We start from the raw sequence: 60948 nt of genomic DNA on the forward strand, positions 1-60948 counted from the left end.
CGGGACAAATGGGCACATAAAATACATGGGTTTTAATTACTGTAGCATGTATTAATTTTAAACTATAATGGCCAAAAACTGAGAAATAATGAATTTTTTCCATTTCTATCTTAATTTTCCTGTTAAGATGGATTTAAAAAAAAAAAATAATTCTTAGCAAAATGTACTACCCAAAGAAAGCCTAATTAGTGGTGGAAAAAACAAGATATAGATCAATTAGTGATTAGTAGCGATAAAGTTATTAGCGAATGAATGGGAGGTGAACATTGCTCGGATGCATACGATTTTCGAAGCTGTAGGCTGAAGTGGTTAAAGTGTGTACCAGGCTTTAGCCCAGGCATGGGAAAACTTGGCCCTCCAGCTGTTAAGAAACTACAAGTCCCACAATGCATTGCAGGAGTCTGACAGCCACAGTCATGACTCATAAAGGCAAATGCATTGTTGGACTTGTAGTTCCGTAACAGCTGGAGGGCCGAGTTTGCCCATGCCTGCTTTAGCCTGGCATTTTGATCACCGCCGGCCTCCTGCTGTGCAACAAAACAGAGAAGCGGACAAGCACCATCAAAAAATTATATTGTTGTATATCAGGCTAATTCTATAAGACAGAATAACAACCATTGTGTGCAGAAAGGCCAGCCATAACTACAGCAATATTGACACAAAGAACAAGAAGTTGGCCCTGCAAGAACCGCACCACAAGGTATTGGAGTACAAAAAGTAGCCTTTATTAAACCATGCCAACAATAAAACCAGTTAAAAACAATCACACAGTATAGGTAATGCCCTCAAACATTGCACTGTAAGTGCTCAATAATGCAGTAGAAAACACCTATTGTAAAAAATCAAAATAATAATACAGCTGCAAGCCAGTAGCAGTCTGGAAGTGAAGGGGTGAAAAAAAGGAGGCGATCTGAGAATGGAAGTGGACCAACCTGTATGGGTGAGGTGCACCGAGTAAAAGGGTGGTAAAATGAAGTGAGAGCCGGTATCCGAGGTGAAACGGAAATCCGAGTGTAAGGGCCAAAATAGGCCAAAAAGTGAGGAGATTTGGACTCAAAAGGTCGAACGTGAGTGGGAAGCTTACCAGTCAAGCAGCTGTACGGAGGGACTGGTCTGTGGAGGCCATCGCGATTCGCCGCAGCAAGCGGCTTCTTCCGGGCAAGACTGCTACTGGCTTGCAGCTGTATTATTATTTTGATTTTTTACAATAGGTGTTTTCTACTGCATTATTGAGCACTTACAGTGCAATGTTTGAGGGCATTACCTATACTGTGTGATTGTTTTTAACTGGTTTTATTGTTGGCATGGTTTAATAAAGGCTACTTTTTGTACTCTAGCACCATCTATTAGATGGCGGATTATGGACTTCTTATAGCTACCAATACTCCAGATGCAGAAGGAAGAAACCCGGGTCGTCTGGCGCCTCGATCCCCGTCACCTCCTTCATTACTCCCCTGACTCCTTCCCAGAAGGGTCTAATATCCTTGCAATCCCAGAATATATGTCTTAAGGAACCTATATCTTTTTGACATCTCCAACACCTCCTATCAGCTCCCCGAAACATCTTTCCCAATTTCTCTGGTGTATAATACCACCTTGTTAATATTTTGAAACCCATCTCCTGTATTCTAGCCGAGATAGACGACCTATGTGCCCACATTAATACTTTCCTCCATTGTAGATCCGTGATATCCCTCTGCAAATCCTCCTGCCATTTATTTCTAATAGCCTGTGTATGGTCCTCCTGTCCATTTAACATTGCATACATCCGGGACAACACCCCCTTCTGTGGCCCCTCCCTTTCACATATGTCCTCAAATCTAGTATTCCTCCTGGAGAACTCCTCCCTCGTGCCCCTCGCACTCAGAAATGACCTGAATTGTACCAGGCTCCAGAAATCCAGACCCTCTCTCTGCATAGATCTTTCAATTTCAATCAGTGTCTTCCACTTTCCTCCCTCTATTAACATACGTGCTTGTAGTCCCTTCTGCCCTCTCCAATTAGGGTATGCCTTTTTTTGCATCCCAGGGGCGAATTCCGGATTATCCAGGACAGGTAATAGTGGGGAGGGATAAGCCACAGGTTCCATTCTCTTATAATGCTTATATAAAATTTTCAATGTATGCCCTAACAGTTCATTTGCCGGATGTGAGGGGCAATACTTTGTCCCCATCCAAGGTATATTTCTTAACGGTATATTTTCCAACTCTTGCTCCAAATCTACCCACCTCTTACTTTGTGTGGATCTGTGCCAATCTACAATCCTACTAAGGATGGAGGCTATATAATATAAATAAGGATCTGGCACTGCTAATCCTCCATTCTGTCTGGGTTGTTTCAATAACCTAAAGCCTATTCTGGGGGGCTTTGCCCGCCATATAAATCTCAGGAAACTTCCTCTTATTTTATGGAAAAAAGATGATGGTACCGCAACTGGGAGGGTCTGATATAAATATAAAAGTCTCGGCAGGATGTTCATTTTTAATATACTTACCCTCCCCAGCCATGAAAATTCGGGCTTATTCCATCTCCTTAAATCCTTATCTATCTCCTTCTCCATTTCTTTATAATTAAACTGCACAACATCCCTAGAGTCAACCGCCACTTTAACCCCCAGATATGTCAGGGTCCTTGAAACCCACCTTATTGGGAAGTTCTCTTTAATCGAATTTATATCTTCCAAACTCATCCCTACTCCCAAGGCTTCACACTTATCCCAGTTTACTTTAAAATTGGTTAAAAGCCCATATTTCTTAAATTCTGCTAACAAACATGGTAATGTAATTCTGGGTCGGGTGAGAAAAAACAGGAGGTCATCCGCATATGCAGCAATTTTATGTACCTCCCTTCCCACCTTTATCCCTGTTATGTCTACATTTCCTCTAATATGTCTCAGCAGTGGCTCCAACGTTAGTGCAAAAATTAGCGGAGAGAGGGGACAACCCTGTCTTGTTCCATTCTTTATTTTTAATGGCTCTGACAGTGCTCCATTTATCTTAACCCTGGCCCCAGGGGAGGAATAGAGTGCCATAACATATGCTCTCATCCTATCTCCTAGGCCAATTTGCTCTAGTATCTGTTTAATAAAGTCCCAGTCCACCCTGTCAAACGCCTTCTCGGCATCAGTCGAGAGGCACATGACAGGGATGGACTGGGCTCTCGCATATCTCATCAGAATCAAAGTCCTAGTGGTATTATCTCGTGCCTCTCTTCCAGGAACAAATCCTGTCTGGTCATAATGTATTAAATTCGGCGCAATCTGAGCTAGGCGTCTGGCAAGAATTCTTGCAAACAACTTCAAGTCCACATTTAACAGCGATATAGGTCTATAACTTGCACAACTTGCTGGATCTTTATTTTTTTTATGGATTACTGTAATATGGGACTCCAGGCTGTCTCTGCCCAGTTCTCCCCTTTTGTCCCCACTCTCCGCCAAAGTACACAATGCCTTCGCAAGATGTGGTCCCAATATGTCACCAAATTGCCTATAATATTCGATCCCAAATCCATCAGGACCAGGTGACTTTCCCAATGGGGTCTGCACTATTGCCTGTTTTATTTCTTCTACTGTGATTGGTCTATCCAACTCTTCCCTTTCCTCTGAAGAAATACCTGGTAGACCTGAGTCAACTATGTACTTCTTCATTCTCTCTATTCTATGTTCCCTTAATAATAAAGGAAGGAATAGTCACGTAGTAATCTAATATAATTGAATATAGCGAAGATGTTATTTGAGCTTTTGAATATATCCCCATTTGGTAAAGGAAGAAAGAGATTAAAGAAAAATTTATTTTTTTTTTTTTTTTTTTTTTTTGTGATGGAAGCGGAGCTGGGGGGAGGATTGGACCGGGAGGCGGAGTGGGCTTCCTTAGTTGAGACGGAACTTCACCCCACAGGGTAGTATTACCAACATATAGGGGACACAAACTGTGGATCCCAGTAGGGAATTTTGACCCAATAGGCCTATAGTAAGGCTTTTGTGGACTAGGTCTGCAAAGGAGAAAGATGAAAGGACTGGAGAGGATGAGGAATGAGAGGGTTTGTGTGAAGAGAGTAAGAGAGATGAAGGATCAAATGACTGGTGATGATGGATGGAACTGGGAACTGTGTGTAGGTGTGCGGGGAGTTGGAGGTGGTGGAGTTGTGGGAGGAGGAGAGGAGGAGGGGGAGATATATGAAACAACTTAAGTGTATGTCCCTGAATGCCCGCGGCCTTAACATCCCAGAGAAAAGGATAAGTTTAATGAGAGAATTGCATGAACAACGAATACAAGTTGCATTTATTCAGGAAACCCATTTTAGGGGACCTTCACATCCCAAATTAACAAATTGGAGATTTCCCCAGGCTTTTTACAGCAGTGTGGGGGATGTAAAGAGAAAAGGGGTCGCAATCATTCTATCAAGAGAGGTGGCCACTGAGAATATTGATATTTTTCAAGATCCCAATGGTAGATTTCTATTAGTAAAAGGAATCTTTAATACACAAAAGCTTACATTGGGAGCTGTATATGTGCCTAATAGTAAACAAATTGGATTCTTAGAACAGCTTATGAGTAAGCTAGAGGGGTTTGCAGAGGGATCGGTGATTTTGGGAGGGGATTTTAATTTTACGTTAGACCCTCAGATAGATAATTCTACTGGAAGAGCCTTTCTTCCATACAAGGTGATTAAGAGAGGAAAAGGCCTTTTGCAGAGTGTTCTACGAACATGGGAATAAAGGAGGTAAACTGTTAGCTAAGGCGTTGAGAACTCAACAAACCTCTAATTATGTCCCATATATATTGGATGCTACCTCCAAGAAACACATGAGAAATGAATCTCTAGCACGGGTCTTTAAGGAATACTATGGCTCTTTATATGGACTCCCAGAAACTGAGTCACAAAAAGGATGTGTTTATTTTTTTAATATTTTTTACTATTTTTTTTCTCTCTTTCCCCCCTCCCTCCCTCCCCCCGCCAGCCAATCAGCACGATCGGCTGTGTTAGGCTTCAGCTTATCCCAGCGTATCGCTTTTGTCCCTCTGAAGGGGCAGCGCTGTCCCCTGTACAGCGCTGCCTTAGATCACATCCCTGTAAGCGGTAAACAGACAGCGGTTTCACCGTCTAACAGTCTCCGAGCAGCGATCGCCACTGGAATACTGAAGGCGGAGAAAGTCAGCCCCAGGACTTTACGCCAATCTGCGTTAGGCGGTCCTGGGGCTGCCACCGCGGCCACGCCCTGAAGAAGTTAAGAGCTGGGGGGAAAGTGGGTGATCTCTCAAATGGAAAGGGTTACAAAAAGGAGGCCAAACAACATGATAAGATGATGAGCAACATGGTTTCTTCAGCTGATCGGACCTGACAGATTCATCCAGCCAGTGTTAAGCCTGGTACACACACTTTCAATTATGATTGGGCAATCACTGACCAATTTTACTACCTCCATGGGCCAACAGATATTGAATACTATGGGCAGACTGTGTAGTAAAACCCTCAGGCCCCTTTCACACTGACGGGTTGCGTTGCCCTGTTTTACTGCAGGGTAATGCTAAACCGATGGGGCATTTAATATCTGCCGTGGTGCAATGTAGGAAGTCTCCAATATGACATGCGGGCAACAGCGCATTAGGGGCCAGCATGACTTACATGCGGAAGTAATATAAGTCAATGGTGACACAGCTTTTTCATGATTTTCGGCGTTCGCGCTGTGACACACATGCATGGAAGCAAATTTTTTCAAAACACTTTCGTGCAAATCTAATTTCGGCCACAGGAAGTGAGTGCTAGAGCGCCTCACTTCCTGTTTGGCCTGCAGCCAGAAGGGAGATTACCGCGCACTGCTGTGGTAATCATTCTCCGAGGGCTGTTTTCAGCATTGCAATGATCTGCGGATGAACCCACAGATAATGCCGGTTAGTGATCTGACGCCAGCATCATACTGCACAGCGGTGGTAAAATTGGTCGGTGATTGCCCAATCCTAATTGAAAGTGCGTACCAGGTTTTACACACACAGGGATCATACTTCAAATTTAATCAAATTAATTTAATTAACATTTGCATGCGAATTGTGAATGTGCGAAAAAATGCGTTCGCCCCACTTCTAATGGAAGTAATTGGAGAATTCCACTTATGCCAAAATTTGCTAAATTGTGTTTGTGTTTTTGCAGGAGTGGGGAAAAAAAATCGTACATCTTGCAGTATAAATTCACACAATGGGCTTGATTCAGTAATCCGTGATAACTCAAATATCACACCTTATCAAAGATATCACGCCTTATCAAAGATATCACTCGTCCTGCTCTGAGCCCCTGCGGGTTCGTAGTGCTCGCTATGCTACTCACTTAAAGGGGAACTTCAGCCTAAACAAACATACTGTCATCAAGTTACATTAGTTATGTTAATTAGAATAGATAGGTAATATAATCTCTTACCCACCCTGTTTTAAAAGAACAGGCAAATGTTTGTGATTCATGGGGGCTGCCATCTTTGTCATGGGGGCAGCCATCTTTTTGGTTGAAAGGAGGTGACAAGGAGCAGGAGACACAGTTCCAACTGTCCTGTGTCCTGATTACCTCTCCCAGCTGCACACGATAGGCTTCAAATGTCAAATTCAAAATGTAAAAAAAAAAAAAAAAATTGCACCAAAACAGCAGAACCAGAACAACAAAATCAGAAATCCCATCATGCTTTGCACAGCATCAGGGGAAAAAAGCCCGGGCAGTTTTCTTCTGTGCGGCTAAAAATGATGCTTGTATAAGAGAAACAAAGTTCTGATGCTGTGAAACTGATAAAGAAACACCAAGCATTTTCAGTGCTGCTGAGTCGATTTTTAGTCCGGAGGTTCACTTTAAGGCATGTTAGCTTTGATAAGGCGTGATATCTTTGATAAGGTGTGATATTTGAGTTATCACGGTTTAGTGAATCAAGCCCAATTTGATTTCTGTGAATTTAAAAAAAAAATAAAAAGCATGTGAGGAAAAAGTTCAGTTTTTTGCAAGGATGACTGTGAACTCTGCCTAACTGCTCAAGATTAGTGTTGGGCGAACAGTGTTCGCCACGGTTCGGGTTCTGCAGAACATCACCCTGTTCGGGTGATGTTCGAGTTCGGTTGAACACCTGATGGTGTTCGGCCAAACTGTTCGGCCACATGGCCGAACTAAGAGCGCATGGCCGAACGTTCCCCAAACGTTCGGCTAGCGCTGTGATTGGCCGAACAGGTCACGTGGTTCGGACCCGAACGCGCTCTGATTGGCCGAACTGTCACGTGGTTCGGGTAAATAAATACCCGAACCACGTCATATCTTCGCCATTTGTCTGTGGGTTTAGCTTTGGGTAGGCAGGCAGGGTAGTTCGCGCTCCAGCCACGCTAGCCAGGGTCCCCCCAGTCATTGTGTCGCTGCTGGGAATAGTAGTACACCGCTCGCTCAGCCACACTATATAGCATTGTGTTTACTGCCACTCTGTGTACCTCGCTCAGCCACACTATATAGCATTCTGTTTACTGCCACTCTGTGTCTGCTGGGAATAGTAGTACACCGCTCGCTCAGCCACACTATATAGCATTCTGTTTACTGCCACTCTGTGTACCTCGCTCAGCCACACTATATAGCATTGTGTTTACTGCCACTCTGTGTCTGCTGGGAAAAAAGCATGTTACCTGTGCAAAGAAACATGACATTTTCCACATTTAAAAGACAGTTTTTTCTTTGAAACTTTACAATCAATTTTCTCAAAAACTATAAGCTCTTTTTCAAATTTTTTTTCCTCTTGTACCCACTCCCAATGTGCACATACCCTGCAAATTTGGGGTAGGTAGCATGTAAGGAAGCTTTACAAAGCACGAAAGTTCGGGTCCCCATTGACTTCCATTATGTTCGGAGTTCGGCGCGAACACCCGAACATCGCGGCGATGTTCGGCGAACGTTCGCGAACCCGAACATCTAGATGTTTGCCCAACACTACTCAAGATAAATGAAAAGATTTAGCTGCTTTCTGACAACTGCCTCGTTTAAAGTCTGTGCAACGCAAATGAAGGGAACGTCTGTAAGGAGTGAAATCTTTTGATCTTAAACGATGAATCTCATCTGTGTAGGCCGGGCCTTATTGTTAGATAGATGGTTTGATAGATAATTTCCTTCATGTCCGATATTATTTTCAATGGTTTTTCTTGTCGATTTCTCATAGAAGTGAATGGAAATTGATAAGAAAAGATAAGAAAATTAAGCGGGAATTCGAACGGAAAATCGAATTGAAAATTGACATAAAAAATGCATTGTGTGTACCTAGCATTAACATGAGAGAGGGAGAAAAAATCCCAGTTGTAGGAAAAGTTGATTTGTTGTGTGCAAAAATAGTTTCTGTGTGCTGCTGTCTGTCTGTCTCCTCACTGCCCCCTCCTGAGCTTACTAAGCATCTGTGGGTCTGCTGCTGTTTAGGTTGCCTGCCTAAATATATGTGTGTGTCCCCAGCCTACACCTCTATGCCACTGTGTATGTCCTTGGCAGGCGTTGGTGCGCCATATCAATTGTTATGTATAGAGTGCTTGGGAGGGGCCCAATGGAAAACTTGCACCGGGGCCCAAAGTTCCTTAGCTACAGCACTGGGGCTGGGGTGAGGTTATACAGTGAGGACTGATTGAGGGGTCTGGTGGGTCAGTAAGGCTAGTGAGGGTGCTATCGAAAGGGGCTTTTTTGGGACTAGAGGGGAGATACTGAGAGCTTCCGAGGGTAATGGGGCGGACAACAAACATTCAATGGGAGAGTGATCAAAAGAGGTGAGGAAAAAAGTGAGAGCTATCTCACCACTCCAATCTCCCACGGCTCCTCGCCTTGGTTTGCAGGGGATGGAGCTTAGTGTGTAAGGGTGGAGCTTAGTGCATTAGGGTAGAGCTTAACCTGGATCCTTCAATCCTCACCTACTGCTTCATGCATGGTAACAGCTGCGACAAATGGGTGGGGCTGGCAATTGATTGTGCCATGTGGAGGTAGCAGGGGATGAATGCCAGAACATATAGAAAAAGGGGCGGGTCTCTAGAGGCGCACAGGCTGGGCTGTGGCGCTGTATGCATCAATGCTTCACCCTGTGTCACTGCTCATCCTCCTGCAGCGCCATAGGAATTCGTATAGAACTACAAAAAGATGGCCGCCGGAGTGTATACTCAGTATGCACTGGAAAATGTCAGGGATCGTTTGTAAACAGTATAAATACCCCTGATGAGTTACTATGGTAACGAAACACATTGGGCGGAGCTACGGAGCGGCGCTGTGCGTGTGACGTCACCGGACGCGGAGACTGTCTGATACACGCTTCTGTAGATACGAGCGGTGTTTTAGCGGGGGTGTGAGCCGGAGCAGCATTCTCAGCACGGCAGGCCACTTCAGAGCTTCATGCTTTCCCTTTGCCATTACCCTGCAAGTGCTTTATGGACTGTGTCCACAACTTTTTAAGCAATTTACTCTTTTAATAAACTCGGGAACACATCCCTTACACTCTTACGCTATGTGAGGCGCTTTTTATTTATTTTTTGGAGGTGACACCTTTGGAAAACAAGTGCCCAGCTGTGGTTGCCTGAGGTGGCTGGGGGGTGGCCGACACCCCTATCGCGCTGACAGGCCCATTTGGCCAGAACATCCGGTGAGTCTCTTCATATAGGGGGGGATCCCTGTTTGAGCATACATCCCTTTTGAATACTGCATGGAACTTATGCTATTACTAGTTGCATTGAAGGGATTGGACTGTGTTGAGCGCTGAACCCATTCATTTCATATCCTTTCCAGGCATCGTTTGTCGTCATATAGTAATTTCTATGGGACAACCGAAAATGGCTGCAGAAGTCCCGGTGGAGGAAAAGTGCAGCCACTGACCATTCCTACACCCTGTAGGACTATTTCTGCCAGCAGCCATCATCCTGTACTGAAGATCTCTGTAAGGCGCTGCCAATTCAAGTTGGCCAAGGGCATGCTAATCGATTGGATGTACATTTTTGCTAATTTTATGCAGTTCCAAATCACCAGCCACTGCATTTGATTGGTCCAGTACCAAGCTATATAAATACAGTAAGCTGCTAGTTATGCCAGCTCCAATGCCAATGTCTTGCCAATTCAACCCAGTTTGTCATTGCGGCAATCCAATGAACTTCCTGATTCTTTTGATTGATCCAACACCTTGCCACATACAATTTGCATGCAAGCCAAGACTGTAATGCCTGGTACACACATTTAAAGTGGACCTGAACTCTTGCACAGGACAGAAGAAAAACAGATAAATGTACCCTGTATGTATTTAGAGAGTTTAGCCTGTCTAATTCCGCCTCATCTGTGACTAATCACAAGTTGTAATACGATCCCTCAGAGGTGTCAGCTGAATACTACGGCAGACAAGCTCATTTCAAAAGCACATGATGTTAAAAATATGCCTGCTTCTATGAAATCAGGACGTACGGCAGATTTATTGCAGGATCTGTATCAGCTGTAACAAAGAAATGTTTTTTCTTTAAAAGGTTATTATGTTGTCGAGTATCTTTTAGAGCAGAGAGGAAGTTCTGAGTTCAGGTCCACTCTAATTTTTGGGGGGCCAATTCTACCACCTTCATGTAGTAGAAAGACCAGCAGATTTTGAGTATGGGCAGTCCCATACTTACAGACAGGTTATGTCCCAGGAATGTGTTTGTAAGTTGAGTTATGTGTTATACGTAGGGAAACGTGGATACATGATTTTTTGGATTACTCCTGGGTAGAACCATACAACAATTTATACACTACTGTAACATATAACAACAAAAATAAAAAAAAAAACACAATAATTGTATATTATGTAAATGGACACAACTTTATATGTATGAAAAATGGTAACTTTAGTGATTTGTAAGTAGGGGACTGTCTGTACTAAGAGAAGATTGTGCAGGTACATCCATACTACATCAGGGTGTCAAACCCAAATGCAAAGTGAGCCTACCTCAATGTCTAGTGGCCCCCTCCCTTACAGTTCCCTGGGGTCTAGTGTCCCCCTCCCCTATACAGTTCCCTGGTGTCTAGTGGCCCCCTCCCTCCCCATACAGATCCCAGGTGTCTAGAGGTCCCACTCCCAACGCTATAGTTGTCTAGTGGTCCCTATCCCACCTTATACAGTTGCCTAGAGTCTAGCGGTTTATATTTCACCCTTATAGAGTTCCCTGGTGTCTAGTGCCCCCCCTCTCCTATGCTCCCCTACAGTTGCCTGGTGTGTAGTGCTTTCCTCCTCCCTCCCCTATACATTTCCCTGGTGTGTAGTGCTTTCCTCCTACCTCCCCTATACCGTTCCCTGGTGTCTAGTGGCTCCCTCTCTCCCCTATACAGTTCCCTGGTGTCTAGTGCTTCCCCCCTACCTCCCACAAATGGCTTGCTTGGGGATCTAGGGCTTCACCTCCAGTATAGCTTTCCTGGTGGTCTAGAGAGGGCCAATCATAATGCAAACTAGGGAAATCATTTGTGGGCCACATTTGATGGCTCAGCGGGCCAGATTTGGCCCATGGGCCAGAGTTTGACATGTATGTACTACATGAAGGTGGTAAAATTAGCCAATCAAAATTGAATTTGTGTACACACCCTTAGCATCACGTTGACCATCTCTGATCGACAGGACAACTGACTGTGTCATTTGAAACAACTCTTGTCATTCAAATGAAAGGGCTGACCTGAAATGTTATCTCACACAGGTGCACAGCGGCGTGATGAGCTCAGGTACTCCGCAGGTGCCCACATTTCGCAGAATCGCTCGTCCACAGACGCCACGAGGGCCGGCATCCTAGTGCTTCCCTGTAGCAGCACACAGATATTGGCAGTGCCCTCATGGTAATACTTGCCAATACTGTTTGTGCTGCTTCACGGTGGCATGGCCAACTACACTGCATGAAGAAGAGATGACATTCTATTTGTGATATTAATAATTTTATTAAAAAATAAAAAACAAATAAAAAAAAAAATCCTTCGGCTCCAGTGTGCTTTACATGTCAGAAGGGAGGAGGCTGCAGCTCCTCTGCCGTGGCTGGATGTAATGTGGCGTAGCTGCAGCTCCTCTGCCGTGGCTGGATGTAATGTGGTGTAGCTGTAGATCCTCTGCCGTGGCTGGATGTAATGTGGTGTAGCTGTAGCTCCCCTGCCGTGGCTGGATGTTATGTGGTGTAGCTGCAGCTCCTCTGCCATGGCTGGATGTAATGTGGTGTAGCTGCAGCTCCTCTGCCGTGGCTGGATGTAATGTGGTGTAGCTGCTGCACCTCTGCCGTGGCTGGATGTAATGTGGTGTAGCTGCAGCTCCTCTGCCGTGGCTGGATGTAATGTGGTGTAGCTGCAGCTCCTCTGCCGTGGCTGGATGTAATGTGGCGTAGCTGCAGCTCCTCTGCCGTGGCTGGATGTAATGTGGCGTAGCTGCAGCTCCTCTGCCGTGGCTGGATGTAATGTGGTGTAGCTGCAGCACCTCTGCCATGGCTGGATGTAATGTGGTGTAGCTGCAGCTCCTCTGCCGTGGCTGGATGTAATGTGGTGTAGCTGCAGCTCCTCTGCCGTGGCTGGATGTAATGTGGCGTAGCTGCAGCTCCTCTGCCGTGGCTGGATGTAATGTGGCGTAGCTGCAGCTCCTCTGCCGTGGCTGGATGTAATGTGGTGTAGTTGCAGCTCCTCTGCCGTGGCTGGATGTAATGTGGTGTAGCTGCAGCTCCCCTGCCGTGGCTGGATGTAATGTGGTGTAGCTGCAGCTCCTCTGCCGTGGCTGGATGTAATGTGGTGTAGTCGTCTTCACAAGCCAAAATCAAAGGATGTTCCAACAAGGAAGGTGAGAGGGGGCGAGGAGGTCATATATTTACAAGTATCTGGAGCATACCATCAGCGGGATAAAAGGGGGAGGTCACTAGAGTTAATAATAAAACTGGAATCCAGGTTTAGGCTGTCTGAAATAGAGAAGGAAGAACATGTATGATTAGAGGAGATGATGGAGCAATAGGAACAAATGCACCAGGTATTACATTGAAAAGTGGACCTGAACTCTTGCACAGGACAGAAGGAAAAACAGAGATAAATGCGCCCTGTATGTATTTAGAGAGTTTAGCCTGTCTAATTCTCCCTAATTTGTCAGTAATCACAAGTGTAATTTGATCTCTCAGTTGCCTCAGCACAGAAATTCAGCAGTCCCGGCAGACACAGCTAATATGTAAACTTAGGATGTTAACCTTTTCTTTGCTTCCATGAATGCAGGAAGTAGACACACTGCAGATTTATTGCAGGAGTCCTGTAAGCAGAAACAAAAATTATTTTCTGTAAAGGTTATTATGCTGTTGCTTATCTTTTAGAGCAGAGAGGAAGCCCTGAGTTCAGCTCTAAAGAGAATCCACCCAACGTGTTTTTTTTTTCTCATTTGTGATAAGGTATGGATGGATTAGGGACAAAGCATGTTAGGGTTTTGTTTATTTGGATGACAAAAACGTCCTATTCTTGGTGAATCTGTAACTGGAAGGAAGCAAATTCCTTTTTTTAAATTCTGATACAGACAATAGTAATAAAAAAAAATAATAAAAAAATTATAGGGAGCCTGGACTAACAAGAATATGCATTTTTATTATCCAATACAAAAACCACAGAATACAAAGGATAAAACCACTTAAAAATCTCGCTAGCGCCAGCAATTAGGACAAGCAAGGACCCATTAAAGGTGCACCTCAATTAACCCGTATTAAGTTCTCTTCAGGCCTCTTTTGCAAGTTCCATATGCTTAGCAGCAGACAGCCATCCAGCAGGTATTAATCTTCAAGCCTACCCATGTGCTTTTCCCTTTAGCACGCCTCTGGCCCCGTTTCCACTATCGCGAATCCGCATGCGTCTTGCGTATGCGGATTCGCATAGACAATATAAGTGAATGGGCCTGTTTCCACTTATGCGTCTGCGGGAGCGTTTTATTGTGCAGAGAAAATCTGCACGGAACACCCTGCAGAATTCGCCTGCGTGTGGAATGCAGGCGAATCGCACACAATGTATTTAATAGGGAAATCGCATGCGTTTTCCCCATGCGTTTTTTGCCGCGAATTCGCATAGGTACCAATGTAAATTCACACAGGCAGTGACATGGTTAAAATCGCATATACCCTCACCTATGCAAATTCGCGGCAAAAAACGCATGCAGAATCGCATCCGCATGCGATTTCATCAGCGGTGGAATCCAGGCGATTCCGCACCGCAATAGTGGAAACGAGCCCTCTTTCTTTAGAAGAAATACGCTCTCATTACATGCATTAGTGTATGCAAAACCCATACAGGCCTAATACGGACACGTGAGTAATCTGCCTGCCAGGTGGATGTGAGCTATAGGAACACTGCATATTAGTGAAGGACCGGTTGTCCAGCTATGCTGCATGTCATTATCCTAGCATGATTGAAGATATTAATATTGCTGGCTTGCTTTTCTGGTTGATGCTCGGCCTGTATGGGTTTTGCATACACTAATGCATGTAATGAGAGCGTATTTCTTCTAAAGAAAGAGGCGTGCTGAAGGGAAAAGCACACGGGTAGGCTTGAAGATTAATACCTGCTGGATGGCTGTCTGCTGCTAAGCATATGGAACTTGCAAAAGAGGCCTGAAGAGAACTTAAAGAGGAACTCCAGCCTAAACAAACATACTGTCATTAAGTTACATTAGTTATGTTAATTAAAATAGATGGGTAATATAATCTCTTACCCACCTTGTTTTAAAAGAACAGGCAAATGTTTGATTTCATGAGGGCAGAGATCTTTTTGGTTGAAAGGAGGTGACAGGGAGCATAAGACACAGTTCCAACTGTCCTGTGTCCTGATCACCCCTCCCAATTGCTAGGCAACACGAACAACAACATAGGAAATCCCATCATGCTCTGCACAGCATCAGGGAAGAAAAGCCCGGGCTTTTTTTCTTTGATGGGTGGAGCTTAGTTAAAAAAATGCAGCTAAAAATGATGCTTTGGTAAGAAAAACAAAGTTCTGATGCTGTGAAACTGTTAAAGAAACAACAAGCCTTTTCAGTTCTACTGAGTAGATTTTTAGTCCGGAGGTTCACTTTAATACGGGTTAATTGAGGTGCACCTTTAATGGGTCCTTGCTTGTCCTAATTGCTGGCGCTAGCGAGATTTTTAAGTGGTTTTATCCTTTGTATTCTGTGGTTTTTGTATTGGATAATAAAAATGCATATTCTTGTTAGTCCAGGCTCCCTATAATTTTTGGTTTATTCATATTGTTATACATAGGTGAGACAGGACCTGATATAAATGGTTGATATCCCACATGGTGGTCAGGTTTTTAGTGGTCTAGTAATAAAAAAACCCCTCACCCTTCTGCTGACTTTTGATGCTACGAACAGATGCATTGTTTACGCTATCTGTGCTAGTGAAATTCTACCTCACTTTTAGCTTTCAGTGACTGTGCTGCTGGGGACAACTAATTTGCTGGTGTCTTCTCAACTGCAGCCTAGATCAGTGATGGCCAACCTTAACACTCCAACTGTGGTGGAACTACAAGTCCCATGAGGCATTGCAATACTCTGACAGCTCTAAGCATAACTGGGGGAGGCAGACGCATGATGGGATTTGTAGTTTTGTCACAGCTGGAATGCCAAGGTTAGCCATCACTTGCCTAGATTGTAATAAACAACTTCCTAATAGGGTTGAGCATGGATTCTGACTTTGGGGTGAATCCTGGTACACAGCTTCAACTTTGATTGGCAAATTGCTGACAAATGTTAACACCTCCATGTAGTATGAGAGTTCATCTACATAACAGTTGTGTGTTCCTGGCTTCAGTTTTTGGCACAAGAGGAGAACTCCTACACAGAACCAGAGCCATGAAAGTGATCATCAGATTTAGGGTGCATACAAACATCCAATTTTGATTGGCAAAGATTAACCCAATTTTACCACCCCTGTTCATAGTATTCTATGGAGGTGTAATATGGACACCTATACACTATGGAGATATACAATGGAGGTGGTAAAATTGTACAATTGAAGTTAGTTGTGTGTATGCACCCTAAGCAACAAATTATTAATTGCCTGACAGCTGACTAATTAATCAGTTGTCCGATATCAATCATTAACCTTCCTGTGCAAAGTTCCAGAGCAGTCCAGGGGAGAGGAAGAGTGATGGCAAACAAAGGTGGAAAAGGAGAACATGGAAGTATGGAGAAAAGATGAGATGGAGAATCAAAGGGAGAAGAGGAAAAGTTGGAGGGGAACAGGAAAAGGTGGAAGGGAAGGAGGAAAAGGTGGAAGGGAAGGAGAACAGGGAAATGTGGGAGGGAAGGAGAACAGGGAAAGGGGGAAGGTAAGGAGGAAAAAGGTGGAAGGGAAGGAGGAAAAAGGTGGAAGAAAGGAGAAGGAGGACAAGGAAAGGTGGAAGGAAAAGGAGGAAAAAAGGTGGACAGGGAAAGGTAGAAGGGAAGGAGGAGGAGGAGAAGGAGGTGAGGGAAGGGTGGAAGGGAAGGACGACAGGAAAAGGTGGAAGAGAAGGAGGGCAGGGAAAGGCAGAAGAGAAGGACAGGGAAAGAGGAGGATTGGGAAAGGTGGCTGGGAAGGAGGACACTGGGGTGGTTTAGAACACAAATCTTGACGTGAGGGGAAGAGGCTGAAGAATTGGAGATACCCGGTAATCCAGAACATGGACACATTACACACCCTGATCAAAGTTGAGCTTCTTCACACTGCTCCTCTCTCCCAGACCTTCTATGTCTACCAGGTCGCTGTTGGCATCAGAGTCATTCAGGGCACTCAGCGTTACATCTGCTGGAAGAAGAGGACGCCATTAAAGCCCTTTCACAATATGTCCTCAATTCCCTCAATAAAGTGTCGGTAAAATACTACATTCACTATTTTAGACTTTTTCGGAATTCACGAAGATCTTCACACATGCTGTAATAGTTCAGCGATATACCAAAAAAAACCATGGCTTCAATTCACTAAGAGCTATTCGGTAATAAGTAGAGATGTAACCAGCTGTGGAGTAGGTCTCGGCAGCAAGCTGTGTGCTGCTACGGTGATATCCTCCCACTCCTGGCCAGAGTGGTGATGGTTCAAGGTGGTCTGCTTGTGGCAGCTTACAATACAGTAGAATCCCTTTATCGTAAACTCCAAGTGACCAGGAAAAGTAGTTTACCACCTGAGGCCTGAGATTACTAGAGTAGAATCTTGTTATAGTAAACTGTGATGGCTAATTCACATTGCAAGAGCTTTTTCTAAGCTCGTGATTGTAAAAAGCTCTTTCTAATGTAATGCTATGGGGGTGATCCCACTTGAGTGATGTGATTTTATAAAAATCCCCCATAGCATTGCATTAGCAAGAGTTTTTACAATCACTAGCGCTTAAAAAAAGCTCTCGCAGTGTAAACCAACCCTGATAAAGTAAACCTCTGGCTATAGTAAACATAGTACTCAGGTCCCAGCAAATGCATAACTATACAATGTATGCCCAATTCTGATATAGTAAACTACTTTTCCTGGTCCTTTAAAGTTTACTATAAAAGGGATTCTACTGTACTGTATATCCAGAGGTATACTATATCAGAATTTACTGTAACGAGATTCTACTGTAGTAAAAGGCATCTCTTTAGATCTGCATGCCTGCCACTAGAGGGCCATCTCTCTGTATTAGCCTAATAGATGTGCACATAAGGGCTACAGGGAAAACCGCTACTAATGGCATCTAATGTTATTTTAACCTTCTTGATGTCCCACCCAGCAATATATCGGCACCAATGGAGTGAGTAGGATGGGGTGGCTCCTCTGATCGTCCAGTTTATCGAATGGCTGATTGAAATATGGAACATCTCACTTGTTTTACCAAATGCTCTAATCTTTGTGAATTGACATTTATGGGCATATTTATCTTATTAGTCAGTCATTTCACTTTAATATGCGGTAACAGCCTTAGTGGCTGGATAGTGTACTGGCTAAGGGCACTGCCTTCGACATGGGAGACCAGGGTCAGTACCTATTCAGTAAGGAGTTCAAGGCAAGACTCCCTAACACTGGTGGCCTCTGGAGCGCGCCCTTAGTGGCTGCAGCTCTTGAGCGCTTTGAGTCCGACAGGAGAAAAGTGCAATACCAATGTTCGGATTATTACTGGATAGACATTTTTGAAGTGTACCTGAGAAGACCTAAATAATTTATACTTACCTGGGTCTTCCTTCAGCCCCATGCCTCCCTTGCCATCCTCCCCGGTGGCTCCCCTCTGTAATAGCGCCCGGGCAATAGGGCTTCAGTCGCACCACTCTGCGCATGCTTGGACCAGCCGTGTTATCCTGTCGCCAGAAGCTTTCTGCACCAGTGCAGATAGTACTGTGCAGGCGCAGAACCCTCCTGCCCTAACTGGAGGCCTATTTCCAGGGGCTATTACAGAGGAATGGAACCACCGGGGAGCATGGCAAGGGAGGGGCTGGAGGAAGCCCCAGGTATTGGTTCTTTACTTAAAGAGGAACTCCAGTGAAAAAGTGCTTCATTTTTACAATAATTATGTATAAATTATTTAGTCAGTGTTTGCCCATTGTAAAAGATTTTAAATCCCTGATTTATATTCTGACATTTATCACATGGTGACATTTTTACTGTTGGCAGGTGATGTAGCTGCTGCATGTTTTTTTGGCAGTTTTTGTAAACAGCTATTTCCCACAATGCAACAGGGTTCACAGACAGGAAACTGCAAAGAGTACGTACTCAGAATTTCTTTGTGGGAGGGGTTTCACCACAATATCAGTCATACAGCACCCCCTGATGGTCTGTTTGTGAAAAGGAATAGATTTATCATGTAAAAGGGGGTATCAGCTACTGATTGCGATAAAGTTCAATTCTTGGTCGGAGTTTCTCTTTAAAGAGACACTGAAGCGGAAAAAAAAAATATGATATAATGAATTGGTTGTGTACTATGAATAATTACTAGAAGATTAGAAGCAAAGAAAATATTCTCATACTTTTATTTTCAGGTATATAATGTTTTTTCTAACATTGCATCATTCTATAATATGTGCAGATTACACAACACTCAGCATTCAAAATGAGTCTTTCAGAGCAGTCTGTGAACTAATGACCTCTCCTCTAGCAGAGAAAAAGTAAAGAGTTCACTTACAGTTGAGATAATAAAAGTCATATAACAGCCCTCTCCACAACTAACTTAGTCGGAGAGCTTAATGGCTTGTTTGCATAGAGATAACAACTGGAGTTTCTCAACTCTTCCTGTACTGGAAACAATTAGACTGATGTATCTGATCTTAATGTTTTATTTCTTAGCTGTACTACACATACAAATCATAATATCATAATTTTTTTTTCGCTTCAGTGTCTCTAAGTCTTCTCAGGTTCACTTTAACAAACAATGTAGTAAAAATCAGCAATTTTCTGCATTACCAAATACTGTATGGTAATGCTTAGTGAATTGAGCTCTACATGCATTAACCACTTGAGGACCACAGTCTTTCTACCCCTTAAGGACCGGCCACTTTTTTTCCATTCAGACCACTGCAGCTTTCACGGTTTATTGCTCGCTCATACAACCTACCACCTAAATGAATTTTGGCTCCTTTTCTTGTCACTAATAAAGCTTTCTTTTGGTGCTATTTGATTGCTCCTGCGATTTTTACTTTTTATTATAGTCATCAAAAAAGACATGAATTTTGGCAAAAAAATGATTTTTTTAACTTTCTGTGCTGACAATTTTCAAATAAAGTAAAATTTCTGTATACATGCAGCGCGAAAAATGTGGACAAACATGTTTTTGATAAAAAAAAAAAACCATTCAGTGTATATTTATTGGTTTGGGTAAAAGTTATAGCGTTTACAAACTATGGTGCAAAAAGTGAATTTTGCCATTTTCGAGCATCTATGACTTTTCTGACCCCCTGTCATGTTTCATGAGGGGCTAGAATTCCAGGATAGTATAAATACCCCCCAAATGACCCCATTTTGGAAAGAAGACATCCCAAAGTATTCACTGAGAGGCATAGTGAGTTCATAGAAGATATTATTTTTTGTCACAAGTAAGCGGAAAATGACACTTTGTGACAAAAAAAAAGAAAAACAAAAAGAATCCATTTCTTCTAACTTGCGACAAAAAAAAATGAAATCTGCCACGGACTCACCATGCCCCTCTCTGAATACCTTGAAGTGTCTACTTTCCAAAATGGGGTCATTTGTAGGGTGTGTTTACTGTCCTCGCATTTTGGGGGGTGCTAATTTGTAAGCACCCCTGTAAAGCCTAAAGCAGCCCATACACTCAGCCGATTTTCTGGCCGACCGATCGATCGCGGTCGATCGATCGATCGATCGATCGCAAATCGGTTGGCCAATCGACCGATCGACGGCCGATTTCGATCGATTTCGATGGATTTCCATCGAACTTGCAGGGTGGAAAATTTAGGTCGATCTGATGAGATTGCTTATCAGTTTGCATTGGCCTTAATGGAAATCTGATGGCAAAAAAATGCCATCAGATCGAATTTCAACAGATTTCAAACTGAAATCTATTGGAATTCTATACTGGTAAAAAATGTTCTAAAAACGCATCAGATAGATCATCAGATGCATTTCTTATCTGTCTGCTGCCAATCTGACGAGTATATGGGCACCTTAAAGGTGCTCATTGGACTTTGGGCCCCTTAGCGCAGTTAGGCTGCAAAAAAGTGCCACACATGTGGTATTGCCGTACTCAAGAGAAGTAGTAGAATGTGTTTTGGGGTGTATTTTTACACATACCCATGCTGGGTGGGAGAAATATCTCTGTAAAATGACAATTTTTTCATTTTTTTTTACACACAATTGTCCATTTACAGAGTTATTTCTCCCACCCAGCATGGGTATGTGTAAAAATACACCCCAAAACACATTGTACTACTTCTCCCGAGTACGGCGATACCACATGTGTGGCACTTTTTTGCACCCTAACTGCGCTAAAGGGCCTAAAGTCCAATGAGTACCTTTAGGATTTCACAAGTCATTTTGCGGAATTTGATTTCCAGACTACTCCTCACGGTTTAGGGCCCCTAAAATGCCAGGGCAGTATAGGAACCCCACAAATGACCCCATTTTAGAAAGAAGACACCCCAAGGTATTCCGTTAGGAGTATGGTGAGTTCATAGAAGATTTTATTTTTTGTCAAAAGTTAGCGGAAAATTGATTTTTATTGTTTTTTTCACAAAGTGTCATTTTCCACTAACTTGTGACAAAAAATAAAATCTTCTATGAACTCACCATACTCCTAACGGAATACCTTGAGGTGTCTTCTTTCTAAAATGGGGTCATTTGTGGGGTTCCTATACTGCCCTGGCATTTTAGAGGCCCTAAACCGTGAGGAGTAGTCTGGAAATCAAATTCCGCAAAATGACCTGTGAAATCCTAAAGGTACTCATTGGACTTTGGGCCCTTTAGCGCAGTTAGGGTGCAAAAAAGTGCCACACATGTGGTATCGCCGTACTCGGGAGAAGTAGTACAATGTGTTTTGGGGTGTATTTTTACACATACCCATGCTGGGTGGGAGAAATAACTCTGTAAATGGACAATTGTGTGTAAAAAAATCAAAAGATTGTCATTTACAGAGGTATTTCTCCCACCCAGCATGGGTATGTGTAAAAAAAGATTTTATTTTTTGTCACAAGTTAGTGGAAAATGACACTTTGTGAAAAAAACAATAAAAATCAATTTTCCGCTAACTTTTGACAAAAAATAAAATCTTCTATGAACTCACCATACTCCTAACGGAATACCTTTGGGTGTCTTCTTTCTAGAATGGGGTCATTTGTGAGGTTACTATACTGCCCTGGCATTTTAGGGGCCCTAAACCGTGAGGAGTAGTCTTGAAACCAAATGTCGCAAAATGACCTGTGAAATCCTAAAGGTACTCATTGGACTTTGGGCCCCTTAGCGTACTTAGGGTGTAAAAAAGTGCCACACATGTGGTACCGCCGTACTCAGGAGAAGTAGTATAATGTGTTTTGGGGTGTATTTTTACACATACCCATGCTAAGTGGGAGAAATATCTCTGTAAATGACAATTGTTTGATTTGTTTTACACACACAATTGACCATTTACATAGAAATTTCTCCCACCCAGCATGGGTATGTGTAAAAATACACCCCAAAACACATTATACTACTTTTCCTGAGTACGGCGGTACCACATGTGTGACACTTTTTTGCAGCCTAGGTGCGCTAAGGGGCCCAACGTCCTATTCACGGGTCATTTTGAGGCATTTGTTTTCTAGACTACTCCTCGCGGTTTAGGGCCCCTAAAATGCCAGGGCAGTATAGGAACCCCACAAGTGACCCCATTTTAGAAAGAAGACACCCCAAGGTATTCCGTTAGGTGTATGGCGAGTTCATAGAAGATTTTATTTTTTGTCACAAGTTAGTGAAAAATGACACTTTGTGAAAAAAACCCAATAAAAATCAATTTCCGCTAACTTTTGACAAAAAATAAAATCTTCTATGAACTCGTCATACACCTAACAGAATACCTTGGGGTGTCTTTTTTTCTAAAATGGGGTCACTTGTGGGGTTCCTATACCGCCCTGGCATTTTACGGGCCCAAAACCGTGAGTAGTCTGGAAACCAAATGTCTCAAAATGACTGTTCAGGGGTATAAGCATCTGCAAATTTTGATGACAGGTGGTCTATGAGGGGGCGAATTTTGTGGAACCGGTCATAAGCAGGGTGGCCTTTTAGATGACAGGTTGTATTGGGCCTGATCTGATGGATAGGAGTGCTAGGGGGGTGACAGGAGGTGATTGATGGGTGTCTCAGGGGGTGGTTAGAGGGGAAAATAGATGCAATCAATGCACTGGGGAGGTGATCGGAAGGGGGTCTGAGGGGGATCTGAGGGTTTGGCCGAGTGATCAGGAGCCCACACGGGGCAAATTAGGGCCTGATCTGATGGGTAGGTGTGCTAGGGGGTGACAGGAGGTGATTGATGGGTGTCTCAAGGTGTGATTAGAGGGGGGAATAGATGCAAGCAATGCACTGGCGAGGTGATCAGGGCTGGGGTCTGAGGGCATTCTGAGGGTGTGGGCGGGTGATTGAGTGCCCTAGGGGCAGATAGGGGTCTAATCTGATAGGTAGCAGTGACAGGGGGTGATTGATGGGTAATTAGTGGGTGTTTAGGGTAGAGAACAGATGTGAACACTGCACTTGGGAGGTGATCGGACGTCGGATCTGCGGGCGATCTATTGGTGTGGGTGGGTGATCAGATTGCCCGCAAGGGGCAGGTTAGGGGCTGATTGATGGGTGGCAGTGACAGCGGGTGATTGATGGGTGGCAGTGACAGGGGGTGATTGATGGGTGATTGATAGGTGATTGACAGGTGATCAGTGGGTTATTACAGGGAAGGACAGATGTAAATAATGCCCTGGCGAATTGATAAGGGGGGGTCTGAGGGCAATCTGAGCGTGTAGGCGGGTGATTGGGTGCCCGCAAGGGGCAGATTAGGGTCTGATCTGATGGGTAACAGTGACAGGTGGTGATTGATGGGTAATTAGTGGGTGTTTAGAGGAGAGAATAGATGGAAACACTGCGCTTGGGTGGTGATCTGATGTCGGATCTGCGGGCGATCTAATGGTGTGGGTGGGTGATCAGATTGCCCGCAAGGGGCAGGTTAGGGGCTGATTGATGGGTGGCAGTGACAGGGGGTGATTGATGGGTGATAGGTGATTGGCAGGTGATTGACAGGTGATCAGTGGGTTATTACAGGGAAGAACAGATGTAATTAATGCACTGGCGAATTGATAAGGGGGGGTCAGAGGGCAATCTGAGCGTGTTGGCGGGTGATTGGGTGCCCGCAAGGGGCAGCTTAGGGTCTGATCTGATAGGTAACAGTGACAGGTGGTGATAGGGGGTGATTGATGGGTGATTGATGGGTAATTAGTGGGTGTTTAGAGAAGATAACAGATGTAAACAATACATTTGGGAGGTAATCTGACGGCGGGTTTGCGGGCGATCTAATGGTGTGGGTGGGTGATCAGATTGCCCGCAAGGGGCAGGTTAGGGGCTGATTGATGGGTGGCAGTGACAGGGGGTGATTGATGGGTGATAGGTGATTGGCAGGTGATTGACAGGTGATCAGTGGGTTATTAAAGGGAAGAACAGATGTAATTAATGCACTGGCGAATTGATAAGGGGGGGTCAGAGGGCAATCTGAGCGTGTTGGCGGGTGATTGGGTGCCCGCAAGGGGCAGCTTAGGGTCTGATCTGATAGGTAACAGTGACAGGTGGTGATAGGGGGTGATTGATGGGTGATTGATGGGTAATTAGTGGGTGTTTAGAGGAGAGAATAGATGTAAACAATGGATTTGGGAGGTGATCTGATGTCGGATCTGCGGGCGATCTATTGGTGTGGGTGGGTGATCAGATTGCCCGCAAGGGACAGGTTAGGGGCTGATTGTTGGGTGGCAGTGACAGGGGGTGATTGATGGGTGATTGATGGGTGATTGACGGGTGATTGACGGGTGATTGACAGGTTATCAGGGAAGATAGATGCATACAGTACACAGGGGGGGGGTCTGGGGAGAATCTGAGGGGTGGGGGGGGTGATCAGGAGGGGGCAGGGGGGGGGGATAAAAAAAAAAATAGCGTTGACAGATAGTGACAGGGAGTGATTGATGGGTTATTAGGGGGGTGATTGGGTGCAAACAGGGGTCTGGGGGGTGGGCAGGGGGTGGGGGTCTGAGGGGTGCTGTGGGCGATCAGTGGGCGGGGGGGGGGCAGATCAGTGTGTTTGGGTGCAAACTAGGGTGGCTGCAGCCTGCCCTGGTGGTCCCTCGGACACTGGGACCACCAGGGCAGGAGGCAGCCTGTATAATACACTTTGTATACATTACAAAGTGTATTATACACTTTGTAGCGGCGATCGCGGGGTTAACATCCCGCCGGCGCTTCCGTATGGCCGGCGGGATGTTACGGCGGGTGGGCGGAGCCAGTTGCCGGGGGAAGCGCGCGTCATCAATGACGCGATCGCTCCCCCGGCATGCCTAAAGGACGCGCCGCCTGAAGGCGTATTGCGGTCCTTTAGGCGTCCACTTTGCCGCCGCCCATGGGCTGTGGGCGGTCGCAAGTGGTTAAAGGAAAAAAAAAAAAAAACAAGAAAAACTGCAAAAGCACATATACCAATGCATTCTATTTACGCCCGTAGCAAAAATGCAAATTTGTGCAAAAGGAATGGGCAGTGCAAGCCCAACCACAACCTTGTAAAATGAAGAACTGTCACCCCCACTGATAGGAGTACACCCTCATCTCTTCTCACCAGAAGATTTGCGTTTCTTCATGGCGCCCTGAGACCCCTCAGGAGCGGTCGTCCCGCCCACCGCCTGTGGTGCTGCAACTATGCCGACGGAGGAGGAAACTGGGGCTACTTTCTTTGTCACTTTGCGGGGGGATTCTGAAGGTAGAGGGACACCACTGTCATCATAGATCTTCCGCTTCACCGCATACTTGATCTGTGCTCTGCCAAGAGACAAGAGAAGATGGGGGATGAGAAACAAGATGGAGGTGACCTGGAAGAGCAAATACAAGATGGAGCTGGCCTGGAAGAGCAAATACAAAATGGAGGTGACCAGGAAGAGCAAATACAAGATGGAGGTGACCAGGAAGAGCATATACAAGATGGAGGTGACCAGGAAGAGCAAATACAAGATGGAGCTGACCTGGAAGAGCAAATATAAAATGGAGGTGACCAGGAAGAGCAAATACAAGATGGAGGTGACCTGGAAGAGCAAATACAAGATGGAGCTGACCAGGAAGAGCATATACAAGATGGAGGTGACCAGGAAGAGCAAATACAAGATGGAGCTGACCTGGAAGAGCAAATACAAAATGGAGGTGACCAGGAAGAGCAAATACAAGATGGAGGTGACCTGGAAGAGCAAATACAAGATGGAGCTGGCCTGGAAGAGCAAATACAAAATGGAGGTGACCAGGAAGAGCAAATACAAGATGGAGGTGACCAGGAAGAGCATATACAAGATGGAGGTGACCAGGAAGAGCAAATACAAGATGGAGCTGACCTGGAAGAGCAAATATAAAATGGAGGTGACCAGGAAGAGCAAATACAAGATGGAGGTGACCTGGAAGAGCAAATACAAGATGGAGCTGACCAGGAAGAGCATATACAAGATGGAGGTGACCAGGAAGAGCAAATACAAGATGGAGCTGACCTGGAAGAGCAAATACAAAATGGAGGTGACCAGGAAGAGCAAATACAAGATGGAGGTGACCTGGAAGAGCAAATACAAGATGGAGCTGACCAGGAAGAGCATATACAAGATGGAGGTGACCAGGAAGAGCAAATACAAGATGGAGCTGACCTGGAAGAGCAAATACAAAATGTATCTAGATCTCTAAAAACTCACTGGAGGTAAGACTAAATGCTAAACAGCTTAACCCCCCTGTCAGTACCTGCAGCTTAACCACCCCGATCGGTACCTCCAGTGAAATTCAGGTTACTTTTGGTTATTATAAATGTACTCTTTTTTTGCCCCCAACAGGAGATTGACAATTGAAAACAGCAGCTCCTGAGCTCAGGATGCAATAGTGTGTCCCCGCTGGCACAGATCTTCGTGCATCGGTCAGGAGCCGTTTTCATTGGGTCCTGACCTCCTGATCACTGTGAGCCAATTACAGTCAGGAAGTGCAAAAGTGAAAAAATGCTCTTGTCCTTAAAGAAAACCTATAACTACAAAAAGTTACCCTGGGGAGTACTAACCCCAGGTGGGGGAAGCCTCCGGATCCTATCAAGGCTTTCCCCGTCCGTCTCGCTGTGCCCCTCCGACCAGCGGGGATGTAAATATTTACCTTCCCAGCTCCCAGCAGTATCGGCTCTCCGCTCTGAGACAGGTGAAAACAGCTGATCGCTGTTGGGCTGCTCTACTGCGCAGGCGCAAGTCTCCTGCACCTGCGTAGTAGAGCGGACCCGACAGAGATCGGCTATTCCCGCCTATCTCCGTGCGGAGAGCCGCAACAGCGCCCCCGCTGGAGCCAGGAAAGGTAAATAAAATCGAGCCTTGTCAGGCTTGTCGAGGGAGAATTGCGGGACACTTCGGGGGAGCCAGCGCTGGATGCAGCTACAGGGATGGGGGAAGCCTCATTGGGACCCTGAGGCTTTCCCCTCCCGAGGCGAGTACCCCTCAGGGGAACTATTTTTTGTTACAGGTCTTCTTTAAGGACAAGAGCATTTAGTCCCAAAACAGTTAAGCTTAATTATAATTTAATGCCATTAAACACCCCCCCCCCCTCCCAAAAAAAAAGAAAAAGTCCCCGTTATCCCTCAGACATGCCGGTTAGTTGAGAATTCCGGTTGCCTGCATGCCGGCAGGGACTTTCCTGTATTTGTATTGCTGGCTGTCCTGACGGTACAGAGTTTGGACCTCTTATGTATATATTTTCCCCAATATTTGTTTTGTACTATGTACAGCGCTACGGAAGATGTTGGCGCTACAGGAATAAAAAACAACAGAGGTGGGAGAAGGCTGTATTTGTGAGTCTGTAACTGATAAGGTTTCTATTATTAATTTATGAAGCACCAACATTTTCCTTACAAAGCTCCCAGAGCAGGAATCCCATCTAATATCCCTACTACATTTCACGGTCAGTTTTGGGGGAAACCAGACGGTGGTTTGTGATTTATATAGAGGAAACTAGCTCCACCTGGAGACAATGACCAGCTTAGGATTCAAACCTGAGGCCGCGGTGCCTCAAGTGAAAGTTCTAACTTGAGATATTCAATGTACTTGTAAGAACAATTAGAGAATGAGATGATCTATCAGGTGAGCGATCTGCAATTATCTGATTAATTGCTTCGCCCATATTACATATTTACAATCAAGAGCTTGCAAGATACAGTATAATAACCAATTTAGGCCAAATGCTGCATATATGTGTGAAACTTAGCTCTATGTTGCAACTACACTGATTGTAAGCAGCAGACTGCTAGGTTTTCTTTATTGTAGAGTTCTGTCTGTACTAGATCACTACGATTACTGTCTAGTATGGCTCTTTCCTGTAGTTGTACGACAGTAAAGATCTGGGGGGTGGGGTCTGATTTTCATACAGGCAAAATTAAGCTAGTATAAAGGCAGACAAGATAATAATATGGGCTATAAGGAGTCGAGGCAAAGGTGTATTGAAGCCCCATTCATCTAAAATCGTAATTGCAAGCGTTTTGCGATTGTGTGGCTTTTTTCCCCTCCCAGCGCTCCACTGCGCACTGCGTTTTTGGTAAAAATCGCTTATTTAAGCGCTTTTCCAGTGCGGTTTTTAAATTCACTCCCTGATGCAAGTCAGTGAAATTTCTGACCTGGATTTTGTAAGCGTTTGCGTTTTTCCTATACATTCCATTGAGGCAAAAAAAAAAAAAAAAATCGTTAAAAAATGGTACAGGCACCGCTTTGCTGAACACGAACCACGCTGATATGAACCATCTCACAGAGATTTATTGCACAAGCGTTTTATAGGAGATTTTGAAAATCTCCTGCGCTTGAAAAAAAGGGCAAAACGTCCTTCGTGTTAACGAGCCCTGACTGTGTGCTTTCCAGACTAATAATCAGCTTTTCAGGTAATAGAGATTTCTACATTTGTTTATAGCACCACCTACTGTCCTGTTTTGTAAGTGGAAAAGAGATTCCAAGCATGTCTGCAGAAGTTATAGGACAACTACCGGTACCATGAAAAAAGAAAAATTAAACTGTACAAAGCATAAACATTTTTTTTCTGGAGTAAAAAGGTGAAGTGTTTTATTCCTATGCTGCTGTCACTTGCAGTAGGTAGTGAAAATCTGACAGATCTGTCAAGTTTTAGACTAGTCCATATCCTCAAGGGGGATTCTAAGCTAGAACTTGTGTTGGTTTGCATCTCTGAGACGTACGATGGCACTTATTCTGAGAGTATGCATCCGAATACCTCTATTCTATACTATGCAAAGCTATGGGGATTTGCATACACAATGCGAAAAAATGTTGCTGCTTGACACTGACTGGCCACTAATAGCATCACAATTGCATTTCCTGCAAGACTGTTGTCATAACGTGATGCCCAATATCTATTTGCTGGCAGCCATTTTGTCTGCATCCTTTCTCTTAGCCCTTTCTCATAACCGCGGGGTAGCTGCCCACTGACTGGCCGCTGTTAGCATCGCTGACGCATTTCCTGTGAGATCATTGTCACAAAGTGATGCCCAAAGCCTAATTCCTGTCAGCCATTTTCTCTGACGCCCTTCTTTCAGCCCTTCCTCATAACCGCAGGGCAGCTGGACACTGACTGGCCGCTATTAGCATCACTGAAGCATTTCATGTGAGACCATTGTCATATGTGATGCCCCTGGCAGCAATCTTGTCTATTTCCAGGCCGCCATCTTGTCTGATGCCCCACCCCCCTTCTTACACTGTCCTCTCCTTGATTACTGAGCTGATTTGGTTTAAGTCTTCCCCGAAGCGTTTGACAGCCGCATGCAACATCTGAATCTCATTGTCTGTCCAGCGGGCCCTGGGGAGACACAAGAGGGAATCAGGGCTGAAACAAGAGCAACAACATAGGCTGACAGTTTCCTAAAAAAGGAGCCATAATAGACAAAAATGTTAGTGCAAGAATTAAAAGACAACTGAAGCGAGAGGGATAGGGAGCCTGCCATCTTTATTTCTTTTAAAGAGACTCTGAACTCTCCTAACATTCAGCTTTTTATTGCAAAAACCTCAGTAACATTATTGCCCTAACTAAAACGCCACATCCCCGCGGCAGAACACTAACTAAATCCCCCCCAAACTCCCCGGGGCACACTGCGGGGAGCGCTTCCGTGAGAGGCAGAGCTTTCGGTTGCAGCTCTGCCTCTACACGCGTCTATTAGCACGTAGCTCCGCCTCCGCCCGCCCCTCTCAGTCTTCCTTCACTGAGAGGGGTGGGGGAGAGGCGGAGATATGCACGGATTGATGCACATGGAGGCAGAGCTGCAGCTGAAAGCTCTGCCTCCCGGGGCAGCAAAATCCACGACCAAGAAAGTCGTGGATTTTGCGAGGGGAGTTTGGGGGGGATTTAGTTACAGTTCAGCCGCAGGGATGCAGCGTTTTAGTTAGAGCAATAATGTTACAGAGGTTTTTGCAATAAAAAAAAATAAATCTGAATTTTTGGAGACTTCAGTGTTTTTATAAGGCAAACCTGAACTGAAAAATGAAAGTCAAAATAAACGTACACGTTATACTTACCTCCCGCATAGTCTGCTTATCAATCTCTTCTTCTCCAGTGTCTTGTTTGTCCAGTGTGATTGTGATCGATGGAATTCTCCATCCTCCATTTTAAAGTTGGCGATGCCCCCGTAGCAGCTTTCTGTTCAGCATTTTATTAACTAGTACTTTGGCTTGAGCCATAGGGAAACATGAACATTACCTTGCACATCAGTTGTCCTTCAGTTATGGCACATTGAGGAATGTGTGGGCATCTTTAGTAAGTGACCAGGGTTGCTCAAATCCGGATACGGGAGACATCTGGATAGTACTATCAGGATATCTCCCAGTAAACCTGTGCGGGGTGGGCGGGGGGTCAATCTTACCTGTCTGACGTCTTCTTCGGTCCATCCCTCGGCGCCTCCCACGATGCGGTCCAAGTGGCGGTCACGTGATTACAAACACTTCCTCCTTTCGGGTTGAAGGAGGAAGTGTTTGTAATCACGTGACACGCGTGGAGCGCATCGTGGGAGGCGCCGAGGGACGGACCGAAGAAGACGTCAGACAGGTAAGATTGACCCCCCCGCGCGCCCCGCACAGCTTTACTGGGAGATATCTGGATAGTACTAGTCGGATGTCTCCCGTATCTGGATTTGAGCAACCCTGTAAGTGACAGAGCCCCAAGCCATGCAAATGAACACAAAGCATAGAGGTGACACAATGACAGGACAATTACCCCGCTGGAGAGGAGTCCGTCACGGGGTGCAGCTGCATTGTTAGCTCCCCCAGTCTGGTGAAGGCGGCTCCGGCTGCTGAGAAGATCTCCCCGACCTGTGCAGAGAAACGACATACAGGAATTACACTTATGTCACTCTCGCTATAGAGTGCTGACGGGGCGAAATACGGAGCTCAGATCCACATACAGTCATGAGGCAGATCATCCTCTCAGTTGTATCACACTGTTTTCAATCGCTTAATAACTTAAGTAGTCTGAAAGTCAGCATTTCTACTTTGCTCCAAAAGATTCCTTACAGCTTTAAAGGACAACTGAAGTGACAGGAATATGGAGGCTGCCATATTTATTTCCTGTTAAACAATACCAGTTGCCTGGCAGACCTGCTGCTCTATTTAGTTGCAGCAGTGTCTGAATCACACCAGAAACAAGCATGCAGCTAATCTTGTCAGATCTGACAATAATGTCAGAAACACCTGACCTGCTGCATGCTTGTTCAGGGTCTATGGCTAAAAGTATTACAGGCAGAGGATCAGCAGGACACCCAGGAAATGTGCATTGATTAAAAGGAAATAAATATGGCAGCCTTCATATCCCCCTTGCTTCAGTTGTCCTTTAAAGCTACTATCCCAGAAAAATGTTTTAAGCAGAACATCACTGAAACAGCACCTTGTCCTGCCATGGAAAGGCTATTCAGCTTGAAATCCACATCCAGACTGGAGATAACAGTATCTTTGTTACATTTGTGTGTAAACAACTGAAAACACTCTCTGCGAAGCTCTCTGTGCTGCAAGCATACACACAGATCAGAACAGCTCACTAGAAGATTGTTATTTCACATTTTTATTGAATGTTATGTCAGAGTTTCAGACCACTTTAAAGGACAACTGAGGCGAGAGGGATATGGAGGCTGTCATATTTATTCCCATTCAAGCAATACCAGGTGTCTGGCTGTCCTGCTGATCCTCTGGACTAATACGTTTAGCCATAGGCCCTGAACAAGCATGCAGCAGATCAGGTGTTTCTGCTACTATCAGATCTGACAAGATTAGCTGCATGCATGTTTCTGGTGTGATTCAGACACTACTGCAGCCAAGTAGATCAGCAGGGCTGCCAGGCAACTAGTATTGTTTAAAAGAAAATAAATATGGCAGCCTCCATACTCTTCTCACTTCAGTTGTCCTTTAATAAAAAAAAAAAAAAAACACTAGGGATGGTCAATAAGACGCAAACCATTTTGAGTTGAAACAGGATTCTGCAAATTTCATATGCAAAAGTATGCAGCTGGAACAGGAACCAATCAAATCCAGATGAGGTCAAATTTAATTGGTCCATTTTGAAGCTACATTAATTTGCACACAAAATTTGCATAATCCTGCATCAATTAAAAATGATTTGCATCTCACTGACCATTCCTACTGTACACAATCCCTTGGGCAACAGAGACCCAGCAGGCATCAACTGGTGAATATGGGCCTATATGCATTATGAGGAACTACCCTAAAGTATCCATTCACAGTGCAGTAAACCCCCAGAACTCAGACTCGGTCCACACTAGGCACAGTTGCAGAACACAATCACAAACAGATCCGTGCTGCCCTTTTGCAGCATACGTTTCCGATCCGTTAAAAAAAAAACAAAAAAACACACGTATCTCCAGCCGTGGCCGTGGGTGGCCGCCATCCTGGAGAGGGTAGCAGACAGGAAGAGGGCCAGCAGGCACAGCGGTGGGGAGGTCGGACTCCCCCCTCTCACCTAGGACCCCCTTCAGTGATCCCCCTCCAGCTACTGTTGTTAAAATCATTGCCTACTGCGAGCGGGGAACTCACTCACTTCCTTCCTTCCTTGAATTCTGCCGCTCGTCGCGTAACTTCCTGCAATGCATTGCAGGAAGTGATGCGGCGAGCGGTGGAACAAGGAGGGGGGGGGGGGGGGTGAGTTCCCCACAGGCAATGATTTTAACAAAAGTAGCTAGAGGGGGATCACGGAAGGGGGTCCCAGGTGAGAGAGGGGGGTATGACCCCCCTCCCCACCACTGTGCCTGCTGGCCCTCTTCCTGTCTGCTATCCCCTCCAGCATGGCAATCCAGATCTCCCTCTGTTTTTTTTGTATGCAAATAGCCTGTAAAGAGGTAGATCCATGTTTGTATTGCCTTGCCAACCCCTCAGTGTATCCGGGGTCCGTGAAAACCCTGCAAATCCTGACCATCTGTTAAGTTTTTAAAAGCGGATCCCACACGGATCAGTTTTTGAAGTGGGTGAAGATGGCCGTTATTTTTAACATTTGTATCCGTGGCTCCGTTTTGGTCCAGGCCCAAAAATGGAGCCTCGGATACGTTTTTGAAACAAATGTGAACCGAACCTTAGCCAGAAGTCTCAAACAACCAGAAACAAGAGTCCTGACCTTGCAGAATGCATAAATCTACTTTTACACTTCTTTATACAGTAATAGACCTCTGTTACATTAATTTAAGTCTGCCTTTTGTCCTAATTTGTGTTTTATTACCGTATTTCAACATTAACAAGTTTATGGTAAGTATAGTGTGAAGCCAAGTACTGTACTGTTTTTTTTCTTAGCTAGGCCTATTTTTAACATCGTGTCTCAAGCAACCAGAAACCACACTTATCTGGCATCAGCCAATCCCCGTTGGCGCTGGATAATGGGGGTTATGCTGTATATTCACCCAGTTTACCCTTCTACCACGGAACATGCAGAAAATCTACATTAAAGGACCGCTCCAGCGTGAAAAGTGAGCAGTTATCTGACATAAGCGATTGGTTTTGGACTAGTCCATCTCCCCATGGGGGATTCCCAGTGTTTTATTCATTTTCAAAAGCATTTCCTCTGCAGCAGTCACTAAGGGAACTATTGAAATGATGTGCAAGCAAGTAGAGAGAAGGACATCTGGTATCCACTATTTCGGCAGTCAAACTGCCAATCAGGAAAAGCTTTTGAAAAAAAAAAAAAAAGAAAATCCTGACGATCGCCCTTGAATAGATGGACTAGTCCAAAACCGGTCAGATTTTAACTGCTTACTTTTGTCACCAGAGTGGTCCTTTAACAACAGTCCAGGTCCTATGCAAACCATAGACTGCCAGTTAGTATTTATGTCCACTTCCGGTTCATGCTATGTGTGTGTGCAGAATACATTGATACAGTAGCACCCTTCTACAAAGAAGTGATACAAAATCTATGTGGCTGGTAATGGTTACATTATTATGTGGCAGTAAAAGCTGTTGTAACAAACAAATGATACATTTGCCAAAACTGACACATAACAAGAAACACAAAAGTGTTACCGATCATTCAATGAGGACTACAGCAGAGATATAAATGTTGCTTTTTAGGAAGGTGATAACAGGAAAAACATTAAAATCAAATAATAGTACAAAAATAATCATAATAAAAAGCATGCTGGAATTTGTAGTGCTGCAGCAGAAAATAAGATCGGGTCTTTCTTGAGATAAGCAGCATAAAACTACATCTCCCGGCATGCCCCGTTTTGCACAAGCTGTCCACGTGATCAAGTTCCTCCAATGGGGATCCGTTCCTGCAAAACCCGCTCACCTTGGTGGACGCTGACGTCATGGCTCCGGCGAGGTGCTATGTGAGGTAATGTTAAGCTGTGCCAAGGCCTTCCGTACTCCCGGTAACCCGGCCGTTCAGCCGCCGCAGAGCTAACACCGCGCTACAGCCACCCTCTCCCTCCAGCTACCCGCCCCGTTCCTATTGGTTCCTGTCCGTCCACTACGCGCTTAGTCCCGCCCACTAACACAGCGGCGAGCAGCTGCAGGCCGAAGCTGCCGTCCATCAGCTCTACAGCCACCAATACGTGACGTGGGATACGCCCACTAACACAGCAGCGAGCTGCTACAGGATGAGACTGCTGTCCATCAGCTATACAGCACCAATGCGCGAATAGTCCCGCCCACTAACATAGTGCCGAGCTGCTACAGGCTGACGATACTGTCCATCAGCACTAGAACGGTCCTGGCATTGTACGGTTATCGAAGAATCCGCCTCCTTGCCGCGATTCTATTGGCTGATAGAACAGCGACGTTTATTGGCTGGTTTCAGAGTGAGGATGCAAGAGGGAGAGTAGTGAGGGCGTGGTTACAGCTAGTGCTGGATCAGAGGGATGGATAGAGCTGAGCTCTGCATGACTTGAATTCAGAACTTCCTCACTGCTCTAAAAGATAAGCAACAGCATAGAAAGGAAATATCAGGAAAAAATTATTAAAAAAAAAAACAGATTTACTTACCTGGGGCTTCCTCCAGCCCCTGAAAGCTTATGTCTCCCGCAAAGCAGCTCCGCTCCCACCAGGTCGCCTGGGGTCCGGGTCAGCGACTACTTCGCCTGCACGAACTTGCCGCCGTGCTGCTCGTGTTCACGCTTCCTTCATTAGGAGCATGAATTAGCAGGTGCAGAAGTACTGCGCTCGCGCAGAACGCTCCTGGTGACGGGAGTGTGAACGTGAGCTGCGTAGCCGTGAGTTCGCGCAGGCGCAGTAGCTGCTATAGGGCAGACATCTTGTGTTTACAAATTAGCAATCGTTCCTAAAGCCTTGTACACACACTAGATGGAACTCAGTCAATGTGATAACGACTGCCTCTACAGTACAGCGGCCCGACTCCTGAGCCAACCACCAGCCCGGCAGATCGTTTTGGTGGAGAGCATAGGTCTACTCCCCACCATGTGACGTCACTCCTGTTATCTGTTCCCCCCCAATGAATTGGCATCTCACTATGGCAGAGACGGTTGGCTGTGACCTGTGTAGGGATTCAACTGCGAGCTCCGCCTGAGCTGAGCAAAAAGCCGATACTGCGGCTGCACAGGAGCACAGATTGTAAATACTGTCCCACGCCTGCGCACAGCTTATAGGGGATTCTGGGGGCTGCCAGCACTGGATCTCGAAGGCTCAAGAGGACAGGGGGTGTTGCATTAGGATCCAGATTCCCCCCCCCCCCCCAAGGTAAGTACCCCCAGGGGCACTTTTTTTCTTACAGATCCACTGTAAACTCAAAAGCATCATTCCTATTTCACTACCAGTTACATTCACCACTGCAGCGCTTGTTGGACTGTACTAAGTGACACGACTATGTTCTCTGCAGAAGATGTCACTGCTTTATAAATGCACAATAATGAGGATGATGAACAAGTGTCTCATTCAAATATAGCCCCCTCTTGGCCCAGTAGGAAAGCTCACCAAAACTCATGTGCAAGTACCCCTAACCCTAAAAGAAGAAGATCATAGGAGTGTGTTTTTAACTTCCCTTACTGACCAAGTAGATATGGATTTTACAACTTCACCCGATTCTGCTTTTCAAGAAAGTCATGAATTCTATGAAGCTTTTGAAATCAAACATCCAGAATCAGTACTTAGTTTACTAAAATATTTCAAGGAGGCACTGCAACCAGAATTAGTCTATGGGTCTACAGCAGGGGTCTCAAACTCAATTTACCTGGGGGCCGCTGGAGGCAAAGTCAGGATGAGGCTGGGCCGCATAAGGGATTTTGCACAAAAAAATTCCTCAAATGTCATTATCAACAGTTTTAATTATTTCTTCTGAACATGAAGTGTCCTACCGTATAGTTCGCTTCAGTGCTCCCATTACAAGCAATCAGCCGTGTCCCCGCCGCAAAACGAGGCCCGGGGGGAAATCTGCCGGCATTTCCTGGAAGGGGCAGAGCTTTCAGCTTCAGCTCTGTTCCTCCTGACGTCAATCGCGGTGCATTGCTGCCTCTGCCCGCCCCTCTCACTCTTCCTTCACAGAGAGTGGCGGGGAGAGGCAGCGATCCGTGCGGCAATTGACGTCAGGAGGGGCAGAGCTACAGCTGGAAGCTCTGCCCCTCATCGCAGTCGTTGATGTTTGCCCAGGGTATTTGGGGGCTCTGCAGCCCTCGTTTAGCGGCGGGGATGCGGCGGATTACTTGGGAGCACTGAAGCGAACTATAAGGTAAAATAGTTCACTTCTGTGTCTCTTTTGCTTTTGCCGGCGCGGGCCACCAAATATTGTACCGAGGGCTGCAAATGGCCCGCGGGCCGCGAGTTTGAGACCCCTGGTCTACAGAATACATTACCAGCTTTGTGAAAATAAAAAATATTGTCTTTAAATCCTGCCTGGACCAACTGATATATCAGGTGAAATGCCAAGATCCGACCGATTGTCAGAAGACAGTATAACAAAGCAATATGAAACCTCTGCGGTTCTTATCCGGGAGTTCTACGAGGATGGACATAAGTTTAAAGCAGATATCCACACAGGTTTAAAGCAGATATCCAGCCCATAATACAAATTTACAGGACCCCCCCCCCCCCCCAAAAAAAAAACAAAAACAAAAAAAACAAACACCATTTTTGTTTGCACCCAAGGTAGAGAACACAGGACTGATTTACAAGACTGGACAGGTAAATATAACTTTACAGTACAGGATCCAGCAACCTAAAAAAATATTACTTTAATCCATAGAAAATAAGACATCGAGAGCACCGCTCCTTAACCCATTCAGGTTCCGTCGTTTTCACGTGAGAAATGTTCACCTCCCATTCATTAGCCTATAACTTTATCACTACTTATCACAATGCACTGATCTATATCTTGTTTTTTCCGCCACCAATTAGGCTTTCTTTGGGGGGTACATTTTGCTAAGAGCCACTTTACTGTAAATGCATTTTAACAGGAAGAATAAGAAAAAACGGAAAAAATTCATTATTTCTCAGTTTTCAGCCATTATAGTTTTAAAATAATACATGCCTCCACAATTAAAACTCACGTATTGTATTTGCCCATATGTCCCGGTTATAACACTGTTAAAATTATGTCCCTATCACAATGTATGGCGACAATATTTTATTTGGAAATAAAGGTGCATTTTTTCCGTTTTGCATCTATCACTATTTACAAGTTTAAAATAGAAAAAAAATATAGAAATATTTCATCTTTACATTGATATTTAAAAAGTTTAGACCCTTAGGTAAATATTTACATGTTTTTTATTTTTATTGTAATGTTTTTTTTTTTTATTGTAAACATTTTATTTGGGTAGTTTTGGGAGGGTGGGAGGTAAACAATAGATTTATAATGTAAATGTGTGTTAATTTTAATTTTTTTTTTTTACAGGTGTAGTATTACTTTTTGGCCACAAGATGGCGGCCATGAGGTTGTTTACATGACGTCACTCTAAGCGTAACATACGCTTACAGTGACGCATCGGGAAGGGAACGGCCAGAAAAGGCGCAGCTTCCGAGAGAAGCTGTCGCTTTTTCAGCGGGGGAGAGGAATCAATGATCGGGCACCGTAGCCCGATACATTGATTCCCTGGCTACCAAATCCGCGGCCGGGAGTGCGCGTGCACGCGCGCGATTGGCCGCGGTAGCGCGCATAGTTCCTGGACGTAGAAACTACGTCCAGGAACCAAAATAGGTTAAAGAGTAACTGTCGGGCATAAAATCAAAAATCAATTCTTAATTTTTATCCGGTAAACAATAAGGATGCTAATCAGGCAATCCAAAAGTTAAAAATCACTATTACTTTTCTTGTTGATAAATTATCATTCCCCAGTTTACATGACTCTTATTTGGTACACAGAAAATTTGGTACACAAAAGAGAAGTTGCAGGGCATGCTGGGTTGTCTTTTTTTGCTTCTCTACTTCCCCTCAGTCTTAACTAATGCAGCCTGGTTGGCTGAAGCCTCTTTCCCTCCTGTTTTCCCCTCTGATTGACCAATACTTCTCAGGCTGAAACAATGCACTTTCTATAGTGAAGGGCGGGCAAATCAGGCAGAGGAGACTAAGGGCGGATATTACATCAGGGCTGGCTTCAAAATAGCCACAGTAAATATGTAAACTGTCTAGAATAGGATTCTCTACTTTTCCATTATAAAATTCACAGGAATCATAATGTGGACAGCGCAATACATATGTTGTGTACTGCACCTATGTATGTGGATGACAGCTCCTCTTTAAATCACCTTTATCGCAGTTAGGGTCAATACAGGTACAGCGGGGGGGGGGGGGGGGATGGAGTAGCCCTGGCAGCTGTTTTCGCAATGAGGGTTGCTTCTACTACCTCTGAAGAAGCAGTACCCCATTACAAAGCAGCTGTCAAGCCTACCCTACACCCCTCCCCCCACTGTACCTGTATTGGCACCAACCACAAGAACAGTCCTGAGGAGCGGTGCCCTTGTTGTTTTCTCTGTGGATTGCATCTGCTATTGAGGAGCATGACACCCGTTATCTTTAGCGGATGTTGGTGTCCATGTCCAGCAGCATTTGGTGCTTGTAATCTACTTTTCTGTCTTTATTAAATTTGTATTATAATAGGAATTTCCACTTTAGGTTATTAAAAACTCAACCTTAAAGGAATTATCACGGCAATTTTAATCAAAATAAGTGCTACTTACCCGGGGCTTCCTCCAGCCCCAAGCATGTCCCTCGCTGCAGCTCCGTCATTAGCCGTTCGCCGCCGCCTCCCAGTCCCCGGTCATGACGTCAGGCCGGCCTGTACTGTCCCTGCGCAAGCAGCGCTGTCAATCACCGCCACGTGGACCGGAGCATACTGGAGGTCGGCCTGACATCAATCACCGGGAGGTAGCGGCGGAGAACGGCTGACGACGGAGCTGCGACAAGGGACATACTGGGAGCTGGAGGAAGCCCCGGGTAAGTAGCACTTATTTTGATTAAAATTGCCTGATAACTCCTTTAAGTCTAACAACATTTTGCTGGAGATATAGGCGTCAATTCACCAGAGGTTACCAACCTATTTATCTCTTGGGAGGTAATTTACCTCCTGTGATATCTCCAAATAGCAATTCTCCAGAAGTATAGGGGAAAATATCGAGAGAGAGAAATGCAAGAGATAAGTATGAGATAAATAAGTGATAGTTAGTAGTTAGTTTTTCTCCAAATCACAATTCACCAGGGAAGAAAGGGGGTGTGGCCATTCGTTATTTTTTCATCTCTTTATCCCCTGAATGAACCTGGAGATATCGTGGTTCTCACACAGCAGCTGCTGCTGTGGAAGATGGGGCCTTTTGAGCTTACTCTGTTAGGCCTGGTGCACACCAAAAACCGCTAGCAGATCCGCAAAATGCTAGCAGATTTTGAAACGCTATTTCTTATTTTTCTGCAGCGTTTCAGCTAGCATTTTGCGGTTTTGTGAAGCGTTTTTGGTGTAGTAGATTTCATATATTGTTACAGTAAAGCTGTTACTGAACAGCTACTGTAACAAAAACCACCTGGCAAACCGCTCTGAAGTGCCGTTTTTCAGAACGGTTTGCGTTTTTCCTATACTTAACATTGAGGCAGAAACGCCTCCCCAATCCAAAATCTGCAGCAGCCCGGGAGTATGCGTTTCTGCAAAACGCCTCCCGCTCTGGTGTGCACCAGCCCATTGAAATACATTACCCAAGCGTATCCGCAGCCGCAAGCGGATCGCAAAACGCAGCCGAACCGCTCTGGTGTGCACTAGGCCTTAGAGCTTGCTTCTATTATGAGGAGACGAAGGCGCAGGAGGAGGGTCTGTTTAATCGCCCCTCATATTTTTCGTGAGAGAGCAGTTCTTGATAATTTTACTGAGACAGAGGTGGTGAAGAAGTTCAGACTCACTCGTGATATGATTTAGGATATGATCCGGCAGTAAAAGGCGGGAATACTCTGGTCAGGTAGTGGTAAAACTCCGCCTCCTACCCACAATGCTTCACTTTCAAGCTTACAGAGAGGAAAAGTATCCCATGTAAATCATTAATACCGATTACCTAACTCTCTGCTTTCTCACACTTTCCTCATGCATATCTCTCCATTATCCCCTGCTATCGAACATTTTTCTCTCTGTCCTCTCACACTGGTGAATTGACTCCAGAGTGTTAAAATACCTCATGAGATAAACTACCTACTTTTTTCTCTTAGTAAATCCTCTCTGGTGAATTGACGCCATACTCTTGGCTGCTTCGGTGACATGCTCTGGCATGGACTTCAGCATTTCTTCAGAATGTTTGGACTGCAGTAGGTTTCTCAGAAGGCATCCTGTGATCAGAAACACTATTACTTTCCAGATTCGCATTTGGGGAAATAGGAACAGATACCCTCCTCTAAGAGCCGTCAGATAGGCCATGGACATTTGCTGGGGACAGGCAATGGGGCAGCCCAGGACATAGGGCAAAGGATTGTAACTACGGTTTCATGGATTGTCCTATCCTAAAAAAAAATCATTGGATTTGAAGTTTTTCAAAGTGTACAGTGTATATTTTTCTTTAGCAAGAAACAATATGGAGGTTTGAAGGGTGCATGTCCAGGGCTATCAACAAAGGACTAGACATTAGGCTAGATTCACTATGTAGTGCTAACCTACTTAGCACGTCTAAAGCCCATTGTATCTTTTACTTCAAATCACCATATCAGTATGTAGAGTTGAATACATTTATGTTTTGAAACCACGAGTTTGATGTACTGTGCAGCACTAAAACTAAGTGTACCTGAGATGGAGAGAACAGTTTTATACTTACCTGGGGCTTCCTCCAGTCCCCTTCACGCTGATTAGTCCCTCACCACCATCCTCTGCAGCCAGTTCTAGTAACAGTAGGGCCCGGAGGAAACTTAACCAGGGAGCCCCCCAGCAGACACCCCCAACCACAAAGTGGCAGTAGGGACCCTTTGTTGAAGTCAAATTTCTTCCAGGACTTCTGAGCCATGGGCTGACACTCCATGGCTTTGCTGTAGACTCTACAGGGTCCCTGGGGAGCAACAGTTAAATTGAAGGGGGGGGTTACACCTTGGGGGCCCTACAGGCTCTAGGGCAATTGCCCCCTTTGCCTCTATGGTAGCACTGGCTGCAGCCTCCACCATCCGGCCCAGGACTAATCAGCACAAAGGGGGTTGGAGCAAGCCCCAGATAAAACCTTTTTATTCGATCGTCTCAGGTTCCCTTTAAAAGACACCCGAGGTGAAAAACTAATGAAATAAACAATTGTATCTAGCTTATTTCTCCTAAAAAATGACCTAACCTCCCTGGCGTTTTGATTATGCACAGCATTTTTTTTTTTAATCATGTAGCTAGCCTACCGCTAGCTACATGATACCCCCTCCCTTCTAATTTCCACCCACCCACCCTTTCGATCACCGCCGGCGCCTATGCCCGTCAGGAAATTCCATTCTGGCGACGGCCATTTTTTTTTTTTTTAATTTAAAGACAGAGGCTCAACAGGACAGCCAGTCAATCTGCATTGATTAAAAGTATATCAATGTCAGCCTTCATATCCGTCTCAGGTGTCCTTTAACGGGGGAAATGAGGATGGGAGAAAACATCACAGCAAACCTATCTCTGTCCAAAATTCTAATTTTTCAAGGAGTATTAACAGGAACCAGAAGGACCAAGAAGAGCAACAGACAATGCAGGAGGTATGTGGATCCAGCATGGCTCTGTGCCTAACTTGGGTAACTGTTCAAGTCCGATATGCTGTAATTTAAAAAAACAAACAGCCCCTGGGGGGTACTTACCTCGGGAGGGGGAAGCCTCTGTCACCCAATGAGGCTTCCCCCATCCTCTTCACCCTCCAGCACTGGCTGCCCCCAAGTGCCAGCGATGTAAATATTTACCTTTCACACGCCTGTGCAGTAGCGGTTTTACGATCAGGCTCAACTATTTCTGTCTGAGTTGATCAGAAAACTGACACTGCAGCTGTACAGATTGTAAATACTGCCGCACTTGCGCACAGCTTGTTGGGGGATTTTTGGGGCTGCTGGTGTTGGATCCCCAAGGCTCAAGAGGACTGGGGAGTCTCATTAGGATCCAGAGGCTTCCCCCTCCAAAAGTAACCCTCCCCCCCCCCCCCCCCCCAGGGGGCACCTTTTTTTCCCCTTACAGATCCAGTTTAAACTCAAAAACATCATTCCTAATTCATTCACTACCAGTTACATTCACCACTGCATTGCTTCTTGGACTGTACCAAGCTTTGCGGGAAGCTGGCTGGTGTTTACTTTTAGGGTCCGATTCCACTTGTGCGTTGAGTATTGCCACAGTAAAAATTTTAATGCGGCTGCGAATTTCGCATGCGGGTGTATGCGAATTTTCATGCGAAGTCATATGTATGCGAATTTAACCATGGCAGTGCCTGTGTGCTTTTCCATTGATTCCATGCAAATTCGCATACCAAAACCGCATGCGAATTCCCTACTAAATACATTGTATGCAAATCGCATAGCAGTATGCGGTATGCGAATTCTGATGGCTCTGCCGTGCAGATTTTTTCTGCACAGGAAAACGCTCAGAAATCCTGACAAGTGGAAAAAGTCCCATCCACTTGTATTGTCTATGCGAATCTGCATGCAGAAAACGCATGCAGATTCGCTCTAGTGAAAACAGGTAAAAATCGGTAAAAAGATAGCTTAGTGCACACACCGAAATCACACAACTCTGTCACTTTATTCAACAATCACATCATAAATAACACATCCCAGAATAAGGAGGGGGGGGGGGGGGGTCAGGCAGGTCAGATGGAAAAGGGGGGGGGGGGGATGGGGAGAGGCGACGTAGCTGGAATGGGTGGGGGAAATGCAGAGCTGACTAGCAGCAATGTCTCCGCTGGTCCCAGTGTGTCACAAATATACATAGATCAAGAATTTACGTCTAAGTTATTGTAAAGTGTCCCGTATCTCGGAGATGTGGGTGGTCATCTTCCTGTAAGATCTTCAGACTTCCCCTCTGGCTGGCTTCTAATAACCTCCATAGGAAAGACAAAAATTACGTCTTTACAGTCTCTCAACACTCAAAATGAGACATTCACAGGACCTGTGGCAGCATACAGACCACATGACTGAAGATCTTATTTCACATGAGCCGTGACAGTATGGTCTTCTGATGACAGCCCTCAGTGGTGGATCCGGTGAGGAAAAGTAGGGCTTCACCAATGTGCTTCGCATCGCTTCTCACTGTGGCAGTCCATGGTATTGCTCAAGGGAGTCTCAAAATCAGGGCTGTGGAGTCGGAGTAATTTTTGGGTACTCCGAGTCAGTACTTTCATAAACTGAGGAGTAGGGTGATTTTTGTACACTTTCCATAGCTCTGCAAGGGCTGTGTAGTCGACGAGACAGATCACTGTTGGGTACCTGGAGTCGCTGGATACATAAACGGAGTCGGATCATTTTTATACAGACTCCACAGCTCTGCTAACAATACTTAGGGTCCTTATACACAGAATGCATCCAGAAGGGTTAAATCACATATAAACTAACACAATGCCACATGTGACTTTGACTTTTTTTTTTTTTTTTTACCATGACTAACGCGATGCATTCGCTGTAGAAGGACCCTTAAGAAAAACTCCTATAACCCACCAGAGTAGTTCTGGGCAAGCTCATTGGCTGAATCACTCATTCGTTCATATATATCTCTGAGGAACTCAAGCAGTGAGATTAAGTACACACTTGGGCAGAAAATCAGTGCAAGGAAAATTGGGTGTATAAAAAGGTGCCCATTAAAAAGGTGCAATTGTTAGTTAACGATCCGGTTTTCAAAATAATAGATTTTATTTAATCAAACCATAGCATTAAAATATTCAACTTGGGATCATATCTATACCAATTACTATCATAGCTATATATAAAAAAAAAAAAAAAATCTATCAACAATTTCTTTGAGAAAACTCAAAAATAGTTTGAAACTGTGTGGGCCAACCAAATTCCCTGTTTTTATACGATACAATCCGAATAATCTGATCAAACACGATCGTTTACTAAATATTGTACCTTTAATGGGCAACTTAAGTGGCGTAACGCCTAACATCAACCAGTCAAAACCTTGGATCTTGGCATCAGTTCCATTCTTATTTTTCTAGCATCGGTTTTGATAAAATTGTCTGAGTGTTCCTGGCCACACCCACCCAGTATAGAGTGGGTACAAATGTGTGGCTGTGGGGATGCCTAATCAATAAAAACCATCAAGCAGCTCTTAAAATGAACCTAAAGTAAAAAATAAAACTAAAGTTATGTAAAATAACTAAAGCAGTCATCACAAATAAAAATGTGAATTTGGTGAGGTCAGCAGAACACCCTCATATCTCTTCTGGGAGGGGCTCAGCTCTCTGGTGCCAAAATCTCACTGCTGGAACCTCAAAGACATGGATGGATAAATAGATGCACCCGAGTCAACCCAAAACCGAATGTCAGGTGTCTGGGGACTGAGGCTTTAGCATGCTCTGTGGGTGGATAGGTCTATACAGGTCTGTGCTGTGACCAGAGCTGTGGAGGTGGAGCAATTTTGGGTACCTGAAGTCAAGTCAGTGGCTTCAATAAACAGAGGAGTCGGAGTTGCAGGATTTTTGTACCCACTCCACAGCCCTGGTAAGAATTAGACGAAGGAGTCAGAGTCAAGGAGTCTGATTTTGGATCCCTGGAGTCTTAGTTGGTGGTTTCATCAACTGAGGAGGAGGAATTGGAGTCAGATGATTTTTGTACCGACTCCACAGCCCTGGTATTAGACTAAAGAGTCAGAGCAATTTTGATTCCCTGGAGTCGGAAGTTTCATAAACTGAGGAGTTGGAGTCAGATGAGGTTTGTACCGACTCCACAGCCCTGGCTGTGACTGCACTATCTTCAGAGGGTAGGTGGTAAGTGGCTGGGGTTACAGGAAGCAGGACACACCCCCAGTGGCAGACCGTGGCAGACCATGGCTCAGCGCACCATGTACTCCTTCCTCTTGTTCATTCGCACCTGGCAGAAGGACCAACCGCCAAGCAGGACGTAGAGCGCCGCAGCAATGAAACAGTTATAGGAGACTTGCTCGTATAGCGCATACATCTTGGAGGGAGGCTTCGGGCTGTGGAAAACAACAATCATCAGGTTAATCTCTGTTCATCCAGATTTCTGTTAAGAAAACTGCAATTTAACACAAACCTGAAGCAAAAAAAACAAAAAAAAAACAAAGCATAAAACCTTTTGATATAACGAATTGTAGGTTTAGTACGGATAATGAATAGAACATTAGTAGGAAAGACAACATTTTTATTTTCAGTTATGTAGCCTTATTTATAAGATTGCATCATCCTGTCACAAATGCAGTTTTAAATCCACACTGTCTTAAGCAATATGGCCTTGTTCACATCTAAAAATCGCGATCGCTGACACCAGCATTTTGAGAATTTTGTGCGCGATTATTTTTAGCACCTCCCAGCGCTAACCTGCTTTTTTTTTTAAAAAAAATCGCTTTTCTAAGCGCTTTTGTAGAGCGATTTGTTTTTTTCACTTCTTGATGCAAGTCAGGAAGTGAACTCTTTGACCCGGAAAAGAATAAATACAATGGCCTCAATTCACTAAGCTTATCTCCTGTCTTTAAAGTGAATGGTTACCAATTATAAAAAAAAAAAAAAAGTCAGATACTCACCAAATGAGAGGGTCCTAATGAGCCTTCCCTCTCCTCTCCCGGTGCCCAGTGGATCATCCGTTCAAATCCCCCGCCGCGGGGGACTTTGGAAGTCTTCGGGAGCACTCGGGCTCCCGAAGACGGGCCGCTCCATACTGCGCACGCGCGAGTGCGTCATAGTGGGAACTCGTGCATGCGCAGTATGGAGCTGCCCGTCTTCGGGAGCCCGAGTGCTCCCGAAGATTTCCGAAGTGGCAGTATTTGACCGAACTGGTCGAATACTGCAACGGGGGATCGTGAGCGGGACCGGGAGAGGAGAGGGAAGTCTCATTAGGACCGAGCCTTCCCTCTCCTTAGGTGAGTATCTGACTTTTTTTTTTTTTTTTTTTTATTATTAAATCGGTACACATTGGCTTTAATAATGTTTCTAGAGTTATCACCATGGTGATAAGGCATGTAGTATTCAGGAAACATTTTACCCCAGGCAAAGCTAAAGCGGATCTGGGATGAAAAATTAACTAGAACAAGTACCTTGTCTACATATCTTATCTAAAGTTTAGATAGTTTACACAGCAAATCTAGCTGCAAACAGCTTCAATAGAATAGGATTATTTCTTCCTGTCACACGACAGCAGCCATGTTTGTAAACGTTACACACAACAAACTTATCTGCATCATCAGCACTCAGCCTGTGAGAAAGAAAGAAAGAAAAAAAAAAAAAAAAAACGAATCCCCCCCTCCCTCCTCCTCTGAAATCTCTGGCTAGTAATACCTCCCCCTCCTGCCCAGACTGAGCTCCCATGAGCCCTTGCTACCGTCTGAAAATGCCAAGGCTCTCTGAAATGCTGTGGGCGAGGCTTGTTTAGTTTATAGGGAATTAAAGTATTAAAACAAAAAAGTATTTGGCTTGAGGAATGCCCTATAAAACAATAGGAAAAGAACACAATTATGCAATGAGTAAAAGTTCATCTCGGACCCACTTTAACTCTGTCTTTAAAGGGAACCTAAACTGAGAAGGATATGGATTTTTCCTTTTAAAGAGAACCCGAGGTGGGATTTAATTATGTTACTGGGGCCCAGAGGCTGGTTGTGCACACTAAGACCAGCCTCCGTTGCCCCATGGTGTGCCTCTAAGACCCCCCTGCGCGCCGCTATACCCCCGCAGTGCTGGCGACACGCAGCGGAGGAGGCGGGGGAGCGGCGCTGACTGACAGCGCATAGGTAAACATTGTGCTGGCGACGCGCTGCGTGTCGCCAGCACTGCGGGGGTGTAGCGGCGCGCAGGGGGGTCCTGGAGGCACACCATGGGGCAACAGAGGCTGGTGTTAGTGTGCACAACCAGCCTCTGTGCCCCAATAACATAATTAAATCCCACCACGGGTTCTCTTTAAAATAAAACCAGTTGCCTGGCTCTCCTGCTGATCCTGTGTCTCCAATACTTTTAGCCACAGCCCCTCAACAAGCATGCCGATCAGGTGCTCTGACTGAAGTCAGACTGGATTAGCAGCATGCTTGTTTCAGGTGTGTTATTCAGCCAATACTGCAGCTAAAGAGATCAGCAGGGCTGCCAGACAACTGGTATTGTTTACAAGGAAAAATCCATATCCCTCTCAGTTTAGGTTCCCATTAAGGGCCCTTTTCCACTAGCGGCGTTTGCGATGCTGAATCGCAAAATCACAAACCGCTAGTGATTTTTTAAAATCGCTACGGTTAGCTAAATAACAGGAATCGTGGTAGGTTATTTCCACTACTGCGATTCGTTCTTGGCTCAAACGCGATCGCGCTGCGGAGCGATATTTGCCGTGATTTTGCTGTGCACACTACAGCATAGCAAAATCGTGAACCCAATCGCTGGAACTTTCCTGCATTTTGCGATTCAGCAATCGCTAGCGTTCAGCGTGAACGCTAGCGATTGCTAGTGGAAAAGGGCCCTAAGGTGAGATCTCTAAAGTTAAGGTTTCAATCCTTTTGGAAAAAAAATTATCAAAAAATAAATAAAATACCGCACCATACTGCTGCGCACCAGCTGCACCGTGTGATATAGGCGATTCATTGCAGCACGGGAAGCTGCGTGACAAAGCGGGCGGTACATCACCCCGGCTACACTGTGAACATCGACTACCCAACAAAACCGGCATGGCCACATTCATAGTAGTGCATTGCTGTGCAACGACCACTTTGTAACGCAAGCTTACCGCACAGCAATGCACCACCTATGTGACATAGGTGGTGCATTGCTGTGCGGTAAGCTGCGTTACAAAGTGGTCATTACACAGCAATGCATTACTATGGAAAGCATGCTTCACTTCTATTGTTAACAAGTGTGTTTATCGGTAACGCACTGCACCATGCTGCAACCAGTTACACACCTGCTGCACTGTGAACGTCACATTCACAGTGTGGCAGGTGTGTTGCGGTGTAACGGGTTGCAGTATGGTGCAGTGTGTTACCGGTAAACACACTTGTTAACAATAGAAGTGAGGCAAACTTGCCATAGACTGTATGCTTCACTGTACCTGAGGCCATCACAGGGAACGCAACGGCTTCTGTGAACCTGACCTATCCGTTTTGCATCCGTGAAATGAAAACTGATAGAAATGGAATGGAACTGTACAGATTTATGTTGGATAAAGCCAGCCTAAGGGCTCATACACACTGCAGAACGCGAGCGCAATTTCTTGCATGCGTTCCCAAAGCACAGATTGGGCTTTGTGCTCAGACATCCGTGGCTGCAGCTTTATAGAATTCATTGGGAAAATGTGTGCGTCATGCAACAAAATGTTCCTTTTCATGTCACCATGCAAATCGAACGCTACGTGCAGTGCTTCAAAATTGACAGCGCTGCACATAGTGTGAACCAGCCCTCCACTAATGCAGCACAGGTACACTTTAAAGAAAATGTTCCATGCAGGTATGCTTTTATAGGGAAATACTTTAGCCATTTCACACTTACTCCTCAAATAGGTCCGCCTCTTCAAAGGGCACATCCTCAATCAGCACGGCGGAATGGACATTGAAGAAAATTCCCAGCAATACCTGGAACAGAACAGAGGTTTGTGAAACATATGGAAATCTGAAAATCATTACACATTATTTATATAGTGCCGACATCTTCCACAGCGCTTTACAGAGTAAATCAGGGAGGTGAAGAGGCGCCCAGTTTGTGTATAAAATACTTTAAACAATAAAATTTGAAAGAAGGGAGGTGGCTTACCTCATAGACGACATCACTTTGGATAAAGAAGTTTAATAATAATAAAGCACAAAACGCATTTCATGGGATCTAGCCCACTTCCTCAGGCCAAATAAAGTGCCGCTCTGTCTATAAAGCTGCGTTTGGGGAGCGTCTAGGGCCAATTAAGGGGGAAGACAATTAACTTATCTGTATTTTTTTTGGGCGTGGGCGGAAACCAGAGTAAACACACACACACACAGACAAAGACACACAGACACAGACAGACACACACAGACAGACACACACAGACAGACACACACAGACACACACAGACACACACAGACACACACACACAGACACACACACACAGACACACACACACACAGACACACACACACACAGACACACACACACACACAGACACACACAGACACACAGACACACAGACACACACACACACACACACACACACACACACACACACACACACACACACACACACACACAGACACACAGACAGACACAGACTCTGGGAGACGTGTGGAGAACATAAATACCATGTAGATAGTACCCTGGCTGGTATTTGAACAGGACCCAGCACTGCAAGGCGAGAGTGCTAACCACTTCACCACCTTGCTGTCCTGATACAAATTTCATGTTAATTTCATGGAGCCTGGACTTGAACCTTGTCAGTATAATAAAAAATGACGCTTGTATCACATCTTTCATTCATTTTCCCTGCACTGCAATAATCCATCAAATACTGAATGAAATACTGCATGAGGTAAAAACCTTTGCATTGAAATGAAGTTGTTTGATAATTGACCTTTAAATTTAACTATTACCGCATGTGTAATTAGTGAACACTTAATCACTGCATGAGGTAATTTACCACACATTACATTTTTATAGGTTTTAGAGACTTGGGCCCAGGAAGACTCGAGTTTTGCAAACATTGTGTCAGCACGGGGACACTTGTAAAAGGTTTGGTTTCTTCTGGCTAACGTGCAGGCAATGCGTCACTCATCCCCGGGGCTCTGCACAAATACAGACACTGGCTTGTGGTCCCGCAGATCAGGGTGGGGGTAGTGGTCATGTAATCGCAGACTTCAATCTCCTCCTATCATTTGGAGAACATTTAATTAGGGGGTTGTGTAACAACCTTCCTGTTACATCAACTCAGATTTGCTGTAATATTTACACTGTAAATGCTTTGTTCCTCACTCAGATGGGCAGCACTGTGGTGTATTGGAAAACTCTCGCCTTGCAGCTATCTGCATGGAGTTTGTATGCTCTCCGTGTCTACATTGTATACTCCGGGTACTCTGGTTTCCTCCCAAATCTCAAAAACATACAGATAAGTTAATTGGCTTCCCCCTAAATTGGCCCTAGACTACGCAATACAAAGACATGACTATGGTAGGGATTAGATTGTGAGCCTCCCTGAGGGACAGGTAAGTGACAAGACAATATACTCTATGCAACGCCGCGGAAGATGTTGGCACTACAGGATCTTTTCAAAAAATTAGCATATTGTGATAAAGTTCATTATTTTCTGTAATGTACTGATAAACATTAGACTTTCATATATTTTAGATTCATTACACACAACTGAAGTAGTTCAAGCCTTTTATTGTTTTAATATTGATGATTTTGGCATACAGATCATGAAAACCCAAAATTCCTATCTCAAAAAATTTGTATATTTCATCCGACCAATAAAAGAAAAGTGTTTTTAAAACGAAAAAAGTCAACCTTTAAATAATGATGTTCAGTTATGCACTCAATACTTGGTCGGGAATCCTTTTGCAGAAATGACTGCTTCAATGCGGCGTGGCATGGAGGCAATCAGCCTGTGGCACTGCTCAGGTGTTATGGAGGCCCAGGATGCTTCGATAGCGGCCTTAAGCTCATCCAGAGCGTTGGGTCTTGCGTCTCTCAACTTTCTCTTCACAATATCCCACAGATTCTTTATGGGGTTCAGGTCAGGAGAGTTGGCAGGCCAATTGAGCACAGTAATACCATGGTCAGTAAACCATTTACCAGTGGTTTTGGCACTGTGAACAGGTGCCAGGTCGTGCTGAAAAATGAAATCTTCAACTCCATAAAGCTTTTCAGCAGATGGAAGCATGAAATGCTCCAAAATCTCCTGATAGCTAGCTGCATTAACCCTGCTCTTGATAAAACACAGTGGACCAACACCAGCAGCTGACATGGCACCCCAGACCATCACTGACTGTGGGTACTTGACGCTGGACTTCAGGCATTTTGGCATTTCCCTCTCCCAAGTCTTCCTCCAGACTCTGGCACCTTGATTTCCGAATGACATGTAAAAGTTGCTTTCATCCGAAAAAAGTACTTTGGACCACTGAGCAACAGTCCAGTGCTGCTTCTCTGTAGCCCAGGTCAGGCGTTTCTGCCGCTGTTTCTGGTTCAAAAGTGGGTTCATGCTTTCATCTGCTGAAAAGCTTTATGGAGATGAAGATTTCATTTTTTCAGCACGACCTGGCACCTTCTCACAGTGCCAAAACCACTGGTAAATGGTTTACTGACCATGGTATTACTGTGCTTAATTGGCCTGCCAACTCTCCTGACCTGAACCCCATAGAGAATCTGTGGGATATTGTGAAGAGAAAGTTGAGAGATGCAAGACCCAACACTCTGGATGAGCTTAAGGCCGCTATCGAAGCATCCTGCCCCTCCATAACACCTGAGCAGTGCCACAGGCTGATTGCCTCCAAGCCACGCCGCATTGAAGCAGTCATTTCTGCAAAAGGATTCCCGACCAAGTATTGAGTGCATAACTGAACATAATTATTTGAAGGTTGACTTTTTTTTGTTTTAAAAACACTTTTCTTTTATTGGTCAGATGAAATATGCTGATATTTTGAGATAGGAAATTTGGTTTTTCATGAGCTGTATGCCAAAATCATCAATATTAAAAACAATAAAAGGCTTGAACTACCTCAGTTGTGTGTGTATTTGAATCTAAAATATATGAAAGTCTAATGTTTATCAGTACATTACAGAAAATAATGAACTTTATCACAATATGCTAATTTTTTGAGAAGATCCTGTATATAAATACTAAATAATTTCAGCTCAAAACCATTAGCATCTTATTAACCATTTCCAATTACAATACTATATAATATTGGGCATTTGTGTTTTACAAGAAATGTGAAAAAAAAAAAAGTTTATATTGACTTCCCTGAATAGTTTAACATTTCCCTTCCCTCTCCTCACCCTTCTGTAGCCTGTGAATTGAGCCCGAACGTGCCTTCAATTCACTAAACATTTTTACATTTGGTAATGAAAACAAAAAAATAAATAAATAAAAAAGTTTTGTGACACGTCAGTTCACTAAGGCTCATACCCAGGGCAAGATTTTTTTCAAGATTTTGCCTGATCTTTCGTTTCAAGTGACATTACGTAAAATCGTTAAACAAAAATTCATTAAACGATGGGTTAAGAAACCCTGGGAATGTCGATGACCGTTCATCTTCAACGACTATCATAAAAGATCACACTGCAAAATTTTCCTCCAGACATTTTTGAAAATTTGAAGGATCATTTAGACTATTGTTTTCGCATCCCCTCACTTATGATGATGAAAGATGGACCGGTAACGATCGGTCATCAGCAGGGTTCCCTGATCCAATAGTTTCGTGGGTACTCAGCAACTGACCAAATTTACCACCTTCATGTAGTATGAAAGTTTGAACAGCGAGGAGAACGCCAGCGCATACCACTAAGGCTGCATCCGAAATGACCACCAGCTCAGTGTGCAGCACCTAAATAGATTTTCTGCACACTTTGCATTCAATTCAGATGCAAATCATATACAAATCTGCTACTACTTATTATGCAAACAGGAAACTCAGGAGGAGGGGCTGGGAGCAGCTAACCTGATAGTTACATAGTTACAAAGTTAAGAAAAGGTGGGGGTAAAGGCTGCGCGTCCCTAAACACATGCTGCAATTGAATGGTTAATCGCACAGGCATACACCGCCTCTGCTAGACTGAAAAATGCATGCCCTGCATCCAAAACAAGTGCTAACATTTAATAAATGTTAGCACTTGTCTTGGATGCAGGGCATGCATTTTTCAGTCTAGCAGAGGCGGTGTATGCCTGTGCGATTAACCGTTCAATTGCAACATGTGTTTAGGGACTCGCAGCCTTTACCCCCACCTTTTCTTAGTATGAAAGTTTACCTACACCATCTACTTATAGGATGCAAAATCCGTAAACCTTCATACCACTGGGAGGTGGTACAATTGGTCAGTGATTAGCCAATCAAAATTGAAGGCGTGTACCAGGCTTAAACTGTACCTAAAGGGGAAAACTTGCCACTAGGGCGTACTTCCCTCAGGAGGGGGAAGCCTCTGGATCCTAAGGAGGCTTCCCAGTCGTCCTCAGCAGAAGGGATCCAGCGCCGGCTCCCCCGAAAGTCCGCTTGTTGTCGCTCCTGTGCAGGCGCAGCAGCAGCTTTCCCTCGTGCTACTACAGAAATAGTCAAGCCCAATTTGGTCCACTCTATGGTGGCGGAAAATTTCAGCAGAACTGCGATTGCCTTTTAAGAAAATCAAAAACGCATTCAGCATGAATGCATTCGCACGATTCCACCAAAGAGGGAAAAAAGTGTGTTTTATTTTTTTATTAACCCTCTCCTGGCAGTTAATTAATTCTGCCACATAGGCAGAAATAATTTATTTTATTTTTTTGTTTCATGTAAAGCTACCAGAGTGGTAGCTACATGAAACACCACTAGAGGGCGCATGTGTCCCTCTAGTGCGATCGTCACCGGAATAAATAGCAAACAGGGGAAAGCGTATAGAACGCGTTCCCGTTTGGCTTTTCCTGTCGCCATGGCAACGATCGGAATGACGTCATGGACGTCAGACGCCTCCGATCCAGCCCTTAGCGCTGCCCCAAAGTCATTGGTCCGAGCAGCGCAGGGCTCTGGTGAGGGGGGGCTTTTCCGCCGCAGAGCGGCGATCAAGCTGTATGCGCGGCTAGCAAAGTGCTAGCTGCGCGTACAGCACTTTAAATGGGGCGAATCGCCCCACCAGGGCCTGACAACTCCTCCTGCACGGCATAGCCCGAGCTCAGCTCGGGCTTACCGCCAGGAAGGTTAACCACTTCAGCCCTCAGTAGTTTTTACTTTATGCATCCGAGCAATGTTCACCTCCTATTCATTAGCCTATAAACTTTATCACAATGAACTGATCTGTATCTTGTTTTTTCCGCCACCAATTAGGCTTTCTTTGGGTGGTACATTTTGCTAAGAGCTACCTTACTGTAAGTGCATTTTAACAGTGAGAAGAAAAAAAAATTTTGCATCCATCACTATTTACAAGCTTACAATAATAATAATAATAAAAAAAAATAAAATAGAAATATTTCATCTTTACAGATATTGAAAAAAGTTTAGACCCTTTTTTTGAAGGCAATTTTTTTATTATTATACATTTTATTTGGGTATTTTTGGGAGGGTGGGATGTAAATAGTAATTTTTTTTTAATGAAAATATACGTTTATTTTATTTTTTTTAATGTAGATGTAGTTTTACTTTTTGGCCACAAGATGGCAACCTTAGGTTTGTTTACATGACGTCACTAAGCGTAGCATGTACGCTTAGAAGGACGTAGGAGTCAGAAAAAACGAGGCTTCTGAGAGAAGCCATTGCTTTTTCTTCCGGGGAGAGGAATCATTGATCAGGCACCATGGCCCGATTCAGTGATTCCTGGGCTAACAATCCGCGACCAGTAGCGCGCATGCACGCAATCGGCCGCGGGAGCGCACATGGCCTCCTGGACATAGCTTCTACGTCCAGGAAGCTTAAATGGTTAAATAATGTACCCACTACATGATTTCTACAACAATTTTCCCAATGACTGACGATTTTTTGAGTGACGTGCGATTGTTTTCGCAATCTTGCAACGTATGTACAGGCGGGTTATTACACAAGCAAGGTTTGCCAATAACGACTGTCCAGGCGAATCATATCTTAAGATCCCTGTATACTCCTGCGCAAAGTGCCACAATCGCTTGAACTCTCGTACGCACCCGTTGCGTGTACCCGCCAGCAGGAGGATGGACCAGGGAGCTTGACGCTGGGGGACGTCACTGGATCCATATTCCTGCGTCATCAGGTGAGTGTTCAGCTTTACCGTACTTTGGAAAATCGCAAGCCTTTTCAAAAACAAAAATGGAACGCAGCCAGTGTGAAAGGGTCCTCATGCAATTACAGCAAATTACCAAACCGTTACCGCATGTGTGAAAATCTTAGTGAATTTCTGGTGTTGGTGGAGGCGAAATTACGGAACATTACATTTTTAACAAACAGGTTTTAGAGAAATGACGCCATTGTGCAAAATTACACAGAAAAGTCCTATATGGGTTAGGCTAGCCATGCATGGGTCCACTTATGTGCAGCTAGCGGCCAATCTGATTCTTTCAATTTGATTGTAAAGGGGCCCATACACTTACCGATTTTTCCCGCCGATACAATCACTGATCGAATCGGCTGTAAAATGGTCACGCAAACGCTGACCGATCGATTTCCGTCCAAAAATCGTTCCAGTCATTCCTGTCTGTGTGGAAGATTTCGTTCGATTGCCGGCGGGTCGGGAGTGTGTAGATAGCAGCGTTCCAATGCCCGACGACCAACGCAATACATAATCTGTTCCGCCGGCACGAGTCCCCGCTGCTCCGTCTCCACAATGGGCTCCGAGTCCAGCAGGCTTCACTTCTTCCTGTCCCAGCAGGAAGTTTAAACAGTAGAGCGCCCTCTACTGTTTAACGTTCCCCCGGCAGGGAGTAAAGTGAAGCTGGAGGAGCCCAGACAGGCGAAGAGACAGCGGAGTTTAGGGGACTTGCGCCGGAGCAGGTAATGTATAGCTGGCGCGGAATGGGGTGGCGGCAGCTCCACAGATGGTGAATCGATTTCATGCTGAAGTCGATTCACAATCTGTTTGCAGTGAAGGCAGCCATACGATCCCTCTCTGATCAGAGAGGGATCTATCTGCTGATCGGTCTGGTGGCAAATCCACCAGTGTATGGCCACCTTAAAGATTGATTCCAGTATCACACTGGTAGATTTGATCACAGCGATTAGATCTGTTAGGAATGTTGACAAAACATCTACCTGTGGAAGTCACATAGCTGGCATGCTGTCCTGGCAGTACTTGTGTGGTGACACTTAGCAAGGAGACAAGGGTTTTTGTTGTGAATACAGGGTTGTCACACACAGAGGCAGCCTTCTGCCAGCCCCATCCAGAGCTCAGAGCTTTCATCCTATGTGTGACCTGCAGGCAGTGTTTACATGTCCACATAGTCTGCTTTCTGTACACAGCTCCTCCCTACACTGTCTACAGGCAACACACTCCACTCCCTCCATCCAACTACATGTGGCAGAGAGCCCTGTACATCCATGAAGATTATAGACATAGACAGGCACTGCGTAGGTCAGTTTTATTGCTATCTTTGTACCAATTTGGGATACCACCTTCACTTCCTGTGTTAACATTGCAAGAAAATGAATTCCATAAAGTGAGGGTTGTCACCAGAATAGGAGCGAACAACATTCTACTAGTTACCTGTGAAAAAGAGGGCCTTCTCCCAATAATAACTACACCTACAGCAGAAATATCATCCTAGTGGCCCTATAACAGATTCCATACTAAAGGTGCCCATACACTCGTCAGACTGGCAGCAGATAGATAAGAAATGCATCTGATGATCTATCTGATGCGTTTTTAGAACATTTTTTACCAGGATAGAATTCCAATAGATTTCAGTTTGAAATCTATTGAAATTCGATCTGATGGCATTTTTTTTCCATCAGATTTCCATTAAGGCCAATGCAAACTGATAAGCAATCTCATCAGATCGACCTAAATTTTCCACCCTGCCAGTTCGAGATGGAAATCCATCGAAATCGGCCATCAATTGGTCGATTGGCCAACCGATTTGCAAACGATCAATCGATCGGGATCGATCGGTCGGCCAGAAAATCGGCTGAGTGTATGGGCCCCTTAACTGTCTAGTGAACACAAGTCTGACCAACTCAGGTAGAGATATTAAAGTGTGGGACACACTTTTTTAATTATGATTGGCCAATCACTGACCAATTTTACCACCTCCATGTACTATGAGGGTTTACCTACACAGTCTGCTCATAGTATTCAAGATCTGTTGACTCTCATACTACATAAAGAGGTGATAACATTGGTCAGTGATTGATCAATCATAATTGAAAGTGTGTACCAGGCTTTTTAGACAGCAAGCACAGATGGTGCAGGAATATTCTAACTGACCGGTAAGGTCTTGAGCTTGGAGGAATTTATCAGCTATATGTGAACAGTATTAGAGGCAGAGTATCAGCGCAGAAGGAAGGCAACTAGAGTTGGCCGACAGCAACACAATGGCGGGACCCAGAGGACACAGTGACCTGACAGGCTAGAAAAAGCCTCAAGTAAGTTACTATTATTATTTAGTATTTATGTAGCACCATCTTCCGCAGTGCTGTACAGAGTATATTGTCTTGTGACTAACTATCCCTCAGAGGGGCTCACAGTCTAGTCCCTACCAGTCTTTTTTTTTTTCATTTTGCAATCCTACTTACATGAATAGCCCTTGGATTTTTGGAGAAGTGCGACAGGTCACATGACAGCTCAGCCCATGGAAAGGGGAAGTGCAGCCAAATCACAGGGTGACTCAAATACTAAGAACCTCGGCTAGAGTAAGGCCTGGGACCCACTAGCAGCGCTTTTATAAGTCTTTTCTAAGCAGTAGCGATTTAAAATACTCTTCTAATGCAATGCTATGGTGTGTGTGTTTTTTTTTAGTAAAAAAAAAAAAAAAAATCCTTGAAGTGGGATCACACCCATAGCATTACATTAGCAAGAGCGTTTTAAATCACAAGTGCTTACACAAGGCTTAGAAAAGTGCTGCTAGTGGGTTCCAGGCCTAATGCTGGGCATACATGGCTCTATTTTGCCACTCGATTCACTTATCTTCCGCGCGTTTTTAAAAAAATTTTTTGAATTGTCGTCAATGCGGAATCGAGCAGCGAAACGCTCGGGCCAGAGATCGGACATGTCAGAAATGATCTATCGAGCCGTGTATTCCCAGCATTAGGCCTTCTACAAACTCGGAGCCAGTCTATCTCTGCCAAGGGTCTAGTGTGTGACACACACACACACACACACACACACACACACACACACCACACAAACACACACAAACACACACAAACACACACAAACACACACAAACACACACAAACACACACAAACACACACAAACACACACAAACACACACAAACACACACAAACACACACAAACACACACAAACACACACAAACACACACAAACCCCGTGCCAGCAATTGTGTGTATAAGTGGCTCAGTAATTCAGTGCAGGATAACTGACCAGCAGTTACCAAATCTTAGCCCCTGTACACTGATGCCAATTTCAGCTCCAATCTAAAATTAATTAGCATAATCCCCAAACATTTTGTTTTGCTCACCCCTACAAGCCTTACCTTTACACACAGCATTGCATAGAGGATTGATAGCACCCTCTGCAGGCAGATACAGTCAGGTGACATATATACACACACAATGTGTAGAGCCCCCAACAGATTCTGTTACAGATAGGGCATGAGAAGCAAAACATTCAAATAGCTCGCATGCAAATTGTAGGCAGCTCAGAATTGAACCAATGAAAAAAGCAGCAGAAAGTGCATTTGACTGGCCCAATTCCCAGCTGTATACACTCTACATTCAATTTGCAAATCAGAATTACTGTATCTGCTTCTTGTCCATCACCATCTGCAGTGTAGCATGATGCAGACAGACACGATACACTGGGTGCTGGGAATCTACCCACAGACAGAGTAACAAGGGCGCTAGGTCACTTCTGGGTACACAGCTGGAAACCTCACAGGGAACAGTTTTCCAATCACAGCACGCTCTACAGCACAAAGCGTTGTGATTGGCCAAACATTGCAGGCAAAGTTTACTGCAACCTATTGGAAATCTAGCAGTTCAAGAAGGTGCTGCCCACCCAATCAAGTTGGATTTCCCTATGAGGCTTTCTGCTGGGTCCCCTAAAGTAGACTAGCGCCATAAAAAATATAAGTTAAGTGATTATCCACAAAGAGGCAAAGACAGGTAAAAATGATGATGATCAGTCGTGACTACCAAAGAGAGAAACTGACAGGAAAAATAGTGATCTGTGCCCACCCCCCTCCCCCCAACAGTGGGACACAGGCAAGTAATTATGATTAGTGTCAGGTGACCTTCACATTAGGAAAAGGAGAGGTAACACTAATCCCCCAGACACACAAAGACAGATATGTAGTGATAGCGATGAGTGTCAGGTGACCCCTGGAAGAACACAGACAGGTACAAACAGGGGCGTAGCAATAGGGGTTGCAGCGGTAGCGACCGCATCGGGGCCCTTGGACCAGAGGGGCCCCAAGGGGCCCTCCCTGAATTGCAGTATTAGCACTCTATTGGTCCTGTGCTGGTAATAATCACTTCTATAGACACTTTGAATAGTGATAATCATTAACAAACTGTTCCCCATCCCCTTCTTGCACCTCTGACACTGTAGTTGCCATTGGCAGGTTTTGGTGCGCCGTATCAATTGTTATGTATAGAGTGCTTGGGGGGCCCCATTGTAAAACTTGCATCGGGGCCCACAGCTCCAAAGCTACGCCACTGGAATAATGACCAGTCATATGACACCCCCCAATAAGTAAATGAATGAAAAACACAGACAGTTATAATGATCAGTGGTGTCCAAACATGTGACCCCCATAGAGGAACACAGACAGGCAATAATGATCAGTGGTGTCAGAGTCATGTGACCCCCCATAGAGGGATACAGACAGGCAATAATAATGATGTGCCAGAGTCATGTGACCCCCACAGAGGGACACAGACAGGCAATAAAAACGATCCCCCATAGAGGGACACAGACAGGCATTAAGAATGATCCCCCATAGAGGGACACAGACAGACAGTAATGAGGGAGGGGCAGAAGGGTCGGTTACCAGCATGATGACCCCCCACACGCTCAGCACGATCCCGCAAGCGGCCAGCTTGGGCCCGCAGCACAGCAGAGACACCATGACCGACACCCAGCAGCTCCTCAGCAGCAGCACTGACTACACAGCTCCTACACCTCACCCGTCAGCTGACCTCCCGCTCGGCTCTCATTGGCCCGCAACGCAGAACTGGGCGTGGCCGCCGAGCTCCCTGCAGCAGAGTACTGGCAGCCAGAGGAGGGAGCGGAAAGAGGCGGAGCCGGCTGTGTTAGAGCGGAGGTCACGTGACAGGCAGCGTCTGAGCGAGCTCACGTGACCCCAGCATCGTCTACACATATAGTGCCAGTTTCTTCAGTGGTGCTGTGTTCAATAGGGAATAAATAGTGTATATGGTGATCATATACCAGTATCTGAGTCAGTCAGGTAATGGGATTGTACGCTCACTGAGGTAGATGTGTCCTGACATCACTGAGTAGCAG

The 60948-nt window shown here is 44.9% G+C and overlaps 2 protein-coding genes across 5 annotated transcripts; both read right to left on the bottom strand.

Moving 5' to 3' along the window:
- Positions 1 to 12304: 12304 nt before the first annotated feature.
- C3H17orf49 (chromosome 3 C17orf49 homolog) lies at positions 12305 to 34737 on the bottom strand. 4 transcript variants are annotated; one of them, XM_068274098.1, is made up of 6 exons: positions 34443 to 34736; positions 30879 to 30973; positions 29370 to 29471; positions 25240 to 25439; positions 16641 to 16748; positions 12305 to 12899 (listed from the first exon to the last, which is right to left on the bottom strand). In XM_068274098.1, exons 1-6 carry the CDS (start codon positions 34461 to 34463, stop codon positions 12835 to 12837), a joined length of 591 nt encoding a protein of 196 aa, XP_068130199.1. In that variant the 5' UTR covers positions 34464 to 34736; the 3' UTR covers positions 12305 to 12834. The 4 variants fall into 4 exon arrangements, with proteins under 4 accessions (XP_068130199.1, XP_068130200.1, XP_068130201.1 ...); XM_068274099.1 differs by having other exon boundaries at positions 16641 to 16745; positions 34443 to 34730; XM_068274100.1 differs by lacking the exon at positions 29370 to 29471 and having other exon boundaries at positions 34443 to 34737.
- An 8540-nt stretch (positions 34738 to 43277) lies between these two features.
- Positions 43278 to 60605, bottom strand: RNASEK (ribonuclease K). The gene is made up of 3 exons (XM_068274103.1): positions 60476 to 60605; positions 49184 to 49266; positions 43278 to 45687 (listed from the first exon to the last, which is right to left on the bottom strand). The coding sequence occupies exons 1-3, from the start codon at positions 60551 to 60553 to the stop codon at positions 45543 to 45545; spliced, it is 306 nt and encodes a 101-aa protein (XP_068130204.1). The 5' UTR covers positions 60554 to 60605; the 3' UTR covers positions 43278 to 45542.
- Positions 60606 to 60948: the final 343 nt, after the last annotated feature.

The sequence above is a fragment of the Hyperolius riggenbachi genome, chromosome 3 (assembly GCF_040937935.1).
Source record: "Hyperolius riggenbachi isolate aHypRig1 chromosome 3, aHypRig1.pri, whole genome shotgun sequence".
NCBI classification, from domain to species: domain Eukaryota; kingdom Metazoa; phylum Chordata; class Amphibia; order Anura; family Hyperoliidae; genus Hyperolius; species Hyperolius riggenbachi.

Excerpts from the sequence above, each read along its gene's own strand:
- C3H17orf49 (XM_068274098.1), bottom strand. The coding sequence starts at position 34,463 with ATGACGTCAGCGTCCACCAAG. Across the intron at positions 29,472-30,878 it reads ACGGACTCCTCTCCAGCGGG|GGCCCGCTGGACAGACAATG; the intron begins GTAATTGTCCTG and ends GTGTCTCCCCAG. Across the intron at positions 25,440-29,369 it reads GTAATCAAGGAGAGGACAGT|AGCACAGATCAAGTATGCGG; the intron begins GTAAGAAGGGGG and ends GTCTCTTGGCAG.
- RNASEK (XM_068274103.1), bottom strand. The coding sequence starts at position 60,553 with ATGGTGTCTCTGCTGTGCTGCGGGCCCAAGCTGGCCGCTTGCGGGATC. Across the intron at positions 49,267-60,475 it reads TGTGGGGGGTCATCATGCTG|GTATTGCTGGGAATTTTCTT; the intron begins GTAACCGACCCT and ends GTTCTGTTCCAG. Across the intron at positions 45,688-49,183 it reads GAGGCGGACCTATTTGAGGA|CCCGAAGCCTCCCTCCAAGA; the intron begins GTAAGTGTGAAA and ends TGTTTTCCACAG.